At 47.9% G+C, this 70,742-nt stretch overlaps 17 non-coding genes across 17 annotated transcripts; all 17 read right to left on the bottom strand.

Moving 5' to 3' along the window:
* Positions 1-2,051: 2,051 nt before the first annotated feature.
* Trnai-aau (transfer RNA isoleucine (anticodon AAU)) lies at positions 2,052-2,125 on the bottom strand. The gene has a single exon. It is a non-coding gene; the product is annotated as a tRNA-Ile (tRNA).
* A 9,423-nt stretch (positions 2,126-11,548) lies between these two features.
* On the bottom strand, positions 11,549-11,621 carry Trnai-aau (transfer RNA isoleucine (anticodon AAU)). The gene has a single exon. It is a non-coding gene; the product is annotated as a tRNA-Ile (tRNA).
* A 5,032-nt stretch (positions 11,622-16,653) lies between these two features.
* Positions 16,654-16,728, bottom strand: Trnat-ugu (transfer RNA threonine (anticodon UGU)). The gene has a single exon. It is a non-coding gene; the product is annotated as a tRNA-Thr (tRNA).
* Positions 16,729-22,862: 6,134 nt separating this feature from the next.
* On the bottom strand, positions 22,863-22,934 carry Trnal-uaa (transfer RNA leucine (anticodon UAA)). The gene has a single exon. It is a non-coding gene; the product is annotated as a tRNA-Leu (tRNA).
* A 155-nt stretch (positions 22,935-23,089) lies between these two features.
* On the bottom strand, positions 23,090-23,163 carry Trnai-aau (transfer RNA isoleucine (anticodon AAU)). The gene has a single exon. It is a non-coding gene; the product is annotated as a tRNA-Ile (tRNA).
* Positions 23,164-33,380: 10,217 nt separating this feature from the next.
* Positions 33,381-33,454, bottom strand: Trnai-aau (transfer RNA isoleucine (anticodon AAU)). Its single transcript has one exon. It is a non-coding gene; the product is annotated as a tRNA-Ile (tRNA).
* Positions 33,455-33,607: 153 nt separating this feature from the next.
* Positions 33,608-33,681, bottom strand: Trnai-aau (transfer RNA isoleucine (anticodon AAU)). The gene has a single exon. It is a non-coding gene; the product is annotated as a tRNA-Ile (tRNA).
* Positions 33,682-33,836: 155 nt separating this feature from the next.
* Positions 33,837-33,910, bottom strand: Trnai-aau (transfer RNA isoleucine (anticodon AAU)). Its single transcript has one exon. It is a non-coding gene; the product is annotated as a tRNA-Ile (tRNA).
* A 157-nt stretch (positions 33,911-34,067) lies between these two features.
* Positions 34,068-34,141, bottom strand: Trnai-aau (transfer RNA isoleucine (anticodon AAU)). The gene has a single exon. It is a non-coding gene; the product is annotated as a tRNA-Ile (tRNA).
* Positions 34,142-34,656: 515 nt separating this feature from the next.
* Trnai-aau (transfer RNA isoleucine (anticodon AAU)) lies at positions 34,657-34,732 on the bottom strand. Its single transcript has one exon. It is a non-coding gene; the product is annotated as a tRNA-Ile (tRNA).
* A 5,124-nt stretch (positions 34,733-39,856) lies between these two features.
* Trnai-aau (transfer RNA isoleucine (anticodon AAU)) lies at positions 39,857-39,930 on the bottom strand. Its single transcript has one exon. It is a non-coding gene; the product is annotated as a tRNA-Ile (tRNA).
* Positions 39,931-44,939: 5,009 nt separating this feature from the next.
* On the bottom strand, positions 44,940-45,013 carry Trnav-aac (transfer RNA valine (anticodon AAC)). Its single transcript has one exon. It is a non-coding gene; the product is annotated as a tRNA-Val (tRNA).
* Positions 45,014-45,168: 155 nt separating this feature from the next.
* Positions 45,169-45,242, bottom strand: Trnai-aau (transfer RNA isoleucine (anticodon AAU)). Its single transcript has one exon. It is a non-coding gene; the product is annotated as a tRNA-Ile (tRNA).
* Positions 45,243-50,312: 5,070 nt separating this feature from the next.
* On the bottom strand, positions 50,313-50,386 carry Trnai-aau (transfer RNA isoleucine (anticodon AAU)). Its single transcript has one exon. It is a non-coding gene; the product is annotated as a tRNA-Ile (tRNA).
* A 3,356-nt stretch (positions 50,387-53,742) lies between these two features.
* Trnai-aau (transfer RNA isoleucine (anticodon AAU)) lies at positions 53,743-53,816 on the bottom strand. The gene has a single exon. It is a non-coding gene; the product is annotated as a tRNA-Ile (tRNA).
* A 155-nt stretch (positions 53,817-53,971) lies between these two features.
* Trnai-aau (transfer RNA isoleucine (anticodon AAU)) lies at positions 53,972-54,045 on the bottom strand. The gene has a single exon. It is a non-coding gene; the product is annotated as a tRNA-Ile (tRNA).
* A 155-nt stretch (positions 54,046-54,200) lies between these two features.
* On the bottom strand, positions 54,201-54,274 carry Trnai-aau (transfer RNA isoleucine (anticodon AAU)). The gene has a single exon. It is a non-coding gene; the product is annotated as a tRNA-Ile (tRNA).
* Between the last annotated feature and the right edge of the window lie 16,468 nt (positions 54,275-70,742).

Raw genomic sequence — 70,742 nt, 5'->3', positions numbered from 1 at the left:
ATATTGAGCAAGTGTCTCCCCAGGCGAAGTTGACGGACAGTGTATAGGAACGGGTTTTTTGCGTCCCTGAAGTTTGGCCAAATTGTCCCGGTAATCTTCGACATGGTAGGGCGGGGCTCTGGGATCGCCATGCATGAAAACGGTGTTTGCGACGATGCGTCCGGATGGAAGATTGGGCAGAACAACCTGATAATCATCAGCATTAGACGCAAAAACCTGTTACTGCGGCCCGTTTGGGCCGCCAGAACCGCTCCGTGGGAGCCAACCATCCCGCGACCGTTTTGCTCGAAAGCCGGAACTGGAATGACTCAGCTAGCAGGTCACATGCTTTTTTTTTCTTTATTGCCTTTTTTGCAGTACAAAAACAGACTTTACAAACAATAAACGAAAGGGCTAAAACTAATTTGAATGTCTAATTTGAATGGTCTAATTTGAATGGCTTGTATTAAAAACGTTTTACTTTTGCCAATTCGTTCAGCAGCGGAATCCATTTGGGTTGTTCTCTTTTGGTCTCATACACATCTCTTAGGTAAATAATACTTTCTATGAAGTATTCCCGTGCTGATCGGGCATGTATATCGGCATGACGTACCGACATTCTTGTTCGCCATACACTGTGGAGCACGAGCAACATGAACATGTCGTAAGGAACGTCATTCTCGTTTTCGATGGTCAAAAATCAGATACCGCATGGCGTGACAGGGAGGTCCTTTTTTAAAGTGCACTGCAAGATATCCCATAAAAAGACAGCATCCCAGCAGTCTAGGAAAATGTGGTTGGTCATTTCGGGTTTTTTGCAGATAAGGCAATCTATCGACCACGGAACGAACAGCCCCTTCTCCTGCAGCCATGGTTTAACCAGCAGTGTCTCACTGTGCAACTGGAAGAAAAATGTCTGCGCAGATGCACGAGTGGTCATCATCCTTACCCTTTTTAGAACGTCCGGTCCTTTCAGCACCGATACGGTATATGGCTCTGAAGATTGGCTCAGGCAACATCATCATCATCATCATCATCATCATCATCATCATCAGCCTATATTTTATGTCCACTGCAGGACGAAGGCCTCTCCCTGCGATCTCCAATTACCCCTGTCTTGCGCTAGCGTATTCCAACTTAGGCAACATAATGTCACGTAAATCTTTGTAAAGGCGCTTTCGCGTGACAGCCGATAAGCACTTCCATTGAGAAACGTACTTTCAGTATACTGTAAGCCCTCACTATTTTTTTAAATGACCGTGCAGGGTACAGCGCTGTACACATTTAGTTGACACTACAAACTCCGGAAGTTTGTTGCTAAGAACAATTTGCGTAAATGTGCGTAAAAAAGGGCCACTTTGATCTCGCATAAAAATAAATCTCGACACTATTTGTTTCAAGAACAGATGAGCTAAACCGAGACCAACTTTTTATTACACTGTAAAATGAGTTTGTCGGCTTGTGCGCTCCCACACTGATCCCCAAACAAAAACTGCTAAATCCCGGTGCAATTTCTGCACATGGATTCTAGACATAAACAGAAACTGGAGATCATACCACACTTTCCAAACAATGAACCCGTTTGTAAACATGGAAAATTCTTTGCCACCCCTACTTCAAGTTTTCACGCGTACATCTTCACAGACCTCACTTAATGTATTAGATGGTGTCCTTTTAATGCTGCATAGGAACACCTAGATACCTTGCAGGTACGATGGACCAGTTCATATTTGCAAAATATTACGGCGTGGACTCCCAACACCCATGCCATAGGCCGAGGCATTTGTCCCGGTTTACTGCACTTCCCGTCAACTTACAAAATGAAACTACAACACGCATCGCTTCACTGAGGCTTTCTTTATCGTGGCAAAAGACGGTACGTCATCGGCATATGGAGCTTGCAGGCCACATGCGAGGAATGGATGAAGCAGTTAAACGAGAAATGTGAGTCTCTTGTTGCGCGTGGCTGGCGGCTGCGCGAGACAAAAAAAAAAAAACGACGGCGCTTAAAGAAAAAGAAAAACTAAAAATAACGACTGAAGGCGCTGGAGCGCGCACAAAAAGAAACACCATGGCCTGCGCAGGGATCGAACCTACAACCTTCGCGTTATTAGCACGACGCCCTAACCGACTGAGCTAGCAGGCCTTTTTCTTTTTATTGCGATAGCAATTATATGGACACTTCAACCGGATTTGTGCCGTCGGCGTCTTCCGTCGTCGCCGTCGCCGTGAGGTTCCCTATAGATAAAATCTTCGCCGCGTGCCGCATGCCCGAGCGGAAGCGTGCGGGGACGCGCGTTATCACGGAAGCAAGGAAGCGGGAAGCCAGCGCCGGAGGGAGCGGGGGGGGGGGGGGGGGGGGGGGCGCACTTCCACTCTGCCAACAACCGCGCTCGTCGCTCGCTCGCACCGTCTCTTATCTCCACACGGCTCTGACCTTTATGCGCCGTGCATTCGCCGCTCAGTTTCCGTTGAAGCGATAGCCCGCACGTACCTTCGCCGCTGCGGCGTATCCGCTTGCTGCCAGAGTTTTGACGGTCGGTGTCTGCAGTCATTCAGTGTGATCTATTCATGTTTGTTTGTGCGCACTCACACCACGTTTGTTCATTCAGTTAGTAATAGTCGGGCCACATTTTCCAACGCATGCTACGCATGCAATGCTGCCCGTATCGGCAGTGCAGCGCTACAGGTGTGTCCCTTCGCACGCGCTGCCCACGGTAAGCGCTTCTCATCAACACCACCGTTTCACACGCGCCTTCTCGTGGTCATCGAGTCTCTCTTCATGTCGGTCTACTTACGCCGCAGCACACCTGCTTACTTAATCAGCTCATGTTTACTACAATTCATATTGCTACCAAAGCCGCTCACCTTACTTCGTATGACATTGCTGTGTCGCTATCGCATTCATTGCTTCGCCCTTAGGGCAAAACTGTGACATTTTTTATTCCCGTCTTCGACGTTCAAACTCAAATTAGGGTTACAAAGGTTAAAAAGTGCCAGCCACACTTTGGCCTACACAGCCCTAAAATCGTTTCAGCGACACCAATTCATCAAGTACAGACATCCATTGTGGTGGATCAGGCAGTGATTTATAAGCGTCTCTCACATAAACAATACTTTCTATGAAGTGTTCGCGCACAGGTATAACAACGATGTCTGCATTTTCAAATTGCATGCAAATTTTCCACATAGCGTGGAGGCCCAGGACCATAATTAGGTCATACGGTACTTCCCCGGAGGCATCCACTGGCAAGAAGAATTCCATACGGGTCCAGGGGTAACTGTTTCTTCAGAGTTCTCTGCAGAACGTCCCAGTGAAAGATGGAGTCCCAACAATCTAGGAAAACATGTTCTATAGTTTGTTTTTTTTACATAAAAAGCAGTCTGTGCTCCATGGGATGAAAATGCCCTTGGTATGAAGCCAGGTCTTAACGGGAAGTGTATTTGTATGTAATTGGAAGAAGGACTTAGTTGATGGCCGTACTGGCATTTTCTTCACTCGTTTTAGAACGTCCTACCCGGGGCCTCCACGATGTGGCAAACGGTACAAAGGCAAATGGAGCATCGTGTCCACAAGAGCTCTGTACATTTTTTTTGTAACGGTGGACAAATACTGCTGTGAAAAACGCACATTCAACATCCTATATGACAGCACCACTTCACGCAGGTATCCAGTCACAGTTTCCGGCATGTTCCGAGTCGACGAAACAACGAATCCCGAAAGAAGTCTGCTCAGCCGTACTTGTATTAGTGTTCGAAGAAATAGATAATTTTGATCCCGCATAAACACAAAGCGTGAGAAAATTTGTCGCGGAAACAAGTGAATCAGACCAAGCCCACCTTTCTTAACCGGGAGAAACAAATTTGTTCGACTCGTCCTCTCCCAGGTAGAGGCCGAAATGAAAGTAGAGAAAATGCGGTGAATTTTTTGTACGCTTACCCGCGCAGCAGACAACACATTCATAACATATCATATCTTAGAAACTAAAAAAACGTTGCAAACAGTGGCTCTAGAAAACCATTGACAATTGCTTTCCTCTTCAACCGACTGCCTTTTCCTTTGCTCTCGAAACTTGGTCGAGCCACTATGGTTCGGGCTCACGGTAACTTCCGAGAGGCACCCCCAGGTACTGTGTAGGTAACCTTGACCAATTCAATCGAGAATAGGTCTCCGGCGTGTCTTCCCAACTCCCCATGCCAGAAGCCACAGCTTTTATCCCAGTTTATCTGGGCTCCGGTTGAATCGCAAAACTTTTCCACTACAGTAGTTGCTTCTTTACTGCGGGCTCTATTTGTGCAGAAAATCGCGATGTCTTCTGCATACGCGAATATTTTAACATGTAGTGCCTGTAGTCGATAACCTGCTATGCGTTCGTTGTTTTTAATGGCCAAACACAGTGGCTCGAGATAAGCAGCAAACAGAAGGGGCGAAAGCGGGCATCCTTGACGCACCGACGAGAGCACACGAAAGCTATCGGTGAGCTCCCCATTAACAATGATTCGCGTTGAGCAGTCTTTCTAAGCCATCGTGACGCCTTCCGTTATGAAACTGCCAACGTTCGTATGTTCAAGTATGCATAGTAGAGCCTTGTGCGAGACGAGGTCGAAGGCTTTTCCCAAATTGATCTCCATCATCGCGACGTAATCGCCAATCGCATCGCAACACTCTAGTACACTTGGAACCACGTGTACATTTGTTGTAATACTGCGGCCTTTAATGCCACAAGTCTGCTGCGGCTTTTTTTCTTTATTGCCGGTCTTCGACGTACACAGCTAACATATACACTTTACAATGATAAAAGCAATGGCCGTCTTGGGTCTTTGCAAATAGTTAAAAACAATTGATCGCCACTAGTTCATCCAATACATGTATCCATTCGGGTGGTTCTTTTCTCACTCGATAAGCTTCACGCAGATACAGCATGCTTTCCATAAATTGATCTTTCGCAGGAGGAATAACTAGCCTCTCATGGTGCACATCCATTCGAGTCTTCCAGACACTGTGTAAACACAGTGCCATAAACATATCACATGGCTTATCTGCGTTTTCAGTTGTCAAGAAGCGGATGCCATACGGTGTAATCGGTAATTCTTTCAACATTCGTTGTAGGATGTCCCATAGGAACACTGCATCTGAACAATCAAGAAACATATGCTCAATGGTTTCCGGTTGCCTGCATCTCAGGCAGTTCACGGACCACGGTACAAAGATTCCCCTTTCCCTCAGCGATGGCTTCACTGGAAGCGTTCCAGTGTCTAATTGAAAGAAACACGTTTTTACGGATGACCGTACCGGCATCCGCTTCACTCTTTTCAGCACATTTCTTCCACTGGATTCAGAGTAGTACATTGAACGATAAACAGGCACTGGCAATGATACATCAAGTAAATCTTTGTACAGTCTTCTCCGCTTAACAGATGCAAGGTAATCCATTGAAAAGCGCGCATGTAAGAATTGAAAAGACAGCACGACTTTTAGCAGGAAGCCTCTGAGCCTTGGTCCTATAGTGTAATTTGAGGACACAACAAATTGAGGCAGCGCGTTACGCAAACGTGTTTGAAGGACTGCGCACAAAAACAGATCTTTTTGATCACGTAGAAAAAAAAATCTGGACATGACTTGTCTTTAAAAAATGTCACAGTTTCGCCCCTAAGGGCGAAGCAATGAATGCGATAGCAACACAGCAATGCCATACGAAGTAAGGTGAGCGGCTTTGGTAGCAATATGAATTGTAGTAAACATGAGCTGATTAAGTAAGCAGGTGTGCTGCGCCGTAAGTAGACCGACATGAAGAGAGACTCGATGACCACGAGAAGGCGCCTGTGAAACGGTGGTGTTCATGAGAAGCGCTTCCCGTGGGCAGCGCGTGCGAAGTGACACACCTGTAGCGCTGCACAGCCGATCCGGGCAGCATTGCATGTGTAGCGTGCGTTGGAAAATGTGGCCCGACTATTACTAACTGAATGAACAAGCGTGGTGTGAGTGCGCACAAAGAAACATGAATAGATCACACTGAATGACTGCAGACAACGACTGACAAAACGCTGGCAGCAAGCAGCGGGCGAAGGTACGTGCGGTCTATCGCTTCAGCGGAAACTGAGCGGCGAATGCACGGCGCATAAAGGTCAGAGCCGTGTGGAGCTAAGCGACGGTGCGAGCGAGCGACGAGCGCGGTTGCTGGCAGAGTAGAAGTGCGCCCCCCCCCCCCCCAGCTCTCTCCGGCGCTGGCTTCCCGCTTCCTTGCTTGCCCGTGGGAGATTTAGTGCGTTCGCTCTCCGTGATAGCGCGCGTCCCCGCACGCTTCCGCTCAGGCATACGGCGCGCGGCGAAGATTTTATCTATAGGTAACCTGACGGCGACGGCGACGACGACGGCAGAAATCCGGTTTAAGTGTCCATATAATCGCTATCGCAATACAAAGATGAGCTAACCCTAGATCCCCACTTTTCACCGTCCTAAACAAATTAGCGCGACTGGTACGCTCCCAGATGGAACCCCAAATAAAGATGGCAAACTGCCTGTGTATTGTTTGTACGCTGACTCTTAATGCGCATAGTGCTTGCAGCACATACCAAATTTTGTCCACTAAGAATACATTACACACCGTTGCTCGGGTGAACATTGACAGATCTCGTCCACCAAACTTCGTCGTTTTAGCCTTAATTTCTTCCACCTCTCCTTGCCAATAATATTTTGTGTCCTGGTGCTGTTGTAGACGTAGCCCTAAGTACTTGGTCGGCAAATTTGTCCACTGTATTTTTGCAAAAAATGGAGGTGTGTCCTGCCACTGTCCATACCATATCCCAGTCGACTTGCCCCAATTAATTACGCTCCCTGTCATTTTACAATATTTTGTCACAACGTTTACAACATTTCTTACCCTTTGCGTGTCGTCACAAAAAACAGCGATGTTATCCGCGTATGCCAGCAGTTTTACTTCCCTGTAACCCACTTTAAAACCTCTGATGTTGCTATCATCTATTATCTTTAGACACAATGGCTCGAGATATAGGGCAAACAGTAAAGGCGATAAATCACATCCCTGCCTCACGGAAGATATGACTTGAATCTGGTACTGAGTGTTCTGTTGACTATCACTTTTGTGGAGACGTCTGCATAGCACATTCTTATCCCTTCTGTTAAGATTGATCCCGCATTCACCTGCTCCAAAACATCAAAAAGAATAGCGTGTGTCACCCTATCGAATGCTTTTTCTACTCCAATTGTAACATGGCCACCCTACCAGAAAAGTCATCACAATGCTCAAGTACTGTTCTTGCTACGTGTATGTTAGTGGTAATTGACCTGCCCTTGATGCCAGATGTTTCATGTGGCCCTATCAACTGTGTTATTATGCTTTGTAACCTTCTGCCCAAAAGTTTTGTGTATACTTTGTAGTCTGTATTCGTTAGGCTGATTGGACGATAGGCTCTCACAGATAGGAGTGATGTGGAATCGGTGGATTTTGGTATCAGTACAATGTGGCTCTCGCGAAACGATGGCGGCAGTAACTGGTTTTCATAAGCTTCTGTGATTACGTGGTAAAGGGCTGTAGCTATTTCTGTTTTGAAAAATTTATAAAATGCTCCACTCAATCTGTCAGGCCCTGGCATTTTGCCAGGGCTCAAGTCATCTATAGCTCCCTCTATTTCTTTGATGCTAATTGGCAGTTCTAATCTTTTTCGGTCTTCCTCTTCCAGTCCCAGCAAAAGGTGTAAGAATTCACGATCGAAACCTTGTTCACATTGAGGTTCCTGTTCTAAAAGTTCGCCGTAATATTCTACAAAGGCGCGTTGGACGGTTTCTTTGTCACGTACTACTACATTTCGGTATGTTATCGTATTTATCTCTTTTCTCGCGGCGTAACTCTTTTCATCCGAAAGCGAGTGCTTTGTAGGTTGTTTCCCACACCATAAACGCGCGTGCGCGTATAATTGCAGCACGATATTTTTCCTTATCGACAAGTTCCAACTGTGCTTTTGTTTGTTTTATTTCTTTTGCGAAACACCCCGGATGGTTGCTCTCGTTGCTTAAACAAAAGTTGAGCTCACTTTGTAGTTCCATTTCTTTTCTTTTTTCTTGGCGATGTAAAACACTGAATCTTTCTAAGGCTGTTAACTTCGTTTCTTGCTTAAAACACTCCCACTTTTCCGTGTAGTCTTTTTGATCACCCGATAACAGCTCTTTGAGGCTATCTTGAATGTTTTTTTACAAAGGTTTCGTCCTGCAGCAGTTTTTCAATAAATTTCCATAGTCCCCAGTTGAAACTTGACGGCTTTTTTGGACCAAGTGAAAAAAGGACCAAGCTGTGGTCGCTAAAATAAACATGCTTGATTTCATAATCACTGCACAATGGTATCGCTCCCAGAAACAGAGACGAGCCAGTCTTGCGTGGCTGTCCCCTTGAAAATGAGTGAACTGAGCTCCATCATTATTGGCTAAAACGTCGCCTACATCCTCTAAATTATATTCTTCCACCAGTGCTGCTAAATGCAGCGCACTTACATCGAGACCATGCTGCTTACGGGCTCTGTCTTCCACTTTGCAGACACAGTTGAAGTCTCCCATCATGACTATGGTTTTTTCACCCTTCAAGTGACATTCCAAGCTTTCAAAAAACGACCTCCGCTCGGCTGTTCTATTTGGCTCGTAAATGCAGATAACACGCCACTTCATAGTGGAAAACAAAAAATCACACATTATAATGCGCCCGCTATCATCACTAAATACATTTTCAACAGATATACCAATATTATTCCGGAGAAAAAGCGCACAGCCCCCAGCTCTTCCAACAGAATGGGAAACGCACACATAATATCTAGTCATGAAAGTTTGCACTAGGCGGTCCGTCCCTTCCTCAGTTTCAACCTTTGTTTCCTGAACCGCAATAATGTCGAGATTCTTTTCGATGAACAAGCGGTTAAGCTGACATTGTTTCCTCCTATAGCCGTAAGACACCGCACGTTAATCGTGCCTACGTGTAAGGGTGTTTCAAGGCGTAACTCCATTTCTACATGAAAGAGATCACAATCTATGCACTGCTATTGTCGGCTATGAAAGGTCACTCACATTGCCTTCACGTGTCTGCAGTCAGCTTGCACGCTTGAATGGCATTCCATCCACATAAGAATGGATAGTTGGGCGAGTTGGTACGGTAACATATTCTTGACATAAGCGCGAAGAAGACACGAACGGTGTCTTCGCGCTTTGCAATCATTTATAAATATGTTTGTTATTTCCAATAAAGATTTTAGTTGTGGTTAGCGCTCGTCCTGTCTTCTTCCGCCACCGTCCGTGTCTTCTTCGCGCTTATATCAAGAATAAGAGTCCATCCACAGCCCCGAAGTAGCAGCATTGTCCCCCCCCCCTCCACCGAAACGGGCACAAACACACGCACGTGTGACGTATTAAGTCGGAGGTGTCTCCACACCTTTCTGTCCGGTGTTGCGTTCCAAATCGGCCGGGCGCATTCTTTCATTGTTTCCCATCGAGGCAGGCCCTTCTATCAGCGTCGCCCAGACGGCGACAGTCCCCAACACCAACGAGACGGGCAAACAAGCGCCCCAACTCGGCAGTGCACATTTTTTGGGTGAGTCCCCCGATTCCACCCCATTCATCAGCGGCCGCCTACCTAGCGACGCGGCCCGACACCGGCAGTGACGCGAGGACAAAGGGGCTCACTTAGAAGCGACCGACCACAACCGCCACACTTCGTTAGAAGCGGGGATTAGCGTGAACGCCATTCTCCCGACCCTGGCAAGATGACCATCGGAGGGCAAGAAACTTTCTTTCGTGGAACGAGTGTCAACCCCCTGTTTCTGGATTGCCTCGTCCTTGCTTAGAATGTGCAACATTAGAGGCGGAGTTCAGTGAACAATATGACCCCCCTGATTGGCCGCATCAAGGTCATCTGATTCCCTAGTCGGGTCAACTAGGGAAGACGAATGTTTTATAAAGAGACACCTGGAGTGCAGTGGTGTGTCCTGACATGTTCTGGTATGTGCTCAGACATGTAGTGAGCTGAGACTTTCAAAGTGCTCCCCCATGGAGTGGGCTTCCATATTTGGAGCCACTGTAATTATGCAGAATAACCCCTTTTTTCTATTGCTCTTACTCCCGCACGTACTCATCCCTTTGTCTGAAGGATCACCGACCTAAACGCTACCCGAGTCTCCACACCGGCGGTAGGTTTGGCGCCGGTCGAGAGGTAGGCCTCCGGCCAGTTGCTGTCTTCACAGGTGGTTCGTACGCACTGGAAGTGCTCACTCTTGCTCCCCTCCGGCACATTCCTCGTGCGTTCTCTTGGCCGCTTGCCGCCGCTTTGCTCCGTTTCCGTAGTGTCCATGAGGCATGCATCATCCTGGGAAGTTGTTACGGACGGTTTCTTGGCTGCACTTGCGTCGTTGTTAGTTTCAGCCTCTTTATCATGTGTAGGCGCGACTGATTTCAATATGGCTTCACTCGCGACCTGCTTAAGATCGTGTTCTCCGTCGTTACCGCCAAGTCGTTCTTCGAAGGCGGCGACAGGGTTGGTCCAGACCGCCACTGACAATTTTCCTCCGCCTCAACTTCGTCCATAAGGTGCTCGTTGACGATTTCCTCATTTTTGGTTGCCCTGCAACGTTTGCGTAGTGCGTGTACGCACTGACTTTCTTCGTGGCAGAACCGTCGACAAACAGAACAACGCGGCACGCGGCCCTCACGCCTGATGTGCCCCGTACCGTTGCACCGAAGGCACAGGGGAGCACGACCTGGCACGACCACTAGCGCCATTATGCCTGCTATTCGTATCTGATGCGGAGGATCATCAATTGTCAGCCAGGCTCAGCTTGAGGGACACCGTACGCATAGACGATCCCTTGTCCGTGATACCTTGTACTCGCCAACGTTCTTTTTGGATGTCGGAGACTTTCCCGTACGGAACAAACGTCGCATGTACGTCATCGTCATGCACATTGTGCAGTAACCAGTGCAGCTTTAGCCGCACCTCCCGGTTATGCGGATCCACAACCAAACAGCGTCCGTTCCTTGACTTGAACTTCCGCATATTTCAGCATCTTCTTCGTCGCCTCTCCACTCTCGAACATCACAGCCCAAACGTGGTTCATCTGAAAAGCCCCCAAGGCGACCACCTCAGGGAGCAATTCCAGATGAGCCAGCGTGTCGCGAAATCTTCAACACGAAATGGCCTCGCTTTCACGTCGGCGTGAAGAAAAACGGTGTTTAAAACACACTAACCTGTAGGCAGAGGCGGCAAAACAACGTGGTAGTCCTGTTCAGTGGTCTCAGGCATCCTGTTTCCACAGCTTGGCATAGCCACAAACTCCGCCCCTACGGAGCGGGACATTCAAAGTCCGTACCGAACGGTAGCCGGAAGTAGAATGACTGAGCTAGCAGGCCCCATGCGAAGAATGGATGAAGCAGTTAACGACAAATGTGAGTCGCTCTTGTTGCGCGTGGGTGGCGGCTGCGCGAGACAAAAAAAAAAAACCGCCTGCGCATAACGAAAAATAAAAAGTGAAAATAAACTACTAGAAGGTGTTAGAGCGCGCATAAAAAGAAACACCGTGGCCCGCGCAGGGATCGAACCTACGAGCTTAGCGTTATTAGCACGACGCTCTAACGGCTGAGCTAGCAGGCCACTTTTCTTTTTCTTTATTGCCGGGCTTCGACACAGTACAACAAATGAACACGCAACAATAGACAGTACGACAGATCGCTCAAGTGGCCAAATTGCCACTGCGGCCAGGTGTTTTCATTTTAAAATTCCATGAGCCCTACCAAAGGCTCCAGCCTTGACAGCCACTCAGGAACATCTTCTTGTGCTTTCAATCTCTCCAGAAACCTGTGCACACTTTCGCGGGACTAGATGCGTGCTGGTCTTGCGTCTGGGTCACAAAATAGCCATGCCATTCGGGAGTGCCACATACTGTGGAGGCTCATCAGCTTAATCTGGTCAAACGGAAAACCATCCTCATTATCTGTTGGCAGGTACCGGATCCCGTAAAGGTCGAGCGCTAATTCTTTTAATGGTTCTTTGTAGCCCATCCCAAAATATACCCCTTCCCAGCAGTGAGAAAAACATGGTCTATTGTCTCAAGCTGCTTGCATATGAGGCAGTGAGAACCCCAAGGTAGAAAGAAACCCCTTTCCTCTAGAAAAGACTTGACAGTTAAAGTTCCAGTGTGTGACATGAAAAAACAAAGGTTTGGTTCTCGGCAACACCTGCATTTTTTTACTTTCTTTAAAACATTTCCACCTGGGCCTCCAGAGTATACAGTCCTGTACAAGGGAACGGGAAACACCACATCACAAACATCCTTGTACAATTTTTTTCCTTCTAACGCTACTCAAGTACTCCATCGAAAAACGTATGTTTAGAAATTTGAGACTTACAACAATTTCTCTGAAGAAACCACGAACGCCACCTGAAACATATTGCGTCGTCACCACAAAATCAGGCAATGCTCCCCCGAGTCTTTGTTGACACACCGTACGCAGGAATGGGTCTCTAACATCTCGGAAAAATAAAAAACCTGTTTACAATCTGTCGCACAAACAAATGTCCCAGTACTAAACCACCGGCCTTCACCTGCCGAAACAAGTTGGTGCGGCTGCACCTCTCCCAACTGGACGCCCAAACAAAGACAGGAAAAACTCGGTGCAGTTTCTGCACATTTACTCTGGAAAAATGCAGCACTTGCCTTACGTACCACAACTTGCTGATCAAAAAAAGATTGCACACCGTAGCTCTTGCGAAGACTGATGGACGAGAACTTTTCCATCTGTCCGTTTTTTCTCGCGTCTCTTGCGCCTGCGCTCGCCAGTACGGATCAGTGTCTTTATAAAATTCCAGCGGCACCCTCAAGTACCTTGGTGGCGTCGTAACCCAAGCCACGTTGGCGAATGTGTCTGGGGTCGAAGGCCATTCTCCGCGCCAAAATCCCAGGCACTTACCCCAGTTTTCCCCACTTCCGGTTACCTCACTGAAGCGCTTCACTCCTTCGACTGTTCTGTTAATACTTTCCTTGTCCCTGCAAAGAACCGCGACATCATCTGCATAGGCGAGCAATTTAACCTCGGTCGCCAGTACATTGAATCCATGGACTGTAGTTCTGTATTATATTAAGACATAGCGCTTCTATATAGATGTCAAACAATAGATGGCTGAGGGGAGAACCCTGGCGCACCGAACGTCGTACGTTTATGGGGCCCCCAGCAATTTGTTAACAATTAGCCTCGTAGTGCAGTTGTGGTACGCCAAAGTCACTCCCTCTCAGATGATTGAACCGATATTGATGTTGTCCAATATGCAAAACAAAATACAATGTCGCACACAATCAAAAGCTTTTTCTAAGTCCAACTGTAGTAACGGCACACGTGCATATGTGGCATCACAGCATTCGAGTACACATCGCGCCTTGTGAATGTTGTAAACGGTGGAACGACCTTTGATCCCACACGTTTGGTGAGGGCCGACTATTTCGCCTATAACACTCTGTAGTCTCCCAGCAAGAACTTTCATATAAATTTTATAGTCCACGTTTTTCAGGGCGATAGGTCTGTACGACGATACCTGCTTAAGTTTATCTGCTTTATCAGTTTTCGGAATAAGTACAGTATGTGACGTCCCAAACGACTTCGGCAATGCATTTACTTCATATGCCTCATTAAATACTGCAGTCAGCAATGGAGCTAGTTGTTCCTTGAATGCTTTATAGAAGGCTGCACTCAAGCCATCGGGCCCAGGTGACTTCCCAGGGTTTAAATTATCTATTGCACGCTGTACTTCTTGCTCACTAATGGCCGTTTCTAGTCTTAGTTTTCGTTCCTCGTCTAGTCGTGGCATCTCCCTCAGAAAAACTTCTTTAAGCCGGTCCAGGTCAACATTCCGCTGATCAAGCAATGCCTGATAATACTCAAAAAAGCTTGCCCGACTTCTTCATTATCTGTCGCGTGCTGCGTCCCGCCCATTCTATCTCACTGACGTGATTCCGCCTTGCGTGTGCTTTTTCCATCCCTAACGCCCGCTTTGTGGGCGTCTCCCCCGCGTCTAGTTCCTGCACTCTGGCGTGGACAAGCGCTCCGCGATAGCGTTCTTCTGCATTCAGTTCTAGCTTTTGTTTTATCTTCCTGACGTCATCCATGTATAAGCCATGCGCGTTGCACTCCAGAGCTAGTAATTTTTCTAGCATAGTCTTTAACTGCGTTTCATTTATTTTTTCCTGGTACCGCATGCAGCTCACCCTTTCAATAGCTTTTATTTTGATCTGTTACTTGCATAGTTCCCATTCTTGGCCCAATTCATGCATTCCACCACCAGTGACTTTACTAATTTCTTCCTCCGCAACTCTGGTGAATTCTAGATCATTGAGCAGTAGGTGTTCAATTTCCAAAAGTCCCACTGGAAACAGCTGCCTCGTTGTGTGGCTCCAATGGAACATTCAACCATGCAATGGTCCGAGAAAGGCGCAGGCACTACGTCATAGCCATGGCACTTTGGGATCAAGCATGCAGACACGTAAATCCTGTCGAGTCGAGCGTGGCTGGTACCTTGGAAATGAGTGTACTTAAGCTGGCTCTTGCTCACGAGACCATCGCCCGCATCCTCCAAAGCAAAATCGTCAATTAAACGAAAAGAACCTCAGTACTTTTATCCCTGAAGGTGCGCACGCTAGTTTTGTCACTGGGGCTCAGAACACAATTGAAGTCGCCCAACAGGATGAGCTGCCTTTCCATGTTCATATATTGCTGAACGGATTCGAAAAAGGCCGCCCTCTCATCACTGCAGTGGGTGCATATATGCAGACAGCGAGCCACTGAGCAGAGCAAAACACAATATCACTGACAACTCCTCGTCCCGAAGGAAGTGAAAAATGCGACTGATACAGGAGAACTGGCAGCTTTTTCACAAACAAGACACAACCGGCAGAAGTACCAACTGCGTGACTGACAACAGCCCAAAACCTAGACGTGAAACGCCGCATCATGCTCTCGGTCTCTTCGACCCCTTCGACCTTTGTCTCTTGTATACCAAGCATATCGATACCTTGCTCAGTTAAAAGGCGCAGCACTTGGCTCTGCTTTTTCTTCGTGGCTAAACCCGCACATTTAGACTGGCAACTTTAAGCTTAAGCGTAGAGCAGAAACATTTTGCAGCGGTTAGCAGAGAACGAGAGCATAGCGCTACCTTTCGCGTCTAGCGCGTCGCTAGACACTTGTTGTCACCGGTACCGTCTGTTTGGGCAGGTCGGCGACCTTGTTTCAAGGCCTGCTTTTCGCGACTCTTGCGTCCGTCGGTACGATTGGTTTTGGTCTTAAGCCTAGTCGTCTCCCTTGCGCCGTTTTCGTTGGAGGCTCCTCATTGCTAGCGTCTGTCGCTTGGTCCTTTTCGTTCCCGCGTTCGGTGTGCGTGCGTTTCGCTGCGCCGGTGACGCTCGTCACTCGGGCGCCGCTCTTAACGAGGGGCTCCTAGCTGCTCCCTGGTTCCGATGTGTCCGGCTCTTGTAGGCCCTCTGCATCACTCGCCCCTCCGCCTTCTGTTCCTTCACCGTGTGTCATTGTCGGTTGTTTGCTTTCTTCGTTGGACAAATTTTTGCCTCTTCCTTCAAGAGCCGAAGAATTAGGAGTCTCTGCTGGCTTGTCTTCCCCGGCTCCTTTTTCAGCTTCTTCCACCTCGACAACATCCAAGTGGTGGTCCGCCACCTCCACCGTCGATGCGGATCCTGTAGCCGCTGCGTACCTCCGTACGCACGCCGGCATCACCATGGCCGAACCGTCTACATTTTGAACACCGTGGTATCTTGCACTCTCGGCGCACGTGGCCCGTGCCGCGGCAGCGCAAGCACTGCATCGGCCGTCCAGGCGCCACTACCAGGCCAGCTCTCCTGCAACTCTTATCTGGTGTGGCAGGTCCTCGACCTTCATCCCAGGCTTCATCTTTAGAACCACGGTTCTGGTCGTTGAACCCTTTTGCTGGACGCCTTGAACACGCCACCGCTCACGGGTCACTTCGGTCACTTTTCCAAACGCCGCTAGCGCCGTCCGAATATCCTCATCGGTCACGCCGTGAAGCATCCAGTGGAGCCACCAGCTTCACCTGTTGATCCTCCAGGTCCAGGATGAGGGACCAGCGTCCCTTCACTTTTAGCTCTTTGAAGGCGAGAAGCCGCTTCGTTGCTTCCGCGCTGCTCAAAGTCACAGCCCAGACGTGGTTGATTTAATTGGTACGCCCCCAACGCCACCACGTCAGGGAGCGTTCCGGTCTAGGTCAGCACGCATCGAAAATCTTCGGCTCTAAACGGTCGCACTCGTACGTCTCCGTGCAAAAACCCGTGTTTAAAACAACACGTCCGGTGGGCAGAGTCGGCAAAATAACCTGACATTCGCTATCGTCCACTTCGTCAAGCCTGTTTCCGCGACCGCCCACGGCCGCTATCGCCGCTCCGCTGGAGCTCAGGATTCCTGCGTCCGACGCACACGACAGCCGACGAAAGAATCGAGCTAGCAGGCCACATGCGAAGAATGAATCAAGCAGTTAAACGACAAATGTGAGTCGCTCTGGTTGCGCGTGGGTGGCGGCTGCGCGAGACAAAAAACCGACTGCGCCCAAAGAAAAAAAAAGTAAAAATAACGACTGAAGGCGTTGGAGCGCGCATAAAAAGAAAACACCGTGGCCTGCGCAGGGATCGAACCTACGGCCTTTCGCGTTACAAACACGACGCTCTAACCGACTGAGCTAGCAGGCTTTTTTTTTCTTTGTCGCCTGTTTTGACAGAAATACACTAAACCAAAAAAAACGTGAGTACACGTATAAATACATCAGTCACACTTGACTGACGTGGTCATATTAAAATCTTTTCAAATTTACAAGGTCATCAAGAATAGCCACCCATTCAGGAGGCTCGATTTGCGCTTGATAATGTTCTCTAACATCTGCAATACTGAGAATGGAATTTTCACGTGTCGTGCGAACATTTATATCAGCATCACGGACCGACATTCTTGTCTTCCACAAGCTGTGGAGGCTCAGGCATGAACGTATCGTACGGTATTTCACGTTCATTATCAGTGGCCAAGAAACGTATAGCTATCGGTGTGATTGGAAGATCTTATTGAGCGTTCGTTGTAGGACAGGTGTCCCAATGAAATTGCATCCCAACAGTCAATGAAAGCATGATCAATGGTCTCCGGTTTTTTGAGAGTAAGCAGTTAGCTCTGCATGGCACGTAAACCTTTTTCTGTTCTAACCATGTCTTAGTGGCAATGTATTGGTATGCAATTTAAAAAAGAAAACTTGTAACTGTAGATCTTAGGGCATCCTTCTTACTCTCTTCAAAACGTCATTTCCTGGTCCTCCACAGTTTACAGTTCGGTATATAGGTATTGGCAACATAACATCTACTAAATCCTTATAGAGCTTTTTCTTTGTGATGGTATATAAATATTCCAAGGAAAACCTCCCATGTAAGATACGAAAAGACATAACCACTTCACGCATATATCCAGTCACACTTTGCCCTCTATCTTCACAAGACGCTAAATGAACTCTGGCATAGCTGTTTGCACCGTACTTAAATACTGTTTGCAAGAACCATCACTTTGGTCTCGTAAAAAGAAAAAGCGCGACACAAGCTGCTTGATATACAAGTGAGTGAGACCCAGTCCACCACTGCGAACTGACCGAAACAAATTACTGCGGCTGACCCTTTCCCAACTGGAACCCCAACTAAACAGCGAATACCCTATGTATCTTTTGCACATTCACTCTAGACAGGAACAGAATTTGCAACATACCACACTTTGGCCACTAAAAACAAGTTACAAGCACTAGCGCGGCCGAACATTGACAAGCCTCGTCCCATCCAGCCACCTGTTCTTTCCTTCATCTTATCAGTTTCGTCCAACCTAATCCTTGTTATCTTTGTAATGCTGGAGTGGCACTCCCAGATATTTGCTGTGTGTGCGTCCAGCGTGCCGATATAGAAAACTACTACGTAAAGAGCGGACACTGCCGTAGGGCCTTGTGGCCCAGCTACTGCACTGCTACCAGCGCGACCAGCGGCTGGTCAGACCGTCAATTTTGTCTTCCGAGATTTGGACGCCTGGTTTGGCTCGGTTTTGGTTTTGACAGCAGCGCTTTTCAACATGATTTACCTAGCTGTTTAAGTGTTCAACTACGTTGTCTTTAGTGAAGCCTGGTTCTGTGTTTTTGGCATAAACAGGCGTATAAACTAGCAGATCGCAATCTTTTTACTAAACAAAAACAACCAAGGTTGTCGATGTACCATGCAAAACGGAATTTGCTCATGCGAACAGCATAAAATCATGCGGTCAGAGATTTTGTTGTTGTTTTTTGTTCTCACTTTTTTGCCGTTCTTCTGAATTACAACAACAGGAAGCAGTAGTGGCACAGTACAAAATTCTTAATTTTTCCTTGTTTACAAGCGTACTACCAAGATCCTATTGCACACAACTAATTTCAGTACATATCCTTAAAATTGCAGGTAAAGAGCAGGCAGACAAGAATGGTTTAGCAATGACAGAAACGCGTTTGTACAGCCCGCGCTTACGAACCAACCTCGGTGGGCGCCGAAGCATATATTGTATGCTACGCACGCAAAAATCACTCCATCATCATCAATAACTCTTTAACAATGTTGAACGCAAACACTGCAAATTCTTATGCAGACAAAAGGATGCAACTTACCGCAGCAGCGACCGGCGTGTTGAAAGCGCGGCGAGGTGGGCGTATCCAGCGGCACATGACCGGAGCAGCCGGCGCAGCATCAACGTTTCTGTGGAGACGGGACACCACAGAGGGGACGTCATAGAGAAATATGACGCGTCGATGCAGCCCGCTGGAGGCATGATAACCTGTCTATCTTTGAAGCGAAGTGGAAGCGCTTGTCGCTACGCCATCTGGCGGGTGGTCAGACCCTCAATTGCTCGGCCGCGAAACGGCCCTTGTGGCCACTCTTTACGTAGTATGTTTCTCTATGGTGCCGATGCAAACAATCTGGCGTTACGTCCCAATGACCATGCCATATGCCACAGCTTTTTTCCCAATTTATTTCATATCCTGTTTGCTTGCAGTACTCTTTTGTCACGCAAACGACTTCTCGGATACTTTCCTCGATCATCGCAGAAAACAGCAATGTCATCCGCCTACGCCACCATTTTTACTTCGGTCCTTTGCAGTCTAAATCCTCTAATATCTCGCTACAGATCACGGCTAAACAGAATGGCTCAAGGTACACCGCAAAAAGCAGGGGGCTGAGCGGACATCCTTGCCGGACGCTGGATTTGACTGAAATCTCTTCACTCAGGTTTTCTTAATGATAATCTGTATAGTACCGTCCCGATATGCCATTTTTACTCCTTCCATAATAACATTGCTAACGTTTACGTAATTAAGAATAAAAACAGCACTTCATGTGACACTCGATCAAATGCCTTCGCTAGGTCAATCTGCAGCATGGCAACTCGACTTGAAAGGCGTCACAGCATTCGAGTACACTGTGTGCCACATGAGTGTGGTGGAAATGGTGCGCCCTTTGATGCCACATGTTTGGTGTGGCCCGACAATATCGTGATCACAGTTTGTAGCCTCTCGCCAGGATTTTCTTTAATACTTTGTAGTCTGTATTTGTAAGACTAATTGGTCTATATGAGCTTACTGATAGCAGCTTCTCGTGTTCGTCTGTTTTTGGGATTAGGACCATATGGCCTCTACAAAATGATGTAGGTACTTGCTTTTTCTCGTATGCCTCAGCGAACACTTCTAATAAGATATGACACTTCAGGTGCGAAAGCTTTATAAAAAGCAGATCCTAGCCCATCCGGCCCCGGCGCCTTTCCGTCAGCCAGCTCTTCTATCGCATGCTCGATGTCACGTTTGCTGACTGTTCTTCTAATCTCTCTCTTACGTCATCATCAAGTTGCGGCATGGCATTCAAGAAATCTGTTTCAAACCTCAATCCACCAGTTTCCTTTCACCAAAAAGTTTCCGATAGTGCTCTGCAAAGGCGTTTTCTATCCTTATTTGATCCGATGTGATCTTATCATCATACCTGATTTGTTGAATTTCATTCTTCGTAGCATACCACTTTTCATCGGCCAGGGCGCGTTTGTTTGGCCTCTCATCGACCCATAGCTCTCGCTCGCGCCCGGATCACAGCAGCCTTATATTTTCTAATGTCAATTGCTTCCAATTCGTTTTTAACGGTGCTAATATCACCTGTAAACTTTCCAGGTTCGGCACTCTCCATCTCAAGCAAGAACTAGAGCTGTCGTTGGAGCTCCTTTTCCTTAATTTTTTCATTGTGGCGCCTAACACATCCCCTTTCAATCGCGATCATTTTAACTTAATTTTTAGCTCTTCCCATGCTTCCGCATAGTCCCTTGGCTGGTCGTTTAATACTTTGCTATTTCTTCTTTTACTCTGGTAACAAAGCATTCATCTTCCAAGAAGGTTTTGATTAAATTTCCAAAGCTGCCAGTTGAAACGCGACTGTTTTGGTCGGGTGCCAATGGTAAAAAAACACCATACTATGATCGCTGAAAGAGACCGGCTGTGCTACATAGCCGTTACATATTGGTACAAGGTCAAGCGAAACATACGCTCTATCCAATCTCGCCTGACTGTCGCGCTGACAATGCGTATATTGCAGTTGTGTTGTACCGATTAAGAGACGGCCAACATCTTCTAAATTGTATTCCTGAACTAAGTTTTCAAAAACAGAGCACTTTTGTCCCGCACTGCGGTTCGCTTAGCGCGATCTTGAGCATAACAGACGCAATTGAAGTCCCCAAAAAATATGATATACCTATCGCTATTACAACTTACTATTCAACTTCGGCGAAAAAACATTTCTTTCATGCATATCATTGGGCGCATACACACAAATAAGTCTCCACTGAAAACCACTGAAAGAAAAAATCAAAAACGATAAGACGACCAGTTTCACTTACAGTGAGCGCTTGCTCAGTGATACCCAAACTCTTTCGTATCAAAAGTAAACAGCCCCCGGACGTCCCCACAGCATGGCACACACAAGTGTTATATACATCATAAAAGTGGCTACCATGCGATCAGTTTGTTCTTCGCTTTCAACCTTTGTCTCTTGTACTGCAACAAGATCCAGTTCATTTTCTGCAAGGAGGCGGCTGACCTGATATTGCCGACGGTGCGGCAAGGCCACGTACATTAAGCGTGGCCACTCGCAGTCTTCTCACCAGATTCACTGCCATTGTCGATTAAAAACAAACTGACGCATATCGCCCATTCCGCGCCTACACCCAACGTGCATAACGTCCAACAGATGCATGCATGTCAGTATACACAGATTTCCACAATTTCCAAAAACCGTCTTCACGCATACCTTGGATGCGTAGCACACGACCTTTCTCGATTTTGTAGCCATGGTGCGTGGTTCTCCGCCCGTGCGCCTTCGCAGGCACGTGTTCGCGTCCTACTTGAGCTTTGTAGCCGCCGGTTGTCTATCCGGCGGGATAATTGGTTTCGGTCGGAAGGTCGGCCGACGCGTAACCACCGATTTTGCAGGCGGTTCCTCGCTTGTAGGGTCTCCTAAGTCGCCGTCCTCGCGGTCGGTTGGTAGCGAGTTCTTTTCACGACGGACCCGCTTACGCCAGCTACTTCCATTTCCTCAGCATACGCTTCGTCGCTGCAAGTGGTATCGGTGCTTGATGGTTCTATATCTGCGTTGTCAACCATGTTTGGGTCGTTTTTTGCGCTCTGTTTCACTTCTCTTCAGGCTCACTTGTCCAGGGCGATTTTCCCTCCTCTGGTCCACGTGGCTCTTGCTCAGGGGCGCCACCGGTACCTTCGTCTGATCCGCATCACCAGGAGATACTTCAGCAACTTCGGCTTCATCCATTAGAAGCTCAACCATTTCCTCTTTTGCTGCTGGCCTTGTCACGCTCGCGTATGTTTTCATGCACTGCGACTCGTCATGCCTATAGCGACGAAGAGTGCGCAACGAGGAACGCGGCATTCCCGAGGATGTGTCCGGTGTTCCGCACCGAAGGCAAAGCCGTGCTCTGCTGGTGCTACTACCAAGACCTGTTCCCCCGCGACACGCAACAATTGTGGCACGTCTTCCACTGTCAGTCCCTTCCGCAACACCAAATTGACAAGCCGTGTTGACCAACCTTTCTCTCGCAGTCTTGAACACGCCACCGTTTCTATTAATGTCCTTGACAGTGCCGAAGGGTGCCAAGGCTTCGCACACATCCTCATCCGGAAGGTTGTGAACCATCCAATGTACCTTTAGACGCACCGCTTGGTTCCAGGATTGATAACCATGCAACGCCGCTCTTTGACCTTGACATCTCTTGCACATAGCATTTGCTTCACAGCTTCACCGTCCTTGAATGTTACTGCCCATACGTGACTCATTTGAGACGCCCCCAGCGCAACTATGTCGGGCAGTAACTTCAAACTTGCCAGCATGTCCCGGAAATGTTCCACGCGATACGGTCTAGCACGCATGTCTGCGTGTAAAAAGAAAGCGTTCAAACAACTCGCCCAGTTGCTAATTGTGGCAGCGGCACCTGATACTCCGAATCCTCGCTCATATTTGTCCTGGTACCGCAGCCCTGTTCGGCCGCTGAAGCCGCTCCGATGCCGAGGAGCTCATGTCAACCACGTCCGTACCCGACGGTGTCCGGAAGTGGAGTCCACTGAGCTAGCAGGCCGCATGCGAAGAATGGATGAAGCAGTTAAACGACAAATGTGAGCCGCCCTTGTTGCGCGTTGGTGGCGGCAGCGCGAGATAGAAAAAACCGACTGCGCATAAAGAAAAAGAAAAAGTGAAAATAACAACTGAAGGCGTTAGAGCGTGCATAAAAAGTTACACCATGGCCTGCGCAGGGATCCAACCTACGACCTTCGCGTTTAGCACGACACTCTAACCGACTGAGCTAGCAGGCCACATGCGAAGAATGGATGAAGCAGTTAAACGACAAATGTGAGCCGCCCTTGTTGCGCGTGGGTGGCGGCAGCGCGAGAAAAAAAACCGACTGCGCATTAAGAAAAAAGTAAAATAACAACTGAAGGCGTTAGAGTGTGCATAAAAAGCAACACCATGGCCTACGCAGGGATCGAACCTACGACCTTAGCGTTATTAGCACGACGCTCTAACCGACTGAGCTAGCAGGCCACTTTTTTTTATTTATTGCCGGTCTTTGACAATGTACAGAGCACACACTACAGAACAATATCACAAAAAAACTACAAAACTATTGAAAAACATGAAAGCCAGCTGTCCAACATGGACTGGCATTGTCGAACTAAAACTCTTTAATGCTGTCAGAGGTTCTAGCCTCGACAGCCAATCGGGAACACAATCTTGTGTTTTCTTTATTTCAATGAAGCGAGACATAGTGTCTCGAAAATAGATACGAGCAGGCCTGGCGTCTGGGTCGCAATGGTACCAGCCATCCGTGCCCGCCATAAACAGTGGAAGCCATGGAGCATTATTAAGTCGTATGGAACTCCGTCCTCATTCTTTATCGCTAGGTACCTGATCCCATGCGGATTCAACGGAAACTCCTTGATTGTCCGTTTTAGGACGTCCCAGAAGTACACACCTTCCCTGCAATCAAGAACACATGATCTACGGTTTCAGGTTGCTTGCAAATCAAGCAGCGTGAGCCCCATGGTACAAGGAAGCCACGTTCTTCCATGAATATTTTCACAGACAGTGTTCCTGCGTGTAGCTTAAAAAATAATGTTTTTACCCCAGTAGGTACCTCCATTCTTTTCACCCGTTTAAGGACATCCTGTCCTGGTCCTCCACTGTATATCGCTCTGTACAATGGCACTGGAAATAGAATATCGCATACATCTCTATATAATTTTTTTTTCACGCCGGATAAATAATCGAAAGAAAAACGCACTGAAAGAAAGCGCACACTATCGACTACTTCATTAAGATAGCCGCGAATCGTTCCTGGATAATATTGCTACTAACAATGAGTGCCGGCAAAGCGGCTCTTAACCTGAGCTGTATACCGTTCGGAGAAAGGATTACGCACATCCCGAAAAAACAAAAATCTATTGACAAGCTGTCGTACAAAAAGATGCGCCAAGCCCAGCCCCCTTCCTTCACCCGCCTGAACAGGTTTGTTCGGCTGCATCTTTCCCAGTTGGAGTCCCAGATAAACACGGCGAACACTTTGTGCAACCTTTGCACATTTAGCCTTGAACAATACAACGTCTGCATGATGTACCACAACTTCGTAATGAAAAACATACTACATACAGTTGCCCTTGCGAAAATGGACAGGTTGATGCCTTTCCACCTGTGCTTTTTCTCTGTTTCTTTTATTTGGTTCGTCCAGTATTCCTCGCTCTGTTTGTAGCTGTCCAAGGGAACACCGAGATACTTGGTAGGAGTTTTCACCCAGCTCACATTCGCAAAGATGTCCGGGGCCGAGGACCACACTCCGTGCCCCAAACCGAGGGACTTAACCCAGTTCACTTTACTGCCCGTCACATCACAAAACTGTTTCACCACGCGTATTGTTTCCGTTACGCTTTTTCTGTTTGTGAAACACACGGCGATATCATCGGCATATGCTAGGAGCTTGACTTCTGTGGCTGCCAAGCTATAACCGCGTATTTGATCATTCTCAGTTATCGCCAAACACATCGTTTCAATCTAAACTGCAAACAAAAGAGGACTGAGGGGGCAGCCTTGACGCACAGAACGCATGACGTTAATGGGGGCCCCCAATGATTTATTCACAATTAGGCGTGTTGTGCAGTTCTGATACGCCAATGCCACTCCCTCAGTGATGATGGCACCTACATTAACGTGATCCAGAATAGCAAACAAAATATCATGAGACACACAGTCAAACGCTTTCTCATGGTCAAGCTGGAGCACGGCGACGCCATCGTAAGTGATGTCACAGCATTCGAGCACGCACTGCATCGTGTGAATATTCGAAAAAATTGACCTCCCTTTGATCCCACACGTTTGGTGGTTTGCGACTATTCCTTTGATGACGCTTTGAAGTCTGGCTGCAAAACCTTCATGAAGATCTTATAATCGACATTGGTTAAAGATATCGGCCTATAAGATGTCACGAGCCTAAGTTTCTCCGCTTTGTCACTCTTAGGTATCAAGATGGTATGCGCTTTACCAAAAGAAGGTGGCAAAGCTTTGTTCACATACGTGGCGTTAAACAGGTCTGTTAGCAGGGGCGACAGTTCTTTCTTGAAGGCTTTAAAAACACGCGCTCAGACCGTCAGGTCCGGGTGATTTGCCATTGTTCAAGCCATTTATTGTTTTCGACTTCGTGTTCTTATATTGCCTTCTAATAGGTCCTTCGTGTCGTCACTCAATCGCGGCATGCGACTCAGAAAGACCCTTTTGAACTCATCTAGATTGGCTTCTTGATATGCAAACAGTGACTGGTAATACTCTAAAAACGCTCGGCCTATGCTCTTACTATCGTCGACGAGTGTGCCATTCCACGAGATCTTATCGATATGATTACGTCGACCATGAGCTTTTTCAAGTCCAAGCGCCCTTTGGTGGGCGTCTCCCCCGCTACTAATGCGTTTGTTCTTGCGCGCACAATAGCACCTTGTTAGCGTTCTTTGTCCAACTGTTCGATTTTTTCTTTGATGGTTCGTACATCTTGCTTATACGCCGCTGGCTCTTCGCACTCCAGCGCTATCAGCTGATTAAGTATCTTTCGTAAGTCTCGTTCTTTCATTTCCCTCTCAAACTTTAAGCAGTTCAATCTTTCTATTGCTTTCATTTTTACCTTCTGTTTGAACCATTCCCATTTCTCTGCTATGGTTTCCGTACGTTCATCGCATACTTCCTTAACGGCCTCATGTATTGCCTCTACAAATGGCTCGTATTTCAGTAGTAAGGCATTCATTTTCCATAGGTCCCAGTTAAAAGATTCGCTTCTTCTTCATACCTATGTTACAGTTCACCAAGCAGTGATCTGAGGACGACACAGGTGCAACATAATAACTGTGGCACTTTGGAAACATGTCCTGTGACATGTACAAATGGTCTAACCGCGCATGACTACTCCCTTGAAATTGCGTATACATGACTTCCCGCTCTCCCTCGAGACACTCACATACATCGTCTAGTTCACTTTCGCTGATCAGCCTAGACAATATATGACTGCTTTTATCGCGGATACCACCATTATTGTATCGGTCCCGAGCACCTCAAAACACAGTTCAAATCTCCAACCAAAAGCATGCACTTTTTCACTGCTAATATACCTGAAAAAGATTCGAAAAAATAATGCCCGTTGTTCTACACCATTTGGCGCATATATGCATATAACTCGAAATTGAACTTCACCCAAAACAAAATCGCAAAATACAATCCTTCCGGATTGACATGAAAACACACTTTGAACAACCAGGTCTCGTAACTTCTTAACCAACAGGACACATCCAGCGGACGTCCCTACCGCGTGGCTCACGACCGCATAATATCTAGACGTGAAACGCGCACCATGCTCCCGGTCTCCTCCTCCCCGTCTACCTTGGTCTCCTGGACAGCTAAAACATCTATGTCGTGGTCAGTGACCAACCGTAGGACTTGACTTGCCTACGGCTAGCCGCCAAGCCTCGCACGTTTAGTGTGGCCCCCAATACTGAGAGACGGGTCAGGTGCCATGGCTGTACTAAAGAATGAAGTAGGGCCCCAGAGCATGGTGCTTACCTTTTCACGACTAGCCCTCGGCTAGCCGTCTCTGGAACCTTCTGGCTTGCCAGCGGTTGTTCGGGGGAGGCGCTTTGTCGCCAGGCCTTCTCTCCGGCGGGATGTTGGGCTTTGGCTTGAAGCCCATTCGCCTCCTAAGAGGCATCTTTGTCGGCGGTCCCTCGTGGAGCTCGTTGCACCCTCATCTCGGTCCTTGTCTCGTCGTGGGTGCGCTTGACTGGAGCGGGAGTCGTAGTTCCGGTCGTCGTCGTTGACGGCCTCGTCCTGTTGCATTGCCTTCGTGTCGTCGATGGGTGCATCTCCACTAACGCCCCTCCCCCCCCCCCCCCGTCGCCTGATCTTCTGGAGTCGCGACTTGTGCCGACGCACTCGGCATCGCAGCAGCCTCAGCCACCTTGACGCCTGCGTTCCCGGCCAACGCAGCACCGCTCGTCGCCAGTGGCACCGGCTCTCCGGCTCCTTTCGCAGAGTCCTCCGCCTCCACCACGTTCATGACGTCCTCTGCCGCAACGTCAGTCGCAGCCGGGCCCGTCACGGCGGTGTACGATTTCACGCAGGAAGCGTCCTCGTGGCCGAAAGTCTGCACCGTGAACAGCGGGGGACTTTACATTCCCGGCGAACGTGTCCCGTGCCCTGGCAACGCAAGCACTGCATGGGCCGGCCGGGAACAACCACCAAGGCCAACTCTCCGCCGACGCGGACCTGATGAGGAAGGTCCTCCACTTTGACAGCGCTCTTCAGCTTGAGCAGTACGTTCCTGGTGGTTGACGTCTTGTCCCCCAAGCCTTGGACGCGCCACCTCTCCCGGCTGACCTCCTCCACCTGCCGAAAGCCGCGAACGCATTCCGGATGTCCTCGTCTGCCACGCCGTAAAGTAGCCAGTGAAGCCTAAGCGTCACCTGCTGGTCCTGTGGGTCGACGATGACGCACCGTCGTCCCTTCACCTGCAGTTCCTTGTGGGCTATCAGCCGTTTCGTGGCGGTTGCGTCCGTGAGGTTCACCGCCCAGACGTGGTTTATCTGGTACGCCCCTATGCACACCACCTCCGGTAGCAAGCCCGTCGGCAGCAGGGCGTCCCTAAAATCCTCGACCTTGTAGGGTCTGGCACGCACATCCCCGTGCAAAAACACGGTGTTAATCGCCACTCGTCCTTTTGGCAATTGAGGCAGAATAAACGGGTATTCCTTACCTTCGTTAGTCCTGTTACCACGGCCAAAAGTGACTGCTGTCGCTGCCCTTGAAGATGCCATGATCCCACGAAACGTCACGCTCGGTGGCCGGAAGCAGAATCAGCTACCAGGCCACATGAGTAGAATGGATGAAGCAGTAAACGACAAATGTGAGGCGCCCTTGTTGCGCGTGGGTGGCGGCAGCGCGAGAAAACAAACGACTGTGCATAAAGAAAACGAAAAAGTGAAAATAACGACTGAAGGCGTTAGAGCGTGCATGAAAAGAAACACCATGGCGTGCGCAGGGATCGAACCTAGCACCTTCGCGTTATTAGCACAACGCTCTAGCCGACTGCGCTAGCCGCCCATTTTTTTTCTTTATTTCCTTTCTCAGGAATGGTACAAAATAAAACAATCATTAATACATGCTACACTCTGTAATTAAAAACGCTTGCTTGCTTGCTTTCGGCAAACGTGGGTACAAAAACCGCGTCAAGTTAACAAGAGCAGCCATTCTGGTGGATCATTCTGTGCTTTATATATCTCACGAATAAAGGCGATACCTTCTTTGAAGTATTCTGTGGCAGGCTGGGGTTCATGTCGGCATGGTACACTGCCATTCTGGTTTTCTATATGTTCTGAAGACATAGCGCCATAAACATGTCATACGGCACTCCTTTATCGTTTGCGGTTGGGAGGAAGCAGATGCCATATGGGGTAAGCGGCAAATTTTTTTTAAGGTACGCTGCAGTATGTCCCATTAGAAGGTGGCATCTTCACAATCAAGGAAAATATGGTCGGTAGTTTCCGGTTGTTTGTACAGTAAGCAGTTTATCGTCCAAGGCATGAAGATACCCTTCTGCTCTAACCACTGTTTAACGGGTAGAGTTCCGGTGTTCAAGTGATGGAAAAACGTTTTAACCGTAAATCGTACTGGCATCCGCTTCACCCTTTCAGTACGTCTTTGCCAGCCCCTGCTGGAAACATGGAGCGATACAATGGTTCTGGCATATATACATCAATAACATCTTTATATAGTTTTTTCCGAGTGACGTTGCTGAGGTACTCCAACGAGAACCGTGCCGCGAGGAACTGGTAAGACCAGACGACTTCTCGCAGGAAGCCTCGTACTTTCGGCCCATTAACCCGATCAGACGACACAATGAACGCCGGCAAAACATCACATAATCTCATTTGAATCACAGTACGTAGGAAAACATTGCTTTGGTCCCACACAAAGAAAAATCTGGACACTACTTGTTTTAAAAACAAATGCGCCAAGCCCAGTCCGCCATTTTTCACTGAGCGAAATAAATTTCTGCGGCTTGTACGCTCTCATGTTGACCCCCATATATATACTGCAACACCCTGTGCAGCCTTTGAATGCTTGCTCTCGTCGCACACAATAGTTAAAGAACACACCAGATCTTGGCTACAAGAAAGAGGTTACACACTGTTGACCTTGCAAATATAGATAGATCTCTCCCTCCAAACTTGGTCGATCTTTCCTCTATTTGCTCTGCTTCATTCTTGCAATAGTCATTAGTGTCTCTGTAGTGATTCAAAGGCACCCCGAGGTATTTCGTTGGTAAAACCGTCCACTGCATGCTTTCAAAGACTGCAGGGGTGTCATCCCAATCCCCATGCCAAAGTCCCAACGATTTGTCCCACTTGATAACGCTGCCTGTCATATTACAAAATGGCAGGCGACACTGCCCTGGTCGCGACAGTGACCGCGTTCCTGACACTTACTTGGTCAGCACAGAAAACCGCAATGTCGTCGTGCCCCCCCCCCCCCCCAGCGTAAGAGAGTCGCTAAACTACGCTTGTGCTCAACCTAAAACCGTTTATTGCACTTGACGACATGATTTTCAAACAGAAAGGCTCCAGGTACAGCGCAAACAGTAAAGGAGACAAGGGTCATCCTTGCCTAACAGAGGACTTTATCTGGAAACTGGCAGTTAATGATTTATTAATTTTAATCCTGCAAAAAATGTCCGCATAACACATTGTTATACCTTCCATCAGGACCGTCCCGACATTGATATCTTCTATAATGTTTAAAAGGACTTTATGCGCCACTCTGTCGAATTCCTTCTCTAAGTCGAGTTGTAACATCGCGACTTTCCCGCAGTAGGCATCGCAGCACTCCAGGACTGTTCTAGCCACGTGTATGTTGGCCAGAATGGACCTTCCTTTTATGCCGCAAGCCTGATGTGGCCCTACAAGCTTGGTTATAACGCTTTGAAGTCTTCTGCTTAAAACTTTAGCGAAAATCTTGTAGTCCGTGTTCGTTAGACTTATTGGTCGGTATCGCTCATACTGAGAGCTATGCAGCTGGATCGTCTGTTTTGGAAAAAGTACAACATGGCTCTGCCTGAAAGAAGGGGGTAATTTCTTTCTTCTGTATGCCTCAATTATTACGTTAAGAAGGACAACTGCTATTTCCGTTTTAAAAGCCTTGTAGAATTCTGAACCCAAACCATCACGGCCTGGTGATTTCCCTGCACTCAAATCACCGATCGCCCACTCAATTTCTGCAACGTTGATTGAGCTTCGAGGTTCCGTTTTAAATTCTTCTTCTAGTTTTGGCATGAGCCTCAAGAAATCGCATGGAAAAGCTTCCCTCAATCTGTGGTTCGTGGCCAAGCAATTCTTGATAATAATCGACAAAAGCGCGTCGTATCAGTTTCTCGTCTCGCACAACTTCATCTCTGTACATTATCGCTGTTATTTCGTTGCGCGACGCATAGCTTTTTTCGTCTGATAGAGCACGTTTGGTCGGGTTTTCACCCATATATATTTTTTCCGCACGTGCGCGTACTACTGCTCCTCTGTATCTTTCTGTATTAATTACATCTAGTTTGCTTTTAACTTCTTTTATTTCTCTGGCAAAGGTACCCGGAGCTGCAGTTTCCGCATTTAAATAAAAGTCAAGCCGACTTTGCATCTCAGTTTCTTCTTTCCTTTGCTGTCTACGCAATGCGCCGGCTCTTTCAATAGCTCAAATTTTCGCGTTTTGTTTGAAATCTTCCCATGCTTCAGCGTAACACCCCGGTTCACTTTCCAGTAGATCACCAATTTTTCCTTTTATTTCCTTCACATATACTCGTCATCAAGGATCTTAACATTGCATTTCCACAGCTCCCAGTTAAACTTCGCTGGTTTCCTCGGGCCTAGCGTACATATAACCAAGCTATGGTCGCTAAAAGAACGTTTTTAACATCGTATTTATTGCAAAAGAGTGCCAAATCTGCCGAAACATAGATTCGGTCCAGTCAAGCTTGGCTGTCCCGCTGGTAGTGGGTGAACCGAGGCAATGTACCGTTTGATAGGAAGCACGCTACATCTTCTAATTCGTGTTCGACATTCAGTGAGTTTAATACTGATACACTCGCATCCCGTATCGGGGAATCTCTTGCCCTATCCTCTACTCAGCACACCACAGTTAAAGTCCCCCATTATTATAACAGTCCTGTCGCAGGTCAGATAATGTTCAACACTTTAAAAAAAAACAATCTGCACTCATTTGCTACGTTTGGGGCATATAAACCAACTATTCGGAAATTCTGGGCCTTCAACGTTATGTCACATACAATAAGCCGTCCAGTGTCACACGCGTACACACTGTGAACAGATATTCCTGTGGAGTGTTTCAGAAACAGCGCACAACCACCGGCGGTACCAATTGCATGCGAAACGTATACATTGTAGTACACCCTAAAAGGTTCAACCATGCGGTTTGTTCCTTCTTCACTTCCAATCTTTGTTTCCTGTATGGCAATTACGTCCAGCTCATTTTCCATAAAAAGTTGATTCAGCTGGTATTGCTTCCTCCGCGTCGACAAGCCCTGCAAATTAAGGGTGCCCACATAAAGCGGTGTTTGAAGAGTAATTGCCATTTTTTACGCTACACAAAGCAGCATGGTAGTACCTTCCTTAACACAAGACAACCCACTCACATTTATAAAGCATATCCATGTCACTCCAGCCATTTTGATTCCAACTTTGACTTCGCCGTGGCAGCATCGACGAATTGTCTCTTCCGGTCAACTCCGCTGCTATTGTCCGGTTGAAAGAAAAAAAAAAAGGACGTCACGTCAAGTCGCCGGCTGAGCCGGCGGTTTCCGCTCGGGCGGTGGCTCGAGTGGTATTTTCGGTGTTAATTTCAATGTAGCCCTTCGAATAGGTGTCTTCACTGGCGGCTCATCCGTGTCAATCTGGTCGGTCACGTGCCCGTCTTTGCCAGCTTCATGGAGTCATTTTGACGCAAGGTTGTTGGCACTACTCATAGTGACATCTGTAGTTACAGGGTCTTCCTCGACCCTCATGCGAGGTGCATTGCCTTGGCTCGTTGGGGCGCACGTCACCTGTGTCTCTGCAGCCTCGGTGGAAGCATTCGCAGTCACTTCCTCAGTAAAGGCTGCATCCTTTTGGATTAGATGGGTGGCGCTAGCTGCACCAGGAATTCGCGAGTTGTCTGCCTCGGGGGTAGTTTCAGCCGCGTCTGCCTCGTCCATTAGATGTTCCGTCGATATTTCTTCGTTCGCTTTGACGCCCGCCACGTTTGCGTAGATTCGCACACAGCTGCTTTCATCATGCCCATGTCGCCGACACTTAGCACAACGCCGTACCCGGCAGTCACGCCTGATATGACCCGTGGCATGGTACCTCAAGCATAGCGGGGGCCGTCCCGGTGCGACGAGTAAAGCCATCATTCCTGCAACCCGCAACTGATGGGGTAAATCTTCTAGCGTCACACCAGGCTTGAGCTTCAGACCAAGTGTGCGCGTTGACGAGCCCTTGTCAGCTATTCCATGCATTTGCCAGCGCTCCTTGTACATATCACTCACTTTCCCGTATGATGCCAGAGGAGAAGGCACTTCTTCGTCTGCTACATTATGTAGCACCCAGTAGAGCTTCACACGCACATCTTGATTTCCGGGGTCAACCACAAGGCACCGTTTCTCCTTGAACCGTACTTCACCGATTCCTACCATCTTCTTAGTAGCTTCGGTACTTTTAAACATGACGGCCCAAACGTGGTTCATCTGGAACGGCCCCAAAGCTATTACTTCAGGGAGCACTCCAAGATGAACCAACATGTCCCGAAAATCTTCTACACGATAAGGTCTTGCTTTCAAATCCCCGTGAAGAAAAACAGTATTCGCAACAGACGCACCTGTTGGCAGCGACGGCAGAACAACTTCATAGTCCTGGGAGTCATCAGCAAAAAACCTGTTTCAGCGGCCCACCCGGGCCGCTGATACCGCTCCGGTGGAGCCCATTCCACAAGCGCGTCCGTTTGCTATCACGGCCGGAAGTAGCCTGAGCTAGCAGGCCACATGAGAAGATAGATGAAGCAGTTAAACGACAAATGTGAGTCGCCCTTGTGGCGCGTGGGTGGCGGCTGCGCGAGACAAAAAAAACCGACTGCGCATAAAGATAAAGTAAAAATAACGACTGAAGGCGTTAGAGTGCGCATAAAAAGGAACACCAAGGCCTGCGCAGGGATCGAACCTACGACCTTCGCGTTATTAGCACGACGCTCTAACCGACTGAGCTAGCAGGCCACATGAGAAGATAGATGAAGCAGTTAACGACAAATGTGAGTCACCCTTGCGGCGCGTCGGTGGCGGATGCACGAGACAAAAAAACCGACTGCGCCTAAAGAAAAGTAAAAATAACGACTGAAGGCTTTAGAGTGCGCATAAAAAGGAACACCATGGCCTGCGCAGGGATCGAACCTACGACCTTCGCGTTATTAGCACGACGCTCTAACCGACTGAGCTAGCAGGCCACATGAGAAGATAGATGAAGCAGTTAAACGACAAATGTGAGTCACCCTTGCGGCGCGTGGGTGGCAGATGCACGAGACAAAAAAACCGACTGCGCATAAAGAAAAAGTAAAAATAACGACTGAAGGCTTTAGAGTGCGCATAAAAAGGAACACCATGGCCTGCGCAGAGATCGAACCTACGACCTTCGCGTTATTAGCACGACGCTCTAACCGACTGAGCTAGCAGGCCACATGAGAAGATAGAGGAAGCAGTTAAACGACAAATGTGAGTCACCCTTGCGGCGCGTGGGTGGCGGATGCACGAGACAAAAAAAACCGACTGCGCATAAAGAAAAAGTAAAAATAACGACTGAAGGCGTTAGAGTGCGCATAAAAAAGGAACACCATGGCCTGCGCAGGGATCGAACCTACGACCTTCGCGTTATTAGCACGACGCTCTAACCGACTGAGCTAGCAGGCTTTTTTTTCTTTATTGCCGTCGTCGACGTACAAAATCAAATGTTACAAATGATAAAACGTGCCAGCCACACTTTGGCCAACACAGCACTAAAATCTTTTCAGTGACACCAGTTCATCGAGTACATACATCCATTGTGGTGGATCAGGCAGTGATTTGTAAGCGTCTCTCACGTAAACAACACTCTCAATGAAGTGTTCTCGCACCGGTATTACAACCAAGTCTGCATGTTCAAATTGCATGCGAGTTTTCCACATAGCGTGGAGGCCCAGGACCATAATGAGGTCGTACGGTACTTGCTCTGAGGTATCTATTGGCAAAAAGCGTACTGAGCTAGCAGGCCACATGAGAAGATAGATGAAGCAGTTAAACGACAAATGTGAGTCACCCTTGCGGCGCGTGGGTGGCGGATGCACAAGACAAAAAAAACCGACTGCGCATAAAGAAAAAGTAAAAATAACGACTGAAGGCGTCAGAGTGCGCATAAAAAGGAACACCGTGGATAAAAGGATGCATAAAAAGGAACGCAGGGATCGAACCTACGACCTTCGCGTTATTAACACGACGCTCTAACCGACTGAGCTAGCAGGCCTTTTTTTTTCTTTATTGCCGATGGTGACAAGCAAAACAACAAAATACAAATGATAAAAACATCAGCCTACTTTGGCTGACGTAGGAGGGATTAAAATCTTTTCATTACAGTCAAGTCATCGAGTACAGAAATCCATTCGGGCGGTTCAGCTTGCGCCCGATACACTTCCCTAAGGGCCACAACACTTTCAATAAAGTTTTCGCGCGTCGAACGGACGTTAACATCTGCATGTCGCACTTGCATTCGCGTCTTCCACAGACTGTGGAGGCCCAAAAGCATGATTAGGTCAAATGGTACTTCTGCTTCATTTGCGATGGGCAAGAACCTGATGCCATATGGGTCCAGTGGAAAATCTTTTTTGACGGTTCGCTGGAGGACATCCCAATGAAAAATTGGGTCCCAGCAGTCAAGGAACACATGTTCTACTGTCTCAGGCTTTTTGCATAACAGGCAGTTAATCGTCCATGGGACGAAAATCCCCTTTTCATGCAGCCACGTCTTAACAGGAAGTGTGTTAGAGTGTAACTTAAAGAAAAAGGATTTCACGGATGGGTTAACCGGCATTCTCTTAACTCGCTTCAGAACATCTTGCCCTGGGCCTCCACGGTGAGGTAAACAATAAATAGGAATCGTCAACATTGTGTCCACAAGATTCTTATACAGATTTCGTCTCGAAACATTGCACAAATACTCCATGGAAAAACGCACATGCAATAGCCGGAAAGACAGTACAACCTCTCGCATATACCCACTGATAGCCCCATACATACTCTCAGACGATGACACAAGGATTTCTGAGAGATGTCTCTGCAACCTTACTTGGATAGCAGTCCTCAGAAAAGTATCCCTTTGATCTCGGAGGAATATAAAACGCGACACAACTTGACGCAGAAATAAGTGCACAAGGCCAAGCCCTCCCTCCTTAACAGAAACAAACAAGTTGGTACGACTGGTTCTCTCCCAGTTAGACGCCCAATAAAAACTGCAAAAACACGGTGTATCTTTTGAATACTGGCCCGCGTTGCACACAAAACATTCATAATGTACCATATTTTGGATACAAGGAAAAGGTTGCAGACGGAGGCGCGCGAAAACATTGATAACGGCCTACCCTGCCATGCATCTGCTTTCTCCCTCGCCCTTGACACTTGCTCATTCCAACATTCACTTGGATCCCGATAATACTGAAGGGGGACACCGAGATACTACGTTGGCAGACAAGACCATCGCAGTCGCGCGAAATGATCGGGCATCGTTTCCCAGTCACCATGCCAAAAACCAGAGCTCTTATCCCAGTTTATCAGGCAGCCCGTTTGCTTGCAAAATTCATCAACCACGCTGATCACTTCAGTAATACTGTCTCTGTTTGAACATAATACTGCAATGTCGTCCGCATAAGCGAGGATTTTGACATGTGCTGACTGTAAACGAAAGCCTGAGATGCGTTCACTCTTGATTACAGCCAAACAGAGTGGTTCTAGGTATGCCGCAAACAGAAGGGGCGACAATGGGCATCGCTGCCTTACTGATGAACGCACTACCAGCTTGTCTGAAAGGTCCCCATTTACAATGATGCGCGTAGTGCAGTTTGCATACGCCATTCTGACGCCTTCTATGATCACCCGTCCTACGTTAGCGTGCTCTAGTATGCAAAAAATAACATCATGTGAGACGCGATCAAAGGCTTTTGCCAGATCTAGTTGCATCATTGCAATTCGATCCCCCAGCGCATCACAGCATTCCAAAACTGTACGTGCGACGTGTACATTCGTGGCAATGCTACGTCCCTTGATTCCGCAAGTCTGATGCGGTCCAACCAATTTCGTTATCACGCCCTGTAATCTCTTCGCTAGGACCTTCATGTATATTTTGTAATCAACGTTGGTGAGGCTGATCGGGCGATAGGACCCCACCAACAAACGCTTCTCTGGGTCATCTGATTTTGGGATCAACACTATGTGCGACGTGGTGAATGACAGTGGTACTTGCTTTCGTTCATACGCCTCAGTCAAGACTCGTAATAGTAACTGAGCGTCTATGGGCTTAAATGTTTTGTAAAACTCGGCACCAAGCCCATCAGGTCCTGGAGCTTTACCATTCTGTAGGTCTTCTATTGCAGCTTCAATTTCGTTTTCCGTTATGGGCATCTCAAGACGCTCCTTTACATCGTCCTCAAGTCTTGGCAGGAGAGACAAAAAATCAGAACAGAAAGCATCACCCATCTCTCTCGCATGGCCAAGAAGGTCGCTGAAGTACTCTTTAAATACCTGCTGGATTTCATTAGCATCGTTTGAAATTTCATCACCGTTTCTTATCTGCCTGATTTGTTTCTGGCAAGCGTATCGTTTTTCATCTGTTAAAGCTCGCTTCGTTGGTGTTTCACCGGCCCACAGTTTCTGTGCTCTTGCGCGTATAACTGCTGATTTGTACCTATCACTGTCTAATCTTTCAAGCTGGCTTTTCACATCCCTTATATTTTTCGCATATTTTCCAGGCTCGGTACTCTCCATGCTTATTAAGAACTGCAGTTGCTCGCGCGCTGCTTTTTCCTCTTGCTTTTCTTTGTGTCGGTTGAAGCAGCTCTTTTCTATGGCTTTACTTTTTAGCCACTCCTTGAAGTCTTCCCACTGAACCGCAAAGATACTGGACCGCTCCTCGAGCAGCTTCTGCATTTCATCTTCAATGTCCTTTACAAATCCCTCGTCCTCCAAGAGTTTAGCGTTTAATTTCCAGAGATTCCAGTTGAAGCGCGTACTCCTTTCTTTCGCACCAAAACTTGCGATCACCAGGCAATGATCGCTAAAAGCCACAGGTTCAACTTTGTAATCTGTGCAAAGGGGTCCAAGCTCAACGGATGCGTAAATCCTATCCAGTCTGGCATGGCTATCTCGTTGAAAGTGCGTGTATTGCGGTCTGTTCCCGTAGGTGAATATGCTGCCAATATCCTCTAAGCCATTGTCATGAACCAGACCGTTTAACAATTGTGCGCTCCTATCACGCACAGGCGTACACTTCACTCTATCGGCAGCGGCACACACACAGTTGAAATCGCCCACAAGCAAAAGCAGTTTGTCACAAACAATGTAGGACTCTAGACGGTTAAAAAAAACGCGGCGTTCGGAGTCTACATTTGGTGAATACACGCATATAATGCGCCAACATAACTTCGAAAACAAAAAGTCTACTACGAGAAGGCGACCACTCGGACAAGAAAAAATTGACTCCACGATGATTCCTAAACTATTGCGGAGAAACAGGACGCACCCACCCGATTTGCCAACAGAATGGCAAACGCAGACATTGAAGTGTGCACGAAATGTGGACACCATACGCTCAGCAGATTCCTCGCTGTCGATCTTCGTCTCTTGGACGGCTACAATGTCCAGATCGTTGTCAGCGAGAAGACGATTAAGTTGACATTGACGCCTTCGAGCGCCAAGGCCCCTGACATTGAGAGTCGCTACGCGTAATGCTACGTCAAGTTTCGTCGCCATGCGCTAGGAAAAAAGGCCGGTGACATACATTGCACACCATACTTGATTCCACAGGGAGCACTGTACTGCGTCGCCATTCCTCGAGTCCGTGTGGAGGCGTCGGGAAAAACCGCAGGCATTCCTTTGCCGGCAGTTCCAAAGCAGTGCACACCATCTAGTGGATACACTTGCCGCCACAACCGGGAAAGAAAACCACATGCACCCACTCACACACGCACAGGAATACACTGCAAGACTACGGAGGCGGTTTGTCCGCCTGTCGTGTCTCGGCCGCTAAGTTGGGCCGCGGTTTTAGGGTAGAGCGCCGAATTCCTGGGGTTTTCGGCGGCGGCTCGTCACTGCCACCACCCGGCTCTTGCTTTTCACCGACGAACTCCTCGCGGGAGCGCTTCCCAGCTGTCAGAGCGGCAGCCTCCTGGTTGAAATCCATGGTCTCGGGGTTCTTGGGCTCCATGTTGTCGGGAGTTTTGTCCGCAGCTGTCGTCTTATCCTCTAGCGTGCCGTCTTATTCCGGCTGAACCTCACGTTGCACTTGCACGGCCGCCGCTACTGCATTGGACGTCGTCGCACTCTGCTTCGTCAGTGGCGTCAACGTAGGCCTATCCCGCGTCGCTGGTTGCCCAGTTTCACGGGCTGCATCCTCCGCATCCGCCTCGTCCATTAGCAGCTCAGACGAGTCTTCACTTGTACCGGGGCCAGCGATGCACGCATAAGTGCGGGCACATTGGCCCTCTTCGTGGCCGAACCGTCGGCAGGCTCCGCAACGTGGGACCCGACAATCTTTACGGATGTGGCCCGTATTACGACAGCGAAGGCATAACGGAGGCCTACCTGGAACGACGACGAGCGCCAACCCACCGCTAACGTTGAGCTGGTGCGGCAAGTCGTCGAGCTTCACGCCAGCTTTCAGCTTAAGTGTGACGAGCCTCGTTGTGGAGCCCTTCTCTGACATGCCCCGCACACGCCAATGCTCCCGGGAAACTTCGGTGACTTTCCCGTATGACGCAAAGGCGGCTCGTACGTCTTCGTCCGGCACGTTGTGTAGCAGCCAGTGAAGCTTGAGTCGCACGTCCTGGTTCGCGGGATCGATCACCAGGCAGCGGTTTCCTTTCACAAGTACCTCACCGACGCTGACAATCTTCGTTACCGCTTCAGAATCCTTAAGAGTAACGGCCCAGACGTGGCTCATCCGATACGCCCCCAGGGCGATAACATCGGCGAGCAGTTCATGCTGAGCTAACGTGTCCCGGAAATCCTCGACCCGATACGGGCGGGCCCTGATATCGGCGTGCAAAAAACAGTATTTACAACGAAACGCCCTGTAGGCAGTCCTGGCAAAACAACCGGGTATGAACTTTCCTCTTCGGTAGCCCTGTTACCGCGGCCAGGCATGGCCGTTGAAGCCGCTCCTACGGAGCCCGTCATCACACGTCCGTTCACTGCGGTGGCCGGAAGTAGAATCCTTAGCTAGCAGGCCACATGCGAAGATAGATGAAGCAGTTAAACGACAAATGTGAGTCGCCCTTGTGGCGCGTGGGTGGCGGCTGCGCGAGACAAAAAAACCGACTGCGCATAAAGAAAAAGTAAAAATAACGACTGAAGGCGTTAGAGTGCGCATAAAAAGGAACACCATGGCCTGCGAAGGGATCGAACCTACGACCTTCGCGTAATTAGCACGACGCTCTAACCGACTGAGCTAGCAGGCCATTTTTTTATTGCCGGTCTTTGACAATTTACAGAGCACACACTAGAGAACAATAGCACAAAATTAACTACAAACCATATTGAAAAACAGAAAAGCCACCTGTCCTACATGGACTGGCGTTGTCTATCTAAAATTCTTTTAAAGCTGTCAAAGGTTCTAGCCTCGACAGCCAATCGGGTACACAATCTTGTGTTTTCTTTATTGCAACAAAGCGAGACATACTCTCTCCAAAATAAATGCGTGCAGGCCTAGCGTCTGGGTCGCAATGGTACCCAGCCATCCTCGCCCGCCATAAACAGTGGAGGCCCTGGAGCATTATTAAATCGTATGGAACTCCGTCCTCATTGTTTATCGCTAGGTACCTTATCCCATGCGGACTCAATGGAAGATCCTTCTTCATTGTCCGTTTTAGGACGTCCCAGAAGTAGACACCTTCCCAGCAATGCAAGAACACATGATCTATGGTTTCAGGTTGCTTGCAGATCAAGCAATATGAGCCCCATGGTACAAGGAAGCCACGTTCTTCCATGAATGTTTTCACTGACAGTGTTCCTGAGTGTAGCCTAAAAAAGAATGTTTTCACCCCAGTAGGCACCTCCATTCTTTTCACCCGTTTAAGGACATCCTGTCCTGGTCCTCCACTGTATACCGCTCTGTACAATGGCACTGGGAATACAATATCGCATACATCTCTATTTAACGTCTTTCTTTTCACGCTAGATAAATAATCGAAAGAAAAACGCACAGAAAGAAAGCGCACACTATCAACAACTTCTTTTAGATAGCCGCGAATCGTTCCTGGCATACTGTTGGTACTAACAATGAGTGCCGGCAAAGCGGCTCTTAACCTGAGCTGTAATACCGTACGCAGAAATGGATCGCGCACATCCCGAAAAAACAAAAATCTATTGACAAGCTGTCGTACAAAAAGATGCGCCAAGCCCAGCCCCCCTTCCTTCACCCGCCTGAACAGGTTTGTTCGGCTACATTTTTCCCCGTTGGAGTCCCAGATAAAAACGGCCAACACTCTGTGCAACCTTTGCACGTTTACCCTTGAACAAAACAACGTCTGCATGACGTACCACAACTTCGTAATGAAAAACATATTACATACAGTTGCCCTTGCGAAAATGGACAGGCTGATGCCTTTCCACCATGTCTGCTTTTTCTCTTGTTTCTTTTATTTGGTTCGTCCAGTATCCCTCGCTATGTTTGTAACTGTCCATGGGACCGAGATACTTGGTAGGGATTTTCACCCAGCTCACATTCGCAAAGTTGTCCGGGGCCGAAGACCACTCTCCGTGCCACAAACCTAGGGACTTACCCCAGTTCACTTTACTGCCCGTCACATCACAATACTGTTTTACAACGCGTATCGTTTCTGTTACACTTTCTCTGTTTGTACAACACACGGGTATATCATCTGCATATGCCAGGAGCTTGACGTCTGTGGCTGCCAAGCTATAACCTCGTATTTGCTCATTCTCAATTATTCCCAAACACATCGTTTCTATATAAATTGCAAACAAAAGAGGACTGAGGGGGCAGCCTTGACGCACAAAACGCATGACGTTAATGGGGGCCCCCAATGATTTATTCACAATTAAGCGTGTTGTGCAGTTCTGATACGCCAACGCCACTCCCTCAGTGATGATGGCACCTACATTAACGTGATCCAGAATGGCAAACAAGATATCATGAGACACACAGTCAAACGCTTTCTCGAGGTCAAGCTGGAGCACTGCGACGCCGTCGTAAGCGATGTCACAGCACTCGAGCACGCACCTGCATCGTGTGAATATTCGAAAAAATTGACCTCCCTTTGATCCCACACGTTTGGTGGTCTGCAACTATTTCTTTGATGACGCTTTGAAGTCTGGCTGCCAAAACCTTCATGAAAATCTTATAGTCAACATTGGTTAACGATATCGGCCTATAAGATGTCATGAGCCTAAGTTTCTCCGCTTTGTCACTCTTAGGTATCAAGATGGTATGCGCTTTACCAAAAGAAGGCGGCAAAGCTTTGTTCACATACGCAGCGTTAAACAGGTCTGTTAGCAGGGGCGACAGTTCTTTCTTGAAGGCTTTATAAAAACATGCGCTGAGACCGTCAGGTCCGGGTGATTTGCCATTGTTCAAATCATTTATTGCTTTTTCGACTTCGTGCTCTCTGATATTCCCTTCTAATAGGTCCTTCGTGTCGTCACTCAATCGCGGCATGCGACTGAGAAAAACCTTTTTGAACTCATCTACATTGGCTTCTTGATATGCAAACAGTGACTGGTAATAGTCTAAAAACGCTCGGCCTATGCTCTATCGTCGACAAGCGTGCTGTTCCACGAGATCTTATCCACATGATTACGTCGACCATGAGCTTTTTCAAGTCCAAGCGCCCTTTTGGTGGGCGTCTCCCCCGCTACTAATGCGTTTGCTCTTGCGCGCACAATCGCACCTTGATAGCGTGCTTTGTCCAACTGTTCAATTTGTTCTTTAATGGTTCGCGTATCTTCCTTATACGCCCCTGGCTCTTCGCACTCCAGCGCTGTCAGCTGATTAAGTATCTTTCGTAAGTGTCGTTCTTTCATTTCCCTCTCACACTTTAAGCAGCTCGATCTTTCTATTGCTTTCATTTTTACCTTCTGTTTGAACCATTCCCACTTCTCTGCTATTGTTTCAATACATTCATCGCTTAATTCCATAACGGCCTCATGAATTGCGTCTACAAATGGCGCGTCTTTTAGTAGTAAGGCATTCATTTTCCATTGGTCCCAGTTGAAAGATTGACTCTTCTTAATTCCTATGGTACACATCACCAAGCAGTGATCGGAGAACGACACAGGTGCAACAGAATAACTGTGGCACTTTGGAATCATGTCCTGTGACATGTACAAGCGGTCTAACCGCGCATGGCTACTGCCTTGAAATCGCGTATACATCACTTCCCTCTCCCCCTCCAGACACTCACATACATCGTCTAGTTCACTTTCACTAATCAGCCTAGACAATATATGACTGCTTTTATCACGGATACCAGCATTATTCGATCTATCCCGAGCACTGAAAACACAGTTTAAATCCCCCAACAAAAGCATGCACTTTTCACTGCTAATATACTGAAAAAGAATGGAAAAAAATAATGCACGTTCTTCAACACCATTCGGCGCATATATGCATATGACTCGGAATTCAACTTCACAATAAACAAAATCGCACATAACAATCCTTCCTGACTGACATGAAAACACACTTTGAACAACCAGTTCTCGTAACTTCTTAACCAACAGGACACATCCAGCGGACGTCCCTACCGCGTGGCTCACGACCGCATAATATCTAGACGTGAAACGCCGCACCATGCTCCCGGTCTCCTCCTCCCCGTCAACCTTGGTCTCCTGGTCAGCTAGAACGTCTATGTCGTGGTCAGTGACCAACCGTAGGACTTGACTTTGCCTACGGCTAGCCGCCAAGCCTCGCACGTTTAGTGTGGCAATACTGAGAGACGGCTCAGGTGCCATGCTGTACTAAAGAATGAGGTAGGCCCAGGAGCATGGTGCTTACCTTTCACGACTAGCCCTCGGCTAGCCGCCTCCGGGACCTTCCGGCTTGCCGGCGTTGTTCGTGGGAGGCGCTTTGTCGCCAGGCGTTCTCTCCGGCGGGATGTTGGGCTTTGGCTTGAAGCCTAATCGCCTCCCAAGAGGCGTCTTTGTCGGCGGCCCCTCGCTGGAACTCGTTGCACCCTCCTCTCGGTCCTTTGTCTCGTCGTGGGGTCGCTTGACTGGAGCGGGAGTCGTAGTCCGGTCGCCGTCGTTTATCCCCTCGTCTTGTTCCATTGCCGCCGTGTCGTCAAAGGGTGCGTCTTCACAAACGCCCCCCGTCACCTGCGCCTCTGCATTCGCGACTTGTGCCGACATACTCGGCTTCGCAGCGGCCTTAGCCACCTTGACGTCTGCATTTACGTCCAACGCAGCACTGTCTGTCGGTAGTGGTACCGGGTCTCCGGCTCCTTTCGCAGCGTCCTCCGCCTCCACCACGTCCATGACGTGCTCCGCCGCAATGTCAGTCGCAGCAGGGCCCGTCACGGCGGCGTAGGATTTCACGCAGTCAGCGTCCACGTGGCCGAAACGTCTGCACCGTGAACAGCGGGGGACTTTACATTCACGGCGGACGTGTCCCGTGCCCTGGCAACGCAAGCACTGCATGGGCCGGCCGGGAACAACTACCAAGGCCAACTCTCCGCCAACGCGGACCTGATGTGGAAGGTCCTCCACTTTAACGCCGCTCTTCAGCTTCAGCAGCACGGTCCTGGTGGTTGACGTCTTGTCGCCCATGCCTTGGACGCGCCACCTCTCCCGGCTTACCTCCTCCACCTTGCCGAAAGCCGCGAACGCCGTCCGGATGTCCTCGTCGGCCACGCCGTACAGAAGCCAGTGAAGCCTAAGCTTCACCTGCTGGTCCTGTGGGTCGACGATGACGCACCGTCGTCCCTTCATCTGGAGCTCCTTGTGGGCCACCAGTCGTTTTGTGGCGGTCGCATCCTTGAGGGTCACCGCCCAGACGTGGTTAATCTGGTACGCCCCTATGCATAGCACCTCCGGCAGCAAGCCTGTCGGCAGCAGGGCGTCCCTGAAATCCTCGACCTTGTAAGGTCTGGCACGCACATCACCGTGCAAAAACACGGTATTAATCGCCACTCGTCCTTGGGGCAGTTGAGGCAGAATAAACGGATATTCGTTGTCATCGTCGTTGGTCCTGTTACCGCGGCCAAAGTGACCGCTGTCGCTGCCCTTGAAGAGGCCATGATCCTACGAACCGTCACGCTCGGTGGCCGGAAGCAGAATGACTGAGCTAGCAGGCCACATGAGAAGATAGATGAAGCAGTTAAACGACAAATGTGAGTCGCCCTTGCGGCGCGTGGGTGGCGGCTGCGCGAGACAAAAAAACCGACTGCGCATAAAGAAAAAGTAAAAATAACGACTGAAGGCTTTAGAGTGCGCATAAAAAGGAACACCATGGCCTGCGCAGGGATCCAACCTACGACCTTCGCGTTGTTAGCACGACGCTCTAACCGACTGAGCTAGCAGGCCACATGAGAAGATAGATGAAGCAGTTAAACGACAAATGTGAGTCGCCCTTGTGGCGCGTGGGTGGCGGCTGCGCGAGACAAAAAAACCGACTGCGCATAAAGAAAAAGTAAAAATAACGACTGAAGGCTTTAGAGTGCGCATAAAAAGGAACACCATGGCCTGCGCAGGGATCGAACCTACGACCTTCGCGTTATTAGCACGACGCTCTAACCGACTGAGCTAGCAGGCCTTTTTTTTATTTATTTCCGTTTTCAACAACATACAGTAATACAAGTGAGGAATATTTTAAAAGGTAAAATACATCAGCTAGTCTTGAGCATGATGCAATTTTAAAAAGGCTTTAGTGACCCGAATTCATCCAATTGCGTCACCCATTGAGGAGCGTTGACCGCAAAGTTCAGTACATCTCTTGTATAGATAACGCTTTCCATGAAATGTTGTCGCGCTGGTCGTGCATCAATGTCAGCATATCTATCTGCCATCCGTGTTTTCCAAAGTGCATGCATACAAAGCAACATAACCATATCACTAGGAACGCCCCCTGTTTCGTCATAAGGCAAGAACCGTATGCCAAATGGTGACTACTAAATCTTTTTTAATTGTGCGCTGAAGAATGTCCCACACAAATCGTGCATCGTGGCAATCCAGAAATATATGCTCAATAGTTTCCGGTTTCTGGCATATTCTACAGTTTATTGTCCAGGGAACAAAAATACCCTTGCTTTGAAGCCATGGCTTCACAGGGAGCGTTTCTGTGTGCAATTGAAAGAAAAATGTTTTCGCAGAGCTTCGTACAGGCATTCGCTTAACTCTTTTCAACACGTTTCTTTCATCACCCAAATAATAGTTTGCCCTATATAAAGGTGTCGGAAGAAAAACATCCGCTAAATCTTTAAACAACTTTTTCTTTCCTACAATGCAAAGGTATTCAAGAGAAAAATGCGCGCGAACAATGCGATAAGCAGCCACTACCTCGCGTAGGAAACATGGTAGTGCACCATGTGTTGAAGCGCTGGTTGACACAACATAATCCGCAAGATGGTTCCGCAGGCGTACTTGTATTACAGTTCTCAAAAATGTATCACTCTGATCACGCAAAAAGATAAATCTTGAAACTACTTGTTTCAAGAACAAATGTGACAGCCCTAGTCCGCCGTTCCGCACTGCATGAAACAGATTGCATCGGCTTGTGCGCTCCCAGCTGGAGCCCCAAATAAAAACTGCAAACACACGGTGGAGTTTCTGTATTGTCATTCTTGTCATACTCAATACCTGCAATAGATAGAATATTTTGGCCACTAGAAATGTATTGCACACATTTGCTCTTGTAAATACTGAGAATTTGTGACCGCCCCATTTCTGAGTCTGGTCTCTTACTCTATCAGCTTCCTCAAGCCAATAACCAGTCGTTGAATTATGGTGTTGCAGTGGCACTCCAAGGTATACGTTTGGCGAATTCGACCATTGCATGTTGCAGTACACCTCTGGTGTGATTGGCCAGTTTCCATACCAAATGCCGAGACTTTTTGTCCAGTTGACAGCACTTCCTGTGGCTTCACAAAAGGCTGTAGTCTCTTTCACTACTATTTCAATACTTTTTATGTCTGAACAAAACACAGCAATATCGTCGGCATATGCCAACACTTTGACTTCATTATTACAGTATCGGAAGCCTTGAATAGTGGAGTTCTGAAGAATCTTTAAACAGAAAGGTTCTACATACAGAGCAAATAACAATGACGAGACTGGACATCCTTGGCGCAGACTAGAGGTAACTGTTATACTTTCACTAAGTTGCTTATTTATTACTAGTTTAGTGGCACAGCCTTCATAAGCCATTCGCACACCATCTAGAATGACAGAACCTACATTGGTGTGTTCCAGTATTAATAGTAATATTTCGTGTGTAACCTTATCAAACGCCTTTTCAAGGACTAACTGTAGCATGGCAACCCGACCTTCTTCGGCATCACATGATTCAAGTATGCTTCTGGCAACGTGGATATTAGTGTATATCGTTCTTCCTTGGATTCCACAGGTCTGGTGAGGTCCAATTAGTATTTTAATTACTTTTTGAAGTCGCTTAGCAAGCACTTTCATGTGAACTTTATAATCAACATTTGTGAGGCTTATTGGTCTGTAAGCCTCTACAGAGCGTAACCTCAAAGGATCATTGGTCTTTGGAATTAGTACCATATGTGTCATCCTAAATGATGGGGGCATCCTTTTCATTTCGTAACACTCATTTATAACGTGATGCAATACTTCTGCCATTTCTGCTTTAAAGCATTTATAGAAAGCTGCCCCTAGCCCATCTGGTCCAGGTGACTTACCAAGACTTAATTCATCAATTGCTTTTTCAACTTCTTTCACGGTAATTGGTCTTTCTAACTCCTCACATAATTCTTTTTCTAATTTAGGCATTAGTGGCAGGAAGTTATTTTTAAACAGCTCGGTGTTTTCTTTCTTATGATTTAGTAAGTTACGGAAGCGTTCAACGAAGGCCATTTCAATGATATTACTATCTGTGGTAACACGGTTGTGATAACAAATTTCGTTTATTTCTTTTTTTACTGCATGCCGCTTTTCATCGCCTAGCGCTCGTTTGGTGGGCGTTTCCCCGCACCAAAACCGCTCTGCCCGTGCCCTGACTACTGCGCCTCGATATCTTTCAATGTCAACTGCTTCTAGCTTACTTTTAATTTCTTTTATTTGCTTTGCAAACAAACCCGGCTTGCAGTTTTCCGTTGCAATCATAAATTCTAGCGTGGTATAAAGTTCCTTTTCTTTCTCTTTTTCTTATCTGTGTAGCACACATGCTCGGTCAATCGCAGCAAGTTTTATCTCTGATTTAAAGATTTCCCATGAAGCTGAAATGCTACCTGACTCATCACACAACAAGTTATGTATCTTTTCTTTTAGTTTTTCAAGAAAAGGTTGATCTTGTAATAATTTATCGTTGAACTTCCAAGTAAACCAATTAAATTTGGAAGCTTTTTCTTTTGTGCGCACAGTAACTGTTACTAAACAGTGATCACTGAAACTAACACATTTGACGTGATAGTCAACACATTCAGCCAAAAAAAGAGCAGGCACATAAATACGGTCTAACCTGGCATGGCAATCACCTTGGAAGTGGGTGTACGCCGTGCCGTTTCCAGAGACTAGTACGCTTCCTACATCTTCTAGGTCATGTTCATTTACAACTTCTCTCAAATACATCGCACTTTTGTCTCTCGCCAGTAACTTTTTACTTCTATCCTCTGGTCTTTGCACACAATTAAAGTCGCCAAACAGGATGACATTTCGGTAACACTTTACATACGATTCTATAGTTCCAAAAAAATCACGTCTTTCTTGGGGTGTATTAGGCGCGTAAACGCATAGGGCCCGCCATAACATACCACAAAATCCAAAATCCAACACAACAAACCGGCCACTATGGCATGCTATAACTGCTTCTTCAACAATATCTATAGAATTCCGATATAATATCAAGCAGCCTCCAGACGTACCCACAGCATGCGACACGCAAATATCAAATCTAGCTCTGAAAGTTTCCACCATTCGATCTGTTTGCTCTTCGGTCTCGATTTTTGTTTCTTGTACGGCGATCAGATCCAGATCATTTTCTAAGAGAAGGCGACTTAGCTGGTATTGTTTCCTGCGGGCTGACAAGCGACGCACATTTAAGGTCGCCATGACGCGTAAAGGAAATTTTAGTTTGTTACCATATAAACAGGTTTTACAATACTTGTAGTACTCACATCGCCGTTCGACAGGATGGTAGGCTCCGACATCATTTTGTTGCTGGTGGGTTTAGAGCCATCTTGTCACATAAAGAGGCCCGATCAGTGATCGGACTGTTCGAGTTCTCACTACACAAACAGTTCCCTCGCTAAGGCGGGAGCTCTGTGGGCGTCGGTCTCCGGTCGGGTGGTACATTGGGCTTGAAATGCGTTATGCTGCGACGAGCAGTGCCCGTCTTCGTAGGTAGTTCCCCTATGCTCGTCTGGCCGTTGTTCTGTCTGTTGTCTTGGGTTTCATCACGGGTACGCTTCGCTGCAGCGCTGGTAACTGTTTCCATTGCGACCTCGGGAGCTTCCGTCACTCCAATTATATCTTTTGAAGGCATAGTCGTATTAGCAACTTCATGTTGACTAGCGGGCTCTTTGTCTGTGTTAGTTGCCGCGGCTACGGGGCCTTCGTCTTCGTTGGTGTCCTTCGTGTTCGTATCTTTCTTTCCGGGTGGCTTTGTCTCAACAGTTGTCACAGCGGAGTCTTCATGCTCATCTTCCCGTGTAGCTTCCTTGGCGTCATTCAGGTCCATAATATGTTCCGACGTATCATAACTTCGTGGTGGTCCTGCTACTGATGCATAAGATCGCACGCACATGGTCTCATCGTGGCCATAGCGGCGACAATGGCCACAGCGTGGGACACGACAGTCTCGTCGCATGTGTCCGATGCCGTGACACCGGAGGCAGAGCGGTGCTCTGCCCGGAACAGAGACAAGCGCCAGGTCTTCCGCAACTCGCAGTTGATGCCGCAAGTCATCCGCACTCACGCTCACCTTCAGTTGTAAGGTCACTGACCTCGTTGTAGTATTCTTCTCGTTACAGCCTTGAACACGCCACTTATCTCTGGTGACTTCCAGGACTTTGCCGAATGGAGCCAATGCAGTGCGCACGTCTTCATCGGGAACGCCATGCAAAAGCCAGTACAGCTTTATCCTTAGCGCCTGGTTGCACGGATCGACTACAACGCAGCGTCGGTCTTTCACAGTGAAGTTTCCAGCGGCCAGCATCTTTTTCTTTGCTTCGTTGTCACAGAACGTCACCGCCCAGACATGATTCATTTGATAAGCACCTAGTGCGACCACTTCCGGCAGTAGCGAAAGTTGCTCGAGTGCATCTCTAAAATGTTCGACCCTATACGGCCTGGCTTTCAAATCGGCGTGTAAAAAGACAGTGTCCTTCACAGTCGTACCTGAGGGAAAAGTCGGCAAAACAATTTGGTAGTCCTGGCTGAACATCTCGGTTGACCTGTTACCGCCGCCTCGGGGGGCGGCTATACCTGCTCCTTGGGAGCTCATGAGACGCACGTCCGCACGCTACGGTGGCCGGGCACTGAGCTAGCAGGCCACATGAGAAGATAGATGAAGCATTGAAACGACAAATGTGAGTCGCCCTTGCGGCGCGTGGGTGGCGGCTGCGCGAGACAAAAAAACCGACTGCGCATAAAGAAAAAGTAAAAATAACGACTGAAGGCTTTAGAGTGCGCATAAAAAGGAACACCCTGGCCTGCGCAGGGATCGCACCTACGACCTTCGCGTTATTAGCACGACGCTCTAACCGACTGAGCTAGCAGGCCTTTTTTTTTCTTCTTTATTGCCAGTCCTCGACATAGAACAACACAAATTGCAATGAAAACTATACAAAAACAGCAATATATACATTTGTTGCGGTCCGCTACTGCGGCATGACGTTGTCTGTTAAAATTCCTTGAATTCTGTCAGGGGTTCAACCCTGGACAGCCACTCGGGAACGGGTTGTTGTGATTTCTGTACTTCTATGTACCTCTGCATACATTCACGGAAGTATACACGCGCCGGTCGGGCATCAGGGTCACAGTGGTACCCCGCCATTCTCGAGCGCCATAGACAGTGGAGGCCCGTGAGCATGATCAGGTCGTACGGGAATCCTTCGTCGTCATTTACAGGCAAAAACCTGATTCCCTGGGGATCTATCGGTAACTCCTTTTTTAAGGTTCTTTGCAACACGTCCCAGAAATAGACCCCCTCCCAACAGTGGATGAAGACATGATCTATGTTTTCCGGTTTTCTACAAATAAGGCAGTTGGTTCCCCATGGCAAATAGAACTTATGTTTTTCCAGAAATGTTTTAACGTGTAAAGTACCGGTATGCAATTTAAAGAAGAACGATTTGGTGCCTGGTTGCACTGGCATCTTTCTCACCCTTTTCAGAACGTCTAGGCCTGGGCCTCCACTGTACACGGCTCTGTACATGGGTACAAGCAAAACACTATCACACAAATCTCGATATAACTTTTTCCGTTTTACAGTCCACAAATATGCATTTGAAAAACGAGCACGCAGAAAAGAAAGACTATCAACTATTTCCCGGAAGAAACCACGAACTGGACCTGTCATTGTTTCTGTACCAACAACAAACTCGGGAAGGGCTCGTGATAGTCTCATTTGGATAACGGTGCGCAGACAAGGGTCAGTCGTATCGCGAAAGAAAAAGAACCTGTTCACGAGTTGACGCAAGAAGAGGTGCGCCAACCCAAGACCGCCATCCTTAACACGCCGGAATAGATTATCTCGGCTGCATCGCTCCCAGCTTGATGCCCACACGAAAACAGCGAACACGCAGTGCAGTTTCTGCACATTAATCCGAGAACACTGTAGGACCTGCATTACGTACCAGATCTTTGTGACAAGAAACATGTTGCATGCTGTAGCTCTCGCAAATATTGACAAGTAGCCCGCGTTCCATTTGTCCGCTGTTTCTTTTATTTCCTTTGTCCGCTCCTTCCAGTATTCGCTACTGTCCTTGTAGGCATCAAGGGGTGCACCAAGGTACTTAACTGGTGTCGTAACCCAGCTTACGTTCGAAAAGTGGTCTGGGGTAGACGCCCACCTTCCATGCCAAAAACCCAAACATTTCTGCCAGTTCACAAAGCTATTAGTGACTTCACCAAACCTTCTGACGATACTAACAGTATTCAACACACTCTGCGTATCTTTGCAGCATACAGCCACATCGTCAGCATAAGCCAATAACTTGACCTCTGCTGCTTGCAGTTGAAATCCGTTAATGTGATTATTTTGGATTATAGCCTGACACAAAGTTTCTAGGTAAACACAAAACAAGAGTGGGCTGAGTGGACAACCCTGGCGAACGGAGCGCTTCACATTAATGGGGGCCCCCAATGTCTGATTAATTATAAGTCTCGTACAGCAGCTCCGGTACGCCATGATCACCCCCTCAGTGATTATGCGGCCAAAATTGACATGTTTCAGGATGGTAAGCAAGATCTCATGCGAAACGCAATCAAACGCTTTCTCCAAGTCCAGCTGGAGGATCGCCACTGCATCGTACATGGCGTCACAACACTCTAGTACGCACTTTATCTTATGAATGTTGGTCAAAATCGTTCTTCCGCGGATGCCGCACGTCTGGTGCGGGCCGACTATATCCTTGATAACTGACTGAACCCGACGTGCCAGTACCTTCATCAATATTTTGTAGTCGCAGTTAGTCAGCGCTATGGGTCTGTAAGAGGAAAGTTGCTTGAGCTTTTCAGTCTCTTCTGTTTTCGGAATTAGTACTGTATGGGACTGGCCAAAGGATGGTGGAAGCATTTTCAGTTCATATGCTTCATTGAAAACTGCGGTTAGACTAGGAGCTAGGTGGTCCTTGAAAGTTTTGTACCAAACTGCACAAAGACCGTCTGGTCCTGGTGACTTGCCAGGGTTCAGGTCTTCGATAGCTTTCATCACTTCGTTTTCTGTTATTGGTTGTTCTAACGTATCTTTTACTTCGCTCGACAATTGCGGTATTCGCTCCAAAAATAGGCGTTTGAATCCTTGCATATTGACGGACCTGAATGCGAAAAGCTTTTGAAAATGTTCAAAGAAAGCACACCCTATGGTATGGTTATCGGTTACTTCAACCCCGTCGCGTTCGATGGCCTCAATATGCTTGCGTCTGGAGTGCTTTTTTTCTAATCCCAGCGCTCTTTTCGTAGGCATTTCGCCGCATGCCAGCCTTTCTGCTCTCGCGCGCACCAGTGCACCCCGGTAGCGCTCTTCGTCAAACGCCTCAAGCTTCTTCTTAACGGCACGCATATCTTCTTTATAAGCGCCCGGTTGCGTGCATTCGAGCTTCCCAAATTTATCCAGCATTGATTTTAAAGCGTTTTCTCTTGCCTTCTTTTCATATTGCAGTACGCTACCCCTTTCGATTGCCTTCATTTTAATAGTTTGCTTCAGCAACTCCCATTCCTCGCCTAACTTGATGGAACTGTCATTTCCAAAAGTGTTCAGAGCAGCCACTACCTTTTCGTTAAAAGTGTCATCCCGTAGCAGCTCCGCATTCATTTTCCACAGTTCCCACACAAATTTGCTTCCTTCTTTCTTGTGGCCAACCCTGCATTTTACCAGGCAGTGGTCAGAAAAGGATACTGCAGTCACTGCATAATACTGGAATTTTTCGACTAAGTCATCTGACAAATAAATACGGTCCAATCGCGCGTGACTTGTGCCCTGGAACTGAGTATACCTCACGTCTCGGTCCCCCCGAAAACACTCAGCGATGTCCTCCAATTCGTATTCGCGTAGAATCTGTGCCAGGGTATCACTGCTTTTGTCATGAACTATGCGTCGCGTAGACCTATCCTGGGCACTCAATACGCAATTGAAGTCACCAACTAAGGCCATCATTTTGTGCACCGAGAGGTGATGCTGTAGGTTAAGAAAGAAATTTGCCCTTTCTTCCACTGTATTAGGTGCATAAACACACAACACGCGGACTGAGCTAGCAGGCCACATGAGAAGATAGATGAAGCAGTTAAACGACAAATGTGAGTCGCCCTTGCGGCGCGTGGGTGGCAGCTGCGCGAGACAAAAAAACAGACTGCGCATAAAGAAAAAGTAAAAATAACGACTGAAGGCTTTAGAGTGCGCATAAAAAGGAACACCATGGCCTGCGCAGGGATCGAACCTACGACCTTCGCGTTATTAGCACGACGCTCTAACCGACTGAGCTAGCAGTCCACATGAGAAGATAGATGAAGCAGTTAAACGACAAATGTGAGTCGCCCTTGCGGCGCGTGGGTGGCGGCTGCGCGAGACAAAAAAACCGACTGCGCATAAAGAAAAATTAAAAATAACGACTGAAGGCTTTAGAGTGCGCATAAAAAGGAACACCATGGCCTGCGCAGGGATCGAACCTACGACCTTCGCGTTATTAGCACGACGCTCTAACCGACTGAGCTAGCAGGCCACATGAGAAGATAGATGAGGCATTTAAACGACAAATGTGAGTCGCTCTTGCGGCGCGTGGGTGGCGGCTGCGCGAGACAAAAAAACCGACTGCGCATAAAGAAAAATTAAAAATAACGACTGAAGGCTTTAGAGTGCGCATAAAAAGGAACACCATGGCCTGCGCAGGGATCGAACCTACGACCTTCGCGTTATTGGCACGACGCTCTAACCGACTGAGCTAGCAGGCCACAATTTTTTTTTATTTATTGCCGGTCTTCGACATAAGACAGTACATACAAATTACCACACACTCCAATAACACAAATGCACGCTGTTGTACAAAAAAAAAACAAGTAAGTCGTCCGTCCGTATAGGACCGACGTTGTCACGTTAAAATTCCTTCATGGCTGCCAGAGGAACCACCCTTGACAGCCAATCCGGTACATACACTTTCATTTTCTGTTCTTCAATAAAGCGAGATACACATTCTTTGAAATAAATCCTCGCGGGCCTCGCGTCGGGGTCACAGTGGTACCCTGCCATACGAGCCCGCCATAAACAGTGGAGTGCAATCAGCATAATAAAGTCATAAGGTACCCCGTCATCGTCCTTAATTGACAGATACCTGATCCCATGGGGGTCCACTGGCAATTCTTTCTTTAGTGTTCGCTGTAACACGTCCCAGAAGTAAATCCCCTCCCAACAGTGCAAAAAAACATGGTCTATGGTTTCGGGCTGCTTGCAGATCAAGCAGTGCGATCCCCATGGTACAGTACAACCCCGTTCTTTCATAAAAGTCTTGACGGGGAGCGTTCCTGTATGAAGGTTAAAGAAAAATGTTTTTACCCCGGGTGACACCTCCATGCGTTTCACCCGTTTAAGCACATCCTGTCCTGGCCCTCCACTGCATATGGCTCTATATAATGGTACTGGGAAAAGTACATCAGCAAGGTCTCTATACAGTGTTTTCCTTTTCACTTCACAAAGGTAATCATTTGAAAAACGCACAGTGAGGAAGCGTACACTTTCGACCACTTCCTTGAGATACCCACGAAGTGTTCCGGTCATGCTTTCTGTACTGACAACATGTTCCGGCAATGCGTCGCTCAACCTGAGCTGGCAAACAGTGCGCAAAAAAGGGTCTCGCGTATCGCGAAAAAACAAAAATCTGTTTACCAGCTGTCTAACAAAGAGCTGAATTAAGCCCACACCCCCGTCCTTCACTCTTCTGAACAAGTTTGTTCGGCTGCACCTTTCCCATGTCGAACCCCAGATGAAAACCGCAAACACTCTGTGTAGCCTTTGCACGTTTGCCCGGGAACAATGGAGCACTTGCATGACATAATACAACTTAGAGATACAGAAAATATTGCAAACTGTCGCTCTTGCAAAAATAGACAGGTTAGTTCCTTGCCATCTGTCTACTTTATCTTTTATTTCTTTGGTTTGACTCCTCCAGTATTCCTCGCTGCTGTTGTAGCTGTCGAGGGGAACACCTAGATACCGTGCAGGAGTTTTCATCCAGTTCACGTTCGCGAAGTGGTCCGGTGCAGACGGCCACTCCCCGTGCCATAGTCCAAGGGATTTGCCCCAATTTACTCTGCTGCCTGTGACGTCACAGAAGTGCTTCACTACAGTTATTGCTTCGGTTATACTTGGTTTGTCTGTGCAACACACTGCGATGTCGTCTGCATACGCGAGTACTTTAACTTCGGCCGCTGCCAGCCTAAAACCACGTCTTCTGACATTTTCAGTGATTGCCAGACACATTGCTTCAATATATCAATACCAGGAATTAGGGACATTTCGTACAGTTTCCTTTTTTCGCCACCACGTGGCGTATCGACCTTAAAGAATTCGAAATTCCCGCTATGACGTATGCTATGACGCGCAACTAAAGAAAGCGCAATAAAAAGAAACACACCCTGAAGCTGTGGCTTCACCTCGGTGCTTGGAAACAGCGCGCTTGTGTATCAGCGTTATCTCGAAGACGGCCAGCTACTTGCTCTACTGACAATGAATCGACGGTTTTGCTAGACACCTCGCCAGAAAGCTCGTCCGCACTCTTGAGAGATGTCTGGCCGAGATAAAGGCTCCCGCGAAGCTTCCGTTGAATATATATTTTTTTTCTTTGAGCAGACTTTTTATTTATGCACCACTGTGGCCACGGTCTTGCGTATACGTCAGGGTTCTGTTTCATGGGTTTCCCATAAAACTGGCGGGATCCATTGTTTAAGAGGAAGCTTTAGCTCGGGCCTATCTTCGATGCCGGATTATCAAATACCTGTAAAATGCAGGAATGCTTTTATGAGAAAACCGCTGAACCGATTTGAATGAAATGCGTTGCATTTAAGAGGGAAAGTTAAATTGCAGAGAGTGCAGCAATTAGAATTTTCGTTTAGATAGTGTAAGGTTTTCAAAGAATTGCAGGATGTTCGTAAATTTGAAAAAAAAATAGAAGCATTAAGTTTACAAATCCCCAACTCAGCCATTAAAAGCAAATAGGGCATTTCTATAAACTTCACCCGTTGGAGCATCAAAATCGAACAATTTTTTTTGCTTTACCTTAAAACCGACGTGAATTTGATATAATGTTTGGAAGGGTTTTGAAAATGCAACATTCACAGCATAGTGGTATATTTCAGGATGGTGTATGATATATGATTGCTATTCGCTTTCGATGTATTATTAGGTGCAGTTTACAGAATTCCGATATCATTTTTAGCTGCTGAGCTATATGGCTCTATACGCCAAGTTTTCTTTTTCGAAATTTGGCAATTCTTTCAAATTTGACGCAAGAAATGTAGACAGCCTATAATAAAATATCCCATGCAATCACTACACTTTAACTTTTTTTTCTAAATTCAACATAACTCATCAAATTTGGTGCATTGGTTGCTCTGGGAAACTATTTCCGATTTCCCATGTATTTCGATATGAGCCCCCAAGCTCAATGTTCCCCCTAAGTTCGAGCTTGAATAATATACTTGTTGGCAAGATACGTTTGTAAACGTGTGATCGTGCCCTAATGAGCTAGAGCACTGGCGTACTGAGCTCAACGGCAGAAGATATGTTTGCAAAGCGTCTTGGGAAGGAATAGGAGAAAATAAAGGGAGAAGGCTGGTATGTTATTCAGAAGAGTGTCTGGTTGGCTAAAAATTACTAAATGCGTTGGTCGTCATACCACCTTCCGTTCCATCAGCATAATTTCTATTTCATTCCGTATTGTGCTATTACAGTCAATCAATCCAGATTAGAACATCGGTGTCATGACTATTCGTCGCAATAATTTATCGCCATCACTTCAGAATCATCTCATCGCCGTCATGCCGTCGTCCTTATATGCCTTCGTTGTTCTATTGACATCATTCCTACCTCGTAATTCCATCGTCGTCACTGCATGCACCGTCGGCCTGCGGTACTTGTTCTACTATCGTGAGATAACATTGGCGAGCGATAGTCATAACAGAGCGGGTCAATCAGGGAGACAGGGTACGGCCGCATATAGCCGATTCACTTGAAACATCAGGAGAAACACTACGGATTCTAAATAAAGGTGTCTTAGCTAACACAATGTGTCGCTTCTTGTTCGCTAGATCGTGTGAATGTTAATCGCATTAACTTCGATAGTCATCTTAACATCGGTTCTGCAGGAATTCTTTCGTCTTCGCGACACTAACGAACTCTTGTCCACATTGTTCCCAGCCTACTAACACCTCGAATTCTTAGAGGTGATCGTGCTCAGGCATGTGACGGACGACCCGAAGTTTGATGGAGGTAGCGGTATGATTTCGACAGCGGCGCCGCCTATCGACCAGGAGAAACACATTTGGGTGGGTGGGAATAGCGGCGAAAGGCACACTTCAAGAATTGCTAGACATCACACATTTGAATCAACCTGACAAAGAGTTAGAAATATATATGCATTGCAGTCGCGCTAAAGAAATTGAAAACTATTGGATTGGTGCGAGACTCGCTGCAAAAACATTCATTAGACTGTCTCAGGCATCCGAGCTATCCTTAACGGGAATCAATGAGATGAGTTTCGATAGAGCTCGTTACATTTTTCAAGAGTGGAAGTCGTGCCTAGAGGCAGAGTCGACTGCAATATTTTGCTGCTGCACAAAAATATCTAGATTTTCGGCGTGATCATTTTAACGGAAAAACAAAAATTAAATAAATTTTCAAGAAGTACTTAGAGTACATTGATAAAATTGTAGCAAATAAATTCTGAAAAGTTAATTTGCAACTTTTTTGTGTCCTAAGGCAGAGGGCAACTTACTACTGGTTTCCATTATTTTCTTCGATATATTTTCTAGCGAGTTGAATATTCTGCCATAGGTTAATTCACAATTAGCCCAACTAATCAAACTGAGACTTTCAAGTGTATATTGTTCTTAGACAAATGCTTTAAGTCTACGCGGATGCTACAAAATTTCTCAGCATTGGGGAGGGAAATGTAAAAAACAAAATAGAAATGCAGAACACTTTATTGCCTCAGTAAATTGGTATTTTGAATGCTATTTCCACTCGTTAAGTGGCTCGACCCTCGTGTTCGCAGCCTTGTATATGTTTTTGTAGCACTAGGTGCGTTGTCTGTGAATTTACGTGAATAAGCAAGCAGATCATACTTTAATCTGGCGGAGAAAAAAAAAACAAGGAAAGCCTACGTTGTAGATGCACTGTACTGAAACACAATTAGACAGTCTTAATTTGCATATCTTTCTAAACAAGGATGCCTAAATTGTCGATTGAAAAATTGACATCATTATAATGAAACCGAATAAAGCAATAAGAATGGCATGTTCCGCGTGAAAAATATATGATGAGCGTTAGCCTTGTGGGTCAACAATTTCTGTTTAATGAAAAAAAAAGCTTCTAGTGGCCGTGTATTATAGTATTTCTGAAAGCCAGTAACCAGCGTATCTAAATTTACATTCGCGCCAAAATTATTGGCTCGAGTTCTATCACTGTAGGTACATCCGAATGACTATATGACATTCAAAAGTGAGATTAAATGGTGGGCGGCGGCGTGTACGGTAGTGTTCACCTATTCCTTCACTATAGTATGTTGCCGCACACTTTAAAGCACGAGCATGGTGATCAACCGATGTGCTTTTCTACAACTTCATCCCTAAATGTAAGCCGGGGTTCTGCCACTCCCGGTGGTTGTTGCCAGCCTGATCCCTCCCTGTTTTCCTAACTGTCCATTGTATGGTTTGTTTTCATACCAAATATTCACATAATAATCTGTGGGTGTTCGGCTAGTAATGAAATGTTATTTCTCTCACAGTTAAATTATCAAGTAACTAGAAAGAAGGGATGCAGGGCAAAAACCTGCTATGATGCAGCTTGAAGACCGCCCGGCGGCCGTTGATCACATGACATTATCTTCACAATAATCGAGAACGCGAGCTAGCTTCGTAAAGGCAAATAGGCTAATGGGTCGAACAGAACCGGGCCGGCCAAAGAATGGTACTTTCGAGCTCGGGCCAGGCCCGGACCTGAAAAACCGGCTCGTGCAGTGCTCTACTTCAGATAGTATGATCAGCAGATTCCCATACTGTCACGTAGTAGTGACGCTGAAGTAAACAGTCGTAAAACTGTGTATGACGAAACTGATTCTTTATTGGGCGAACATGTGCCCACAAAGGCAAGCTACACTCGAAGCGAAACGAAAGGGGCGAACACAGTCGGCGATCGTTGAAATCTGATAGCGGCGAAACGCGTCGGATTTTATACATGAGTCATCGAAGGCCCCATGCAGAAGAATCCCTGGTACCCGCATCTCTTCCATAAAGATCTAGATAATTCGCGTCGTTCATACAGTTAGATTACATGAGCGTCGGTGACAAAAGACAACGGATAGAAGCATCGATAACGTTCGAGAAACTTCCCATACATGCAGGCGCGTCCGGTGCCTAGCGATAACGTTTAACATTTTTAGCCGGTGAAAAGTGGTCACCGGTGAAAGATAAACATATATACGTGTCAATACCCTCCCCTTAAAAAGCATCGTCCCGATGCTACAAACAAGAAAGCGAAAACAAAACCACGCGTACCTCCCCAGAGAGAGAGAAAAAAACAACAACAAAGAATAACAAAGTAACAAAGTACCGAAGTTCGTCAGCGGGCGTAGAAAGGGCTAAGACGCACCACGTGGATGACTTCACGTCGTGCCCGGCGCCGCTGTGATTGCGAAATGCCGTCTGGCACGACCTCATAGTCCAGTGTTCCAATACGTCAGATGATCCTATATGGTCCGAAATAGCGACGTAACAGTTTCTCGCTAAGTCCTCGTCGGCGTATCGGAGTCCAGACCTAAACACGGTCGCCGGGCTGGTACTCGACGTAGCGTCGTCGAAGATTGTAGTGTCGGCTCTCGGTTCTCTGCTGGTTCTTGATGCGCAGGCGGGCGAGCTGTCGACCTTCGGCACGCTGCAAATAGGTGGCAAAGTCGCGATTTTCTTCGTCGGTGACGTCCGGTAGCATGGCGTCAAGCGTCGTTGCCGGTTTCCTTCCGTAGACCAGGTTGAACGGCACTATGTGCGTCGTTTCTTGCACGGCCGTGTTGTATGCGAAGCTCACGTACGGAAGGATGGCATCCCACGTATTGTGCTCGACGTCGACGTACATTGCCAGCATCTCGGCGATGGTCTTATTTAGGCGCTCGGTGAGGCCATTCGTCTGCGAGTGGTAGGCGGTGGTTCGGCGATGGCTTGTGTGGCTGTATCGCAGGATGGCTTGAGTTAGTTCTGCCGTAAAGGCTGTACCTCTGTCGGTGATGATGACTTCTGCGGCGCCGTGACGCTGGAGGGTGTTCTCAACGAAAATCGGGCTACCTCGGCGGCACTGCCTTTGGGCAAGGCTTTTGTTTCGGCGTAGCGCGTGAGGTAGTCCATAGCTACGACAATCGATTTATTCCCGGACGTCGACGTAGGGAAAGGCCCCAGTATGACCATCCCGATCATCTGGAACAGTCGGCGAGGTGGCTCGATCGGCTGTAGAAGTCCGGCTGGCCTTGTCGGCGGTGTTTTGCGTCGCTGACAGTCTCGGCATGTCCTTACGTAATGGGCGACGTCGGCAGAGAGGCGAGGCCAGTAGTATTTTTCTTGGATCCTCGCGAGCGTGCGGGAAAAACTGAGGTGTCCCGCCATTGGGTCGTCATGGAGAGCTTGCAGAACCTCTGGACGCAATGCTGAGGGTACCACGAGGAGGTAGTTGGCTCGAACAGTTGAGAAGTTTGTCTTTAAGAGAATGTCGTTTTGCAAGAAAAACGACGCCAATCCTCGCCTGAACACCTTGGACACAATGATGGTCTTGCCTTCCAGGCAGTCTACAAGGCTCCTTAGTTCCGGGTCAGCTCGCTGTTGTTGGGTCCCAAGAAAGTGTCGTCATCCTAGTGGTCCTGTGGCCGCGGTTTAACGGGGGCGCGAGACAAGCAGTTGGCGTCAGAGTGCTTTCGCCGGGACTTGTAAACGACGGTGATGTCGAATGCTTGAAGTCTCAGACTCCATTGTGCGAGGCGACCTGAAGGATCCTTCAAGTTAGCTAGCCAACACAAGGCGTGGTGGTCGCTCACAACTTTGAAGGACCTGCCATAGAGGTAGGGGCGAAACTTTGATGTAGCCCAGATGATGGCGAGGCATTCCTTTTCGGTTGTGGAATAATTTGTTTCCGCCTTCGACAGCGACCGGATAGCGTAACTTACAACCCTTGCTAGTCCGTCAGTCCTCTGCAGAAGCACAGCGCTGAGTCCTACACTGATTGCGTCGGTGTGCACTTCGGTATCGGCTTTTTCGTCGAAATGTGCAAGTATTGCCGGCGATTGCAGGCGTCGCTTCAGTTCTTCAAATGCTTCGACTTGCGGCGTCTCCCACTTGAACTCGACGTCGGCCTTCGTGAGGTACGTCAGTGGCTCAGCGATCCGTGAAAAGTCCTTCACGAAGCGCCTCTAATAGGCGCGCAGTCCAAGAAATCTACGGACTGCCTTCTTGTCGGCGGGCGGAGGAAAGTCAGCGATGGCCGCAGTTTTCTGTGGGTCAGGGCGCACTCCAGACTTGTTGATGACATGACCCAAAAACAAGAGCTCCTCGTATGCAAAGCGGCACTTTTCTGGCTTTAACGCGAGTCCGGAGGTCTTGATAACTTGAACTATTTGAAGGGGCCGGCGGTATTCCTCGAAGCTTGAGGCAAACAACGACGTCCTCCAAATAGACGACGCAAGTCTGCCACTTCAAGCCTGCCAGTACATTATCCATGACGCGTTGGAAAGTCGCAGGTGCCCAGCTCGGTCTTTACCAAACGACATGACCTTGAAGTCGAACAGTCCGTCTGGTGTTATAAAGGCAGTCTTCTCCTGGTCCCTCTCGTCGACTTCGACTTGCCAGTAGCCGGTTTTGAGGTCCATTGACGAAAAATACTTTGCGTTGTAGAGTCGATCCAAGGCGTCGTCAATACGTGGGACAGGGTATACGTCCGTCGTGATTTTATTGAGGCGACGATAATCGACGCAGAAACGTAGCGTTCCATCCTTCTTTACTAACACCACGGGGGACGCCCACGTACTCTCGGATGGCTGGATGATGTCGCGTAGCATTTCGTCGACTTGTTGCCTTATGGCCTCGCGTTCGCGCGCCGAAACTCGGTACGGGCTCTGACCGAGTGGGCGGACATATTCGTCGGTTATGTTGCGGTGCTTGGCGACAAGGGTTTGTCGAACTTTTGACGACGACGAGAAGTAGTCCTTGTATGGCAGGAGCAGAGCTTTTAGCTATTCTTTCTTATGATTGGGAAGGTTCTGATTGACGTCGAAAGTTGGTTCAAGTACTACAGTCATCGTTGCAGGTGCACTAGAATCCGTGAAGGCGAAAGCACCGCTGGATTGTACAATTTCGTCAATGTAGGCGACCGTGGTGCCTTTGTTAATGTGCTTGTATTCGTGGCTGAAGTTCGTGAGCATCACTCTTGCTTTCCCTTCATGCAGCTCAGCTATGTCTCTAGCGACGCAAATTTCACGGTCGTGCAGTAAGTGATGATCGCCCTCGATGACACCCTCCATGTCTGCAGGACTTCGGTACCGACGGAAATCATTACGCTGGAGCGAGGCGGAATGGTGACTTGTTCTTCAAGCACATTCAAGGCATCGTAACTTATGCTTGTATCCGGTGGTATCGCGTTGCGCGTTGAAAGCGTTATTGACTTGGACCTTAAGTCGATGACTGCACCTTGTTGGTTTAGAAAGTCCATGCCTAGGATAACATCCCAGGAGTCGTGCTGCAGGATTACGAAGCTCGCCGGGTAAGTGCGGTTGTTTACCGTGACTCGCGCTGTGCAGATTCCAGCCGGCGTTATTAGGTGGCCGCCCGCTGTCCGGATATGGGGTCCTTGCCAGGCCGTTTTCACCTTCTTCAACTTGGCGGCGAACTCGCCACTGCAGACGAAATAGTCGGCTTCAGTGTCGACGAGAGCGGTGACGTTATGACCATCGATTAGCACGTCTAAGTCGGTAGACCGTCGTCTGGCGTTGTGGTTAAGTCGTGGCGTCGGATCACGGCAGCGTCGGCTTGCTCCGCTGCTGCTACGTCGCGTAGGAAGGTCTTCTTTCGGCGGCGAAGTGTTGTCGTCAAGGCTCTTGCCAGGCGCTATGCTTCTACCTCGTCATGATGATTCGCGAATTTAGTTCGTCGGCGGCGGAGTATCTTCAGCATTGCGTCGTACAGCAACCGCACCTCCCTCGGTTGCTGCCTTCAGTTTCCCGGGTAAGGGCTAGGAGATCGGCCCCGGGTCGGGCCGGCATACAGCCGGCGATGCGACGAGATGTAGCGGCCTGGTGACGGCGAGCGTGAGGGTTGTCGTGATTGCCACTGGGCTCTGGCGAGGTAGTCGGCGATGTCACGTGGCCGCTCGCCAAGCTGTGGCCGAGGCGCGTTGACGGCGAACCCTTGCAGGCCCACGAAAGCAAGCTACACTCGAAGCACAACGAAAGTGGCGAACACAGACGGCGATCGTCGAAATCTGATCAGCGGCGAAACGCGTCGGCTATTATACATGAGTCATCGAAGGTCCCAGAATAATCCCTGGTACCCGCGTGTCTTCCAGAAAGTTCTAGATAATTCGCGTTGCTCATACAATCAGATGACATGAGCGTCGGTGACAAGAGACAACGAATAGAAGCATCGATAACGTTCCAGAAACTTCCGATACCTGCAGGGGCGTGCTGTGCCTAGCGATAACGTTTAACATTTGTTAGCCGGTGAAAAGCGGTCACCGGTGAAATATAAACATGGATACGTGTCAATATGATTATGAAAGATTGTGTAAAACAATTTAAGACGTAACCTGCTTCCCTGTTCAAGCAAAAGAATCCAGTCAAGTTATTTTTTCCTCTTACACTTAGAAAGTGGTTGTATATCCCCCGGTCGAACAGTGTCGCGACGGATTGGACTTTTTCTAGAGCATTAATATGCAAAACATTATTCTTGGGCTTTACGTGCCAAAACCACGATCTGATTATGAGGCACGCCGTGGTGGGGGACTCCGGATTGCATTAGTCCACCTGGGGTTCTTTAACGTTCACCCAATGCTGCATTGATATGCACATCAGAAACCGCATTCAACACAGGGCATGCCTACACCAACATTGGTAAATTTGTTTTTTACGCTACTCTTTTACGTTAATACTTATGTGTTTTAAACTTTGTTGCAAGAAATGAAGGGCATGGCATGCCCGGCATTTCTAACTACGGTATTAACATGTTATGACCAAGAGCCATCCTCTGACAGCATAAGACCTAAATATTTCACTGGTGAATGATTTTTTTATTTCAACTGGCCACTTAACAAATACTTATATCTGATTTTGTAACATTTTTGTAGTGAAGCTAATGTCTACATAATTATTTATGTTAAGGGCCATGCTATTAGTGACACCATTCTTAAACGCGCTTCAAGTAGGCGGCCAATAAAAACAATGACTCATTAGATGCCCTTGCACACAGTACACAATCATCCACAAAAATTGTATCCCGGTTCAATAATATCACACATATTGCTAACAAAAACCTTGCACTCGGCCGCGCAACGCTTGAAACAGCGAAGCTGTGTGATCGTAGCCCAGCATTTTCCGGAAGTGCGCGCGAACTTTTCATCTTATTACTCATGTAGACGATGATTTCTTTTCGGGCGTCTCGGACTTACGGCCGACACTGCGCGTTGCACAGCGCAGCTTACAACACCGTTCCAGGAGACCCGCTCTGTGAATGCGTCGCTCTCTCTCTCTCTCTCTCTCGCTCGCATAGCACGCAATACCTCTTCACCTCGCAGAGCACGAGCGTACAAACGCGCCAGCTGTGGAGGAATATGACGACGCTCGAACGCAATCATATGGTTAGCATAAATGCATGTTCTGGCAGCGTGGCCGTATAGCCTAGTGGTTCCGACGCTCGCTTTGGGACCGGAGGTACGTGGGCTCGAAACCCACCTCGGCAAGAAAGTTTATTTATTTTCTTTTTTGGTAGTTTCTTGATACGTACCACAAATTACGGCTGGCTTAAACAGCTTCGCTGTTAAAAAAAAGAAATTCGGCAGAGACATTTCAAACTGCTTACGTGTGGGTATGCGAAAACGATATATTCCCTTTGGTGCAGTTTTGTACGGAGCGGCGTTTCAGGAACTAGTTCCTTTTGGGAGGAACGGAGGAATGCCACCATTCCTTTAAGGCTCGGTGGAATTGTAACGGTAACTCGTTATTTTTACAAAGGGACGGCAGAGGGAACGGCGTTCCTTCTGTAAACGTTCCATGGCACTAAACAGGCGCACCGACGCACGCACGCACGTATGCAGCACATCATGCAGGGCGCAAAGAACTACCGCTTGTCTGTCACGTGACTATGGTACATTTTCTTTCGCGAGTTCTGCATTTATTTTTTTTATGACTAGGCTTCAAGATTGTCACGTGACGCTCCCTTCTGTAGTTCCTTTCCGCCATGGCGGCCTGTCGGACACTAACATCGAGATGTAACTCTTGCCGAGTTCAAACGAGGGTCTTTTCTAAATTAAGAATATCTGTTCTGGACATTTCTTTTTCCCCTCATACTGCAATACTGGATCAGCATTCATTAAACGCCTAAGTATTGTTCCTTTCGCTGCGGTTTCTTGTGCAAACATTCAATTCTATTGGTGCATGCGCGAAACTTTCTATTGGCAGATCTGAAGCGCAGTATCCTGACTGCGCATTTGAAGACCGAAGTGGAAAGCGCCGTATGTGTTGCACTTGTAATAGACGAGCACCAAAGTTGCAGTTAAACATGTCTGGAGTATGTCTGGTGCTGCTTGAAAAAAATTCGTCTAGGAGCGTTTCTATGGATTCTTTTTATTTCCAGATAATGAGCCGCCGGCAATGTTCAAATTCTTATAATATACTTAGTTTGATGTGAGATTTATATTGCACACTTTATTTCGTCGCAGGATTATCCGACACCGTATTTTAATTTAAAAAATGTCACAGTTTCGCCCTAAGGGCGAAGCAATGAATGCGATAGCAACACAGCAATCTCATACGAAGTAAGGTGAGCGGCTTTGGTAGCAACAACACGCAGAACTGTTGTCGACGCCATCGGCGTTTTGCCCGCGTTAGCTCTAAATGCGTGCGGCGTTGGTGACTGTTGCTGGAGCCTCTCATATAAATAGGCACTTGGTGCCGCAGCTAAACGTCGCGTCCCTTCCTTCCCCCTCCCCCACGGCCTCTCGCGCGTCTGAAGAAGGCGCGTTTGCTCTACATATATGGTGATTGTAAAGGAGAAACGAGACGCCTAATTCTGCAGCCCTTAAGCGAGCACGGCGCAGAACGCGCGTTTGTTCTCCGCCGTGCGTTCACTCCCCGTGAAAGACGCGCCCCTCGCGCCCTTTCACTCGCACATACAGCGTTCGGCGCGCGGCGACGATTTCATCTCCAAATGACGTCATACGGAACCTCACGGCGACGGCGACGGCGACGGCGACGGCGACGGCGACGCCGACGGCGACGGCGACGCCGACGGCAGAAATCTGCTTTTGAGTGTCCATATAATTGCTATCGCAATAAAAAAATAAAATGTAACGTTAATGTACCGACATGTTCCAATTTTAGAAATGTAACTGGAACGCGTTCCATTCGCCTTAAACTAACTAGTAACGTGAACTCGTTCCAAGATTGGGAAGGAACGAGGAACGAGCTTTCGTTCCTGTTTTAGAGGAACGTGTACAACGCTGCTTTGGTGAATTGTTTTTTCAGCACGTTCCGCCTCCGTGCAAGTTCTCCCCTGCGTTCTAATGGCGCCTCGGTGAGGCCAAATGAAAACGCGCTAAACGTCTGAAGGCACTCGCTTGCCCATTAGTTCATAACTCGAAGGAGCGCTCCGCGGCGTTCAATTGGACATAAATACAAGGGGTCAGGCAAGGAGACACCCGAAAGGCGAAGCATCAATGGCGATAGCAACTTAGTAGAGAGCTATACGGAGTAAGGATAGTAGTTTTATCAGCTGTATAAACTTGGAGATGCCGCAGCACCCGCAACGCGCAGAACTGTTGTCGACGCCGTCGCCGTTTTGCTCGCGTTCGCACCGAACGCGCGCGGCGTTGGTGACTGTTGCCAGGGCCTCTGGGGGCGGCTCGGAGGTTTTTGACGAGATCAGAACGGGAAACTCGTCGAGCATGTCGGAAGTCTTTACCACCTTCTCGCCTCGCAACGTTTTTATATAAATACACATTTGGTTCCGAAGCTAAAGGGTGTAGTTTGCAGCGGAGGAGTGGAGAGGGTGTGTAGAGCTTGGCCTTCTTTTTAGGCCTCGCGGCAGCACAGGCTGTCGCGTGGAGGGCATCTTGCTCCTGAAATCGCTCGTCAATTTGGTGAGCAAATTCGTCTAGACGGCTTGCGAGGTTGGAGAATTGTTGGGTGAAGGCTTGGATGGCCGTCTGCACCACGGCCTGAATTTTGGCCTCCACGAGTTGTTCGAATTGGGAGGGTAGGGCTGGGGTTGCCGCGGCCGATGTTGGTGTGGCCGAGGAGGTAGGGGGAGTTGCAGCCCTCTTCTTGGCCGGCTGTTCGCGAGTAGGAGGAGAAGGTGGTAGGGGAGGGAGTTTATGAGCGGCCGAGATCATTGTCGCCGGGGTAGGGGTGTGGACCTGCAGGAAGGCATGCAGCTGCTACTGAAGGCGTTGGTTGGTGGTGTGGAGGGAGGCGAGCTGTGCGCGGACATGCAACATTTTCTTATAGAGGGGGTTGGCGGAGTCCTGGCAGACGACGTCTGCCCAGCTCACCTCACTGGTGTGGCGGCCGGGTTCCTGTGCAGGTGGTTTTGGGGGGACTGGAAGTGGGGGTTGCCTGAGTCCGGTCCAGGAGTGGGATCAGGCCATGGGCTTGGTACGGTTGGAGGGCTGTTTCAGTGCGGCTGGCTGCAGCACCGGCAGGGACTCCAGGGTGAACTGCAGTGCCTGAGGCTTGCGGGTAATTGAACGGCTGCAATGTTGGGGTGGAGCTTGATTGGTGAAAGTCTGGTTGGCGGTTGCCTCGGCGGGGCCGCTTGATAGGAGTAGTCGTAGGCGGTGTCTTTGATGAGTACGGACTTGATGGCAAGGTAGTGGTGTCGGCGTTGCGGGTCGGGAGTTTTGATGAGGACGACGTGTTGGAGGGTGTTGATGATTACGGCGTCTGGCTTGGCCTCTTGGTGTCCGAGGCGGGCTGCTTGCAGAATCCCATCGTGAAGCGCAACGCCGTTCACGGTCCGAAGGTTGAGGCCGCCACGGGGACGAAGGATGATTTTATGATCGTTGATGGGTAGCTTGGGGTGGCGTAGGGCAGAGAGTTGGGGCGGCCGGGGCCGGTGCCTCGCCAGAGCTTGAGGCGTAGTTGGCTGCATACATTTCTCGGCAGCGGCGGAATTCGGAGTAGTGGTGGGGCGGGAGTTGCGAGTCGAGCTAGGATGAGTTGGCTAGGATGAGTTTATCCGGTCGTAGGGGACAAAGTCGGGTCTCCTCCGCGCCCCACAGGCCCGGTTTCAATTCCCGCCCAGATCAAAATTTACGTATTTTTATTTTAAAAGGGATTAGTTTACTTTGTTTACATGAACCTGCCTGCTAAATTTGTCATCAATTCGAGCATTTTTTACGCGTTTTTACTCTTTGCCATCGGCCATTTTTGGTAGCGTCATTCGGTCACGCCGTCGACTACAACTACGGGTTTTCGCGTAATGGGGCATATAATGATTTCGCATTAAAAAAGTGGAAAGAAATCGGCCCCAACATGGAATGGAGCCTTGCGGCACACCAGACGTAGCAGCAACATCATCTGAGCAACTCCCATTCAAAACAACTCTTCGACTTATACCTGTGTCACACGGGTACATTTGGAAGGCCTTCCAGTCGACGGCCTTCGAAACGCCACAACTCTATCGACTCGAAGGAGTTGTCGCGCTGCTACACGGCACTTTTGAAAAGCCGTTGAGTGGTTCTCGCAAAATTGTGTGGCGCTGCGGATCTTTATTTTCGTTTTCATGTCACCAAAAGTTAAAGAACATTAAAACCACTTAAAAACGCTATAATTTATTTTATGTAGCAAAATGGCGGCGATATGACGGCATCCGGCAACACATGGAGTAGAGGGAGAGTGTACTAGACAACATAGAGGGAGGAATGAACACAAACACGTAGCTGTTGTCGAGAGTATGTGCAGTTCGCACATATCAAGTGGCAAAAATACTTTATTGAATAATTAATAACACTCATGTATAGTATTTTTAGAGCATTTTGGTTGGATTTGTTCTTTCTAACCGTGAGTACGAGCACACTGTGAACAAGACGACATGTTCGCGCTGTTTCCGCTTCCGTTGCTCAGAGGCCATCGAGATCGAGATTTCGATAGAGCTGTAGGGTGCTCCGTTGACTCGATAGACTATTGACTCGGCGGCCTTCGAAACCGCACGTGTAGCAGCTTGAACTTGACCTTTGAGTCAACTGACTATCGGTTGGAAGGCCTTCCAAACGCCCGTGTGACAGGGTATTACTTACTTAACAACACGGAGTTACAGCCTGTATATTCATAAAAGTATTCACGTGTTCATAGTACCGCTAATCTTACCTGGTCAGCCTATTACCGCTAATCTTACCTGGCATATCGACATTAGTAACAATGCGGATCGAACGTTGGGTTATTGGCTCCTGTACACTTATAATGCCACCATCCTCTCTCATGTTACTATAGAAAACGCTAATAGGAACAAAATTTGAGTATACATCCAATGTGTGAAATTCCATTGTATTTATTACCTCATTAGAACTCAAATTTACTCCACTCGTTTTATATGTTCAACTTATGATCGAATAGCTACTCTAACCCCAAATAAAACTAAACTTGGATTTGTAACCCGTAAACTGATACAGTCGAACCCGGATATATCGAATCTGAAGGGGATCACAAGAAGTTCGTTATATAGGTAATTCGGTATATAAAATAATAGGCCCTCAGGTAAGCGGTGGCTTACCGGTTAGTGCATCCGAGAGCCGCTACATGCCAGCTTGACAGAGGTATAACTTACTGCACGCAACATAGGGAGAAAAAGCAAGCACACTTTATTTACCCGCAAAAAAATGCTGGTTCACTTTCAACTTCATTGAAAAGTCCAAGCTTATTCTTTATTTACACTTGTAGTGGCCATCGCTTGCGGAAAATAAACTCGTGAA

The sequence above is a fragment of the Dermacentor silvarum genome, chromosome 1, assembly GCF_013339745.2.
Source record: "Dermacentor silvarum isolate Dsil-2018 chromosome 1, BIME_Dsil_1.4, whole genome shotgun sequence".
NCBI classification, from domain to species: domain Eukaryota; kingdom Metazoa; phylum Arthropoda; class Arachnida; order Ixodida; family Ixodidae; genus Dermacentor; species Dermacentor silvarum.
The sequence above is the reverse complement of the archived record's forward strand: the minus strand, read 5'-3'. Positions and strand labels throughout refer to the sequence as shown.